The sequence below is a fragment of the Procambarus clarkii genome, chromosome 1 (assembly GCF_040958095.1).
Source record: "Procambarus clarkii isolate CNS0578487 chromosome 1, FALCON_Pclarkii_2.0, whole genome shotgun sequence".
Classification (NCBI taxonomy): Eukaryota; Metazoa; Arthropoda; class Malacostraca; order Decapoda; family Cambaridae; genus Procambarus; species Procambarus clarkii.
The window spans coordinates 54174035-54245064 of NC_091150.1; the positions used below are offsets into that span (position 1 = coordinate 54174035).

Sequence of the window (71030 nt, forward strand, 5' to 3'; positions counted from 1 at the left end):
AAGAGACGAACGTGTCTGGCGCGGCGCCAGAGAACCGCTGGGGGACGTCGGGTGTTGGAGGGGTGAACATGTGCCCCCAGAACGTGTAGGGGTTTGGTCCGTCTTGCTGGGGGTTGGAGGGGTGAACATGTGCCCTACTTGCTGGGAGTCGCTGGAAATCGTTGCTGGGATTTTGCTCGACCTGGCCTGAGTTAACTTAGTGAAGCCTTCGATATTCTACCATTAGGCTCCAACGCTCGTATGGATTACCCAAAGACGTTTTTCAGCCGTTATTATTTTCAACCGTCAACCGTTGAATTATTACCGTTTTTCAACAGTAATAATTCTACCTGTAGTCTTAAAAAGAACGTCTTTTTTTCGCTCGTATGCGTTACGCAAGGCCCAAAATTGTCGTACTCGAAAATGGAAGTAGCTCGCAAAAGAAACGTACTGTCCCGTTATTCTGTTTTGGGTCCTCTGGCAGCTTATGAGAGACCACTTTCAATTTTACGTTTTCTTTATGTTGGGAACCTTAGGAGCACAGACTGAATACGTATGAGTTGTCGGTAATATCTTACGACAGCTCAGGGGACGCAACACCTCTGTGTACCGTTTGGGGTCAGGTGGTGTTGACAGTCTTCCTGTTGGTCCTGCGGGGTGGTGGGTCAGGTGTTGACAGTCTTCCTGTTGGTCCTGCGGGGTGGTGGGTCAGGTGTTGACAGTCTTCCTGTTGGTCCTGCGGGGTGGTAGGTCAGGTGTTGACAGTCTTCCTGTTGGTCCTGCAGGGTGGTGGGTCAGGTGTTGACAGTCTTCCTGTTGGTCCTGCGGGGTGGTGGGTCAGGTGTTGACAGTCTTCCTGTTGGTCCTGCGGGGCGGTGGGTCAGGTGTTGACAGTCTTCCTGTTGGTCCTGCAGGGTGGTGGGTCAGGTGTTGACAGTCTTCCTGTTGGTCCTGCGGGGCGGTGGGTCAGGTGTTGACAGTCTTCCTGTTGGTCCTGCGGGGCGATGGGTCAGGTGTTGACAGTCTTCCTGTTGGTCCTGCGGGGCGGTGGGTCAGGTGTTGACAGTCTTCCTGTTGGTCCAGCGGGGCGGTGGGTCAGGTGTTGACAGTCTTCCTGTTGGTCCTGCGGGGTGGTGGGTCAGGTGTTGACAGTCTTCCTGTTGGTCCTGCGGGGCGGTGGGTCAGGTGTTGACAGTCTTCCTGTTGGTCCTGCGGGGTGGTGGGTCAGGTGTTGACAGTCTTGCTGTTGGTTCTGCAGGGGTGGTGGGTCAGGTGTTGACAGTCTTCCTGTTGGTCCTGCGGGGTGGTGGGTCAGGTGTTGACAGTCTTCCTGTTGGTCCTGCGGGGTGGTGGGTCAGGTGTTGACAGTCTTCCTGTTGGTCCTGCGGGGTGGTGGGTCAGGTGTTGACAGTCTTGCTGTTGGTTCTGCAGGGGTGGTGGGTCAGGTGTTGACAGTCTTCCTGTTGGTCCTGCGGGGTGGTGGGTCAGGTGTTGACAGTCTTCCTGTTGGTCCTGCGGGGCGGTGGGTCAGGTGTTGACAGTCTTGCTGTTGGTTCTGCAGGGGTGGTGGGTCAGGTGTTGACAGTCTTCCTGTTGGTCCTGCGGGGTGGTGGGTCAGGTGTTGACAGTCTTCCTGTTGGTCCTGCGGGGTGGTGGGTCAGGTGTTGACAGTCTTCCTGTTGGTCCTGCGGGGCGGTGGGTCAGGTGTTGACAGTCTTCCTGTTGGTCCTGCGGGGTGGTGGGTCAGGTGTTGACAGTCTTGCTGTTGGTCCTGCGGGGTGGTGGGTCAGGTGTTGACAGTCTTGCTGTTGGTCCTGCGGGGTGGTGGGTCAGGTGTTGACAGTCTTCCTGTTGGTCCTGCGGGGCGGTGGGTCAGGTGTTGACAGTCTTCCTGTTGGTCCTGCGGGGTGGTGGGTCAGGTGTTGACAGTCTTGCTGTTGGTCCTGCGGGGTGGTGGGTCAGGTGTTGACAGTCTTGCTGTTGGTCCTGCGGGGTGGTGGGTCAGGTGTTGACAGTCTTCCTGTTGGTCCTGCGGGGTGGTGGGTCAGGTGTTGACAGTCTTCCTGTTGGTCCTGCGGGGCGGTGGGTCAGGTGTTGACAGTCTTCCTGTTGGTCCTGCGGGGCGGTGGGACAGTTGTTGACAGTCTTCCTGCAGGGGGGGGGGGGGGAAGGGCGCCACCGCTCCTTGGGGACACCAAAGGTCGTCTCGCATCTCAAGCTTTACGTCGAATTTCCCGTGAAGGCTAAGATGTTTACCGCACAAACGTCACATTTTTCCCGCTTGGCCTCGATTTTTTCTCCCACAAGGCAATGCAGGACACGCACACACACACACGCACGCGCACACACACAGAAGTGCGGGTGGAAGACGCACTGGAAGACAGAAGAGTTAGGGGGGACATGATCACCACATTCAAGATTCTGAAGGGAATTGATAGGGTAGATAAAGACAGTCTATTTAACACAAGGGGAACACGCACAAGGGAACACAAGTGGAAACTGAGTGCCCAAATGAGCCACAGAGATATTAGAAAGAACTTTTTTAGTGTCAGAGTGGTTGACAAATGGAATGCATTAGGAAGTGATGTGGTGGAGGCTGATTCCATACACAGTTTCAAGTGTAGATATGATAGAGCCCAATAGGCTCAGGAATCTGTACACCTGTTGATTGACGGTTGAGAGGCGGGACCAAAGAGCAAGAGCTCAACCTCCGCAAACACAACTAGGTGAGTACAACTAGGTGTACACACACACAGTGTGTGCTGTGTGTCCTACACGTTCTGGGGGCACATGTTCACCCCTCCAACACCCGACGTCCCCCACAAACACACAAACGCAGTGTTCCCACAGGACTCTTATGTAATGAGGAAAGAGAGGGAAGGAAGAGGTGTGGGTGGTGTAGCTCTGCTGGTAAGAAAAGGCTGGGATTTTGAGGAGATGGATATTCAGGGCTGTGAAGGTTTCAGTGACTACATAGCAGGTACCGTAACAAATGGAGGGAAAAAAATTATAGTCGCAGTCATATATAATCCACCACCAAATGACAGAAGACCTAGACAGGAATATGATAGAAACAACATGGCCACCATTAACATAATAGAAAGAGCAGCTGCTGTTGCTAGCAGGAATGGATCTGGACTACTAATCATGGGAGACTTCAACCATGGGAAGATAGATTGGGGGAACAGAGACCCACATGGAGGCCCAGACACATGGAGAGCTAAGCTGCTGGATGTGGCAACAAGAAACTTTCTAAGTCAACACGTCAAGGGACCGACAAGAATGAGAGGAGGGGATGAACCATCCTTGCTTGATCTGATATTTACCCTAAATGAGTGGGATATAAGGGAAGTTAAGTTGGAAGCCCCCTTGGGAATAAGTGATCATAGTGTATTGAGCTTTGAGTACCTGGTTGAGGTAGGAATTATCACACCCAAAAATGACCTGGGAAACAATGGGCTGGCTTACCGAAAGGGAAACTATTAGGAGATGAATAAATTCCTAAGAGATATTCAATGGGACACAGAACTCGGAATCAAGTCGTACAAGACATGATGGACTATGTCACCCAAAAGTGTCTCGAGCCTGTAAGCAGGTTTGTCCCGGCCCGACAGGAAAAAACAGAGAAGCAAAAGAAGAATCCGTGGTTTAATAGGGAATGTATGAAAGCAAAGGAGCTGAACAAAAGGGCATAGAGGAACTTCCGTAATAACAGAACACCAGAAAGTAGAGAGAGATACCAGAGAACCAGGAACGAGTATGTTAGTGTGAGAAGAGCAGCTGAGAAAAGATATAAATATGGTATAGCTAATGAAGCCAAGACCAAACCAAACCTACTACACCGTCACATCAGGAGGAAAATATTACTGAAGAAACAGGTGATGAAACATAGAACGGGTAAGGACAGGTACACAGAGAATGACAAAGAGGTGTGTGAAGAACTCAATAAGAGGTTCCGGGAAGTCTTTACAATAGAACAAGGAGAGATCATGGCGCTAGGAGAGGTAGCAGCAAACCAGACGATCTTGGAAGGGATCGAAATTTCAAGAGATGAGGTCAAGGATCACCTATTGCAGCTGGACATGAGAAAGGCTGTTGGGCCGGACGGAATCTCACCATGGGTATTGAAAGAGTGTGCAGGAGCACTTTGTTTGAAACTCTCCATAGTGTACAGTAGGTCACTGGAAACAGGAGACCTACCAGAAATATTGAAAACGGCTAATGTAATCCCAATATACAAAAAGGGTGACAGACAAGAGGCACTGAACTACAGGGCAGTGTCCTTAACTTGTATACCATGGAAGGTGATGGAGAAGATTGTGAGGAAAAACCTAGTAACACGTCTGGAGAGAAGAGACTTTGTGACAATCCATCAACTTAGGTTCAGGGAGGGGTAAATCTTGCCTTACAGGCTCAATAGAGTTCTACAAGCAGGTGACAAAGATTAAGCAAGAAAGAGAAGGATGGGCGGACTGCATTTTTTGGACTGTCGGAAAGCCTTTGACACAGTACCCTATAAAAGGATGATGCATAAGCTGGAGAAACAGGCAGGAGTAACTGGTTTGGTGCTCCAGTGGATAAGCGAGTACCTAAGTAATAGGTAGCAGAGAGTTATAGTGAGGGGTGAGACCTCCGATTGGCGTGAAGTCACCAGTGGAGTACCACAGGGCTCTGTACTCGGACCTATCCAGTTTCTGATATAAGTAAATGATCTCCCAGAGGGTATAGACTCATTCCTCTCAATGTTTGTTGACAATGCCAAAATTATGAGAAGGATTAAGACAAGGATTAAGCTGGCCCTACGCACCCGGCTCTAGGCCAACGTCCCCCCCCCCCCCTTCCTGTGCACCCGAGGCGGTGATGGAATCTAGGCCCCCGCCCCCTTCCCCCTCGTGCGCGCCTGGGTCTAGGCCCCCGGGACGTTCTACGTCTCCATGTGATGACTGCGGGGGGGGGGGGGGTTAACGATAGAATGAGCATGTGTAGCAGGTGTTGTTGGAAATAACCAACAGATTATTTTCTCTCAACTCCTAATATTAACATTTACTAATAACACTAACACGTAGAATTAATATCGTTGGTGTTTCTATAGCAAGGAATAATTTAGCCAGAAATTACCCAACCATCATGACGCCAATTGTCGATAGCAGACTGAAACATGAAGTCTTCCACGAATGTTAGAGATTTATAGAGTTCAGTTAATTGTCCTTTGTTAAAAAACATATTGATCATTATGGAAGAAATGTTCATTTTGTGTACTTATGCATACTGAGCTCGACTGATCAACTAAATTAATTTTTCCCGTAAAATATTACTGCGACGTAAATGACACGTCGCCCCTTCTCGTTTAATCTGTGCAATATTAATTACATCTATTACCTTGCGAGAAGAGGTATTATTATTCAATATATTTACTTGTGACGATAGTTTAAATCGTACTCCTTTAGTTCCCTAAATATTTACTAGTAAACCAAATTGGTTTAAGCTCGAGATCGCTATGAATGTCTCTGCGCATGTGTTTGGGCGTCAGGGTATGAGGGAGGTGGCTTTTCGGCTCACGACTCCGCCACGAGTACACGCATATTTGCAAGAGTCAGCCATTGCAGATTGAATACGTGGTCGTACAGTGTTTCTTACTGTATATCTCGTTTCTGAGAAGATAATCACATCCCCGGATTTGACCTTCAACAGCAGTTAACGTCAGGGACTAATTGACGTGATATCAGCGAGTGTAAATGTGTCAACAAACCTACGTAAAGTATAATTTATGTGTGGTGCATTATCTCATAAATTATTAGTGTAGGTAGCTCGTCGTTATGTCATCTAGTGACCACAACACCCATCGTGTTGGTGAGGACAAGCAGAAAAATTCTTCCTCTACACACACGACATTCCCTACTGGTGTTTCATACATTATTTGGCTGATGTGATCACGTCTACTTGTATTCGAACAGTGAAACGGGTTTAGTGAAGTCTTCTTACAGCTACGGCTTAGTGTCTTTCTTTTGTAGACTTTTTTGAATGATGCTAATATTATTTCTTATATGTATTTACATTTCTTATACATATAATATTCTAAGAGAAATTACATAAATCTAATATTTTGTTGCTCAATGTGTAACAATGTTTCACACATAATTTCCTATGATATGACAATTTATTTCATAGGCTTGTTATCATACTATATTATCATCATATTGAATCTACATTTAATTTCTGATTCTTTAATCTTTATTGATGCAATTAACCAACTAGTGACGAACCAGCACCAGTCATTATCCAAGATATATATTAATTTCTAGTAATCCTCCCTCCCCTCATGATGAAGTTTTAGGACTTTAACTCTCAATTAATTATTATTACAGTCCATTCATGCTCTTCAATAATTACCAAATAATCTAACATCCATAGGCACTGGTACCACAATGTCAGTCTTGTAATCCATTTATTTTTCCCTCCTTTATCAAAAGTGGAGGTCCTTTGAATATTTCGATTTCATAATAATTATCACTTTTGTGGACCGATGTATTGAATCCGCGTAAGTGCCGCGCTCAAGCGGCAGCAGAACAAATATTTTTATAAAATCCAATTTTTATCCGATCGACTTGGGGATAGTTTCAAAGTGTGCGCCATGAATTTTGCGTTCTCCCAAATAGGCGATGACATGGCGTGGCCCAATCTCTTTCAAGGTGTACTTCCCCAAAAAATTGCTGTTTGGCGCTCACGGCTAGTGATCAACGAAATTTTTTATTTGATGCCGGTGTATACTTATGTTCTTATAGAACATTCTATTGCGAACACATTGCTATAAAAATGAAATGCGTACATCGAAAATTAAGGTCAGAACAATAATGAGAGTATACACTTTTCAATAGGTCTCGCCTGTGTACTGTCGAGTGTCAGGTAACGTGTATCACTTCTGCCAATTCCCACACTCTTTCGGGTAGGCTACGATCATGATTCTACATTTATATGCATATGTCCGCGTAGGGAATTTTATTCTGATCTCAATGATACCAAATATAACGCTATAGGACAAGTGTGGAGTTGACAACCCTGAAATGAGTAGAAACATTTTGTCGCTGTTTGGTGCTCACGGCTAGTGATCGACGTAGGTCTTTATGTGGTGCTGGTCTAACTCATGGTTTGGTGACATTTTATACATATGTTCTTCAAGAACCAAATATTGCGAACACATTGCTACAAAAATTAAATATGTACATTGAAAATTAAGGACAGGACAGTGAAAAGAGTATTCACTTTTCAGTGTTGCCGCTCGATCGCCCGAAACGCTGCGCGCACATGGGTCAAGTATTTTTTTGTTTGTGGAGAGCGCGAAAGTGTTTAATTAAATATTATTATAATTGAGTTAAAGCCCCATTCCACAGGTGTGAAGCATGTGTGTATGTGTGCAAGTACAGTTGAAAGTTTACGTATTTGGAGCGTAGAGTTGTACAGGTGTGTATGCTTAGAGTGTTAAGCATAGGCCTCTAGATCTAAGCATAGGCCTTCTAGAGTTAAGCATTGTGGCAGCACATGGCATCACTAGTGCTAGAAGACCAGGTGCAGTATGTGGAAGGTTGGGTTAGGGAGGCGTGGGAAACAAGAGGGAGGTAGGGAAGGAGATTGGATGGCTGGCGCGTGAGCAGATGCGGTGTGCTCTCCTAGTTGTTCTCACCTGAGGCAGCAGCAGCACTAGAAGACTTGCAGGTAACTGGTAGGTGTTTCCACTATTGAATGAAAATATGTAATTTCAGATCGAACCCATGAGCCTCGCCATTACATCCATCTTAGGTGGTGGTCTGAGGTGTACCGAGATGAGGGAGGTATTGGTGACGATCATACCCCCACCCTCAGCCCACACCCCTCCTCACCCCATCCCCCCTCCTCACCCCATCCCCCCTCCTCACCCCATCCCCCCTCCTCACCCCATCCCCCCTCCTCACCCCATTCCCCCTCCTCATCCCATCCCCCCTCCTCATCCCATCCCCCCTCCTCACCTCATCCCCCCTCCTCACCCCATCCCCCCTCCTCACCTCATCCCCCCTCCTCACCCCATCCCCCCTCCTCACCCCATCCCCCCTCCTCACCCCATTCCCCCTCCTCACCCCATCCCCCCTCCTCACCTCATCCCCCCTCCTCACCCCATCCCCCCTCCTCACCCCATTCCCCCTCCTCACCCCATCCCCCCTCCTCACCTCATCCCCCCTCCTCACCCCATCCCCCCTCCTCACCCCATCCCCCCTCCTCACCCCATCCCCCCTCCTCACCCCATCCCCCCTCCTCACCCCATCCCCCCGCCTCACCCCATCCCCCCTCCTCACCCCATCCCCCCTCCTCACCCCATTCCCCCTCCTCACCCCATCCCCCCTCCTCACCTCATCCCCCCTCCTCACCCCATCCCCCCTCCTCACCCCATTCCCCCTCCTCACCCCATTCCCCCTCCTCACCCCATCCCCCCTCCTCACCTCATCCCCCCTCCTCACCCCATCCCCCCTCCTCACCTCATCCCCCCTCCTCACCCCATCCCCCCTCCTCACCCCATCCCCCCTCCTCACCCCATCCCCCCTCCTCACCCCATTCCCCCTCCTCACCCCATCCCCCCTCCTCACCTCATCCCCCCTCCTTACCCCATCCCCCCTCCTCACCTCATCCCCCCTCCTCACCCCATCCCCCCTCCTCACCCCATCCCCCCTCCTCACCCCATCCCCCTCCTCACCCCATTCCCCCTCCTCACCCCATCCCCCCTCCTCACCTCATCCCCCCTCCTCACCCCATCCCCCCTCCTCACCTCATCCCCCCTCCTCACCCCATCCCCCCTCCTCACCTCATCCCCCCTCCTCACCCCATCCCCCCTCCTCACCCCATCCCCCCTCCTCACCCCATCCCCCCTCCTCACCCCATTCCCCCTCCTCACCCCATCCCCCCTCCTCACCTCATCCCCCCTCCTTACCCCATCCCCCCTCCTCACCTCATCCCCCCTCCTCACCCCATCCCCCCTCCTCACCCCATCCCCCCTCCTCACCCCATCCCCCTCCTCACCCCATTCCCCCTCCTCACCCCATCCCCCCTCCTCACCTCATCCCCCTCCTCACCCCATCCCCCCTCCTCACCTCATCCCCCCTCCTCACCCCATCCCCCCTCCTCACCCCATCCCCCCTCCTCACCTCATCCCCCCTCCTCACCCCATCCCCCTCCTCACCCCATCCCCCCTCCTCACCCCATCCCCCCTCCTCACCCCATCCCCCTCCTCACCCCATACCACCAACCAACACCATCAGCCTCATTTGGAAAAAGAATGACGTTTGCATATTCCGTTACGCTATGATACATTATGTTACAAGAATAACAGTAATAATATTTGTGTGTGATATACTGAAGACAGACTAAGACAGATTTTTACTTTACAAAATTATATTTTGTCAACAGAGATGATTTTCATGTTGGTTACGTTACAAGGCGTAAAACACACAGTAACATTGATTTGTGCGTGTTATAATAAGATTGAAGACTGCCTTACGACAGTCGTTACTCTTCAAAATTACATTTGGGCAAAAGAATGATGTTTGCATATTCCGTTATGTTACACTATGTTACAAGAATAACAGTAATATTATTTGGAGATATATTGAAGACAGACTTTTAAATTTTAACTATTATAATTTGGACAACAGAAAGATGATTTCCATGTTGGTTACATTACGTTACAAAGTGTAAAACAAAATTACTATCATGTTCTGTTTGAACATGATAATTCTGATCTAAAATTTCATATATTCATTTAATAGTGAAAACACCTGCCAGTCTCCTAACACTGCTGCTGCCCCAGGTGAATACAACTAGGTGAGCACACCGCATCTGCTCACGTGCCAGACATCCGACCTCACCACGCACATCCCTCTTGTTTCCCACGTCTCCCTAACCCTACCATCCACAAACTGCACTCGGTCTCCTAGGACTGGTGATGCCCTGTGCTACCACAATGTTTAACTCTAGAAGGCCTGTGCTCAGATCTAGAGGCCTATGCTTAACACTCTAAGCATACACACCTGTACAACCCTATGCTCCAAATACATAAACTTTTAACTGTACTTGCACACCTGCTACACATGATCACCCTATCCTTGCACCCACTATTCATCACACTAAGACATAGATGCGTCCCGGGGGCCTAGACACCGGGCGCGTACGGGTGGGCGGGGGTCTAGACGTGGGCGCGCACGGAGGGGAGGGGGGTGGATGGGGCCTAGAGCCGGCTGCCCAGGGGACACCTCTCAACCCTTGAGACGGGTCCCCCGCCCTCACCTGGGCCAGATGAGCCCTGGCTCAAGTCTCGTGTGCGGTTCTAGGCCCCCTTTTCACTACTTACTACCACAAGTAACATCACCACATCCACCACCACGTCCACCACATCCATCGCCCAATCACTTAGTCTGGACGGTAGAGCAGCGGTCTCTCTTCATGCAGGTCTGTGCTCAATCCCCGAATGTCCAAGTGGTTGGGCACCATTCTTTCCCCAGTCCCACCCCAAATCATTATACTGACCCCTTCCAAGTGTTATATGATCATAATGGCTTGGCGCTTTCCCCTGATAGTTCCCTCTCTTTCTTCCCACCACCCCCATGACCAACACCACCACTGCCTCCACCATTACCACCACTACAACCACCACAACTACTACCACCACTACAACCACAACCACCACCTCTACAACCACCACTACTACAACCACCATCACCACCACAACTACCACCACAACTACAACTACCACCACAACTACCTCCACTACAAGCACCATCTCCACCACTAAAACCACCACCTCTACCACCACCACCACCACCACCACCACCACCAATACAGTCAAATGCACCACATCAACCACCACCACTACAAGCACCACCACCACCACACCGAAATGCACCACTTCAACCACCACCACTACAACCACCAACACTACAACTACCAACAAAACTAAATCTGCCACCAATACAACCACCACCATTACACCTGCCACCACCTCAACCACTACAACCACCACCACTGCAACCACCTCTACCACTACTACAACCCCAATCAATAAAACGACCACCACTACAACCACCACCACCACTATAACCACCACCACCACTATAACCACCACCACAACTACAAGCTCCACCACTACTATAAGCTCCACCACCATTACAAGCATCATCAATACTAAAAGCACCACCACAACATCCACCACTACCACTACAACCAATACCACCACCACCACTACAACCAATACCACCACCACCACTACAACCAATACCACCACCACCACCACTTTAACCAAAACCACCACCACCATCACTACAACCGCCACTACCACAACAACCACCACCACCACTACATCCCCCCTCAATCACCACCAATACAACCACCACCTCCACTACAACCATCAACTCCACTACTACAACTATCACCACAACCACCAATGCAACCACCACCTCCACCACTACAACCACATCCTCCACCATTACAACCACCACCTCCACCACTACAACCACCATCACCACCCATTACAACAACCACCACTACCCAATGCAACGACCACCACCACCCATTACAACCACCACCACCATTACAACCACCACCACCACCATTACAACCACCACCACTACAACTATCACTACCTCAACCACTGCAACCACCACCACTGCAACCACCCCTACCACTACTACAACCCCTACCACTAAAACAACCACCACTACAACCACCACCACTACAACCACCAACACCACTACAACCACCACCACTACTACAAGCTCCACCACCACTACAAGCTTCATCACCACTACTGAAAGCACGACCACTACATCCACCACCACTACAACCAATACCACCACCACCACTACAACCAATACCACCACCACCACTACAACCAATACCACCACAACTTTAACCAATACCACTACCACCATCACTACAACCACCACTACCACAACAACCACCACCACCACCACTACAACCACCACCACTACAACCACCACGACCACCGCTACAACCACCACCACCACCACTACAACCACCAACACCACTACAACCTCTACAACCACCACCACCACCACTACAACAACCACCTCCACTACTACGCCACCACCACTACCAATAAATCCACCACCTCCACCACTACAACCACCACCTCCACCAATAGAACCACCACCACCACCATTTCAACCACCACCACCACCACCATTACAACTACCACCACCACCACCATTACAACTACCACCACCATTACAACTACCACCACTTCAACCACTACAACTACCACCACTGAAACCACCACTACAACTACTACAACCACTACCACTATTACAACCACTACGACTACAACGACCACAACCACCACCACTACAACTTCCACCAATACAAGCACCACCACCACTACAAGCATCATCACTACATCCACCACCACCACTACATCCACCACCACAACCAATACCACCACCGCCACCACCACTTTAACCACCACCACAACCACCACCACTACAACTACCACCACTACCAACCCCACAATCACATCCAGTACAGTCACCACTATCACTACAACTACCTCCTCCACTTCAACCACCTCCACTACAACCTCCACTTCAACCACCTCCACTATAACCTCCATAACCACTATCACTACAACCACCACTACTACCACGACCACCACCACCACTACATCCCCTACAATCACCACAACTATCACTACAACCACCATCACCACTACAACCACCATCACTAATACAACCACCACCACACCTTCATCCGTCAACGCTACAACCACCAACACCTTCACTACAACCACCACCTCCACTACTTCAACCTTCACCACTTCAACCACCACAACTATCACCACAACCACTGCAGATATCACCTCGACCACTACAACCACTATAACCACCATTACAACCACTACAACCGCAACAACCACTACAACCACCATCACCACTACAACCACCACCTCCACTACAACCACCACCTCCACTATAACCACCACCAACACTATTACAACCACCAACAACACTATTACAACCACCACCACAACTACAACCACCACCTCCACCACTACAACCACCACCTCCATAACTACAACCACCACCACTGCAACCACCTCTACCAGTACTACAACACCTGCCAATAAAACGAACACCACTGCAACCATCACCATTATAACCACCACCACAATAACCACTACAACCAGCACTACCACTACAACGACCACTAATACAACCACAACCATCACCACTACAACCACCAACAAACCCAACAACCACCACCTCCACTACTTCAACCTCCAATATTACAACCACCACCACTACAACTACTACAACCATCACCACCACCACCACTGCAGCTATCAATACATCACATCTATCAATACAACCACAACCACCACAACCACTACAACCATAACAACCTCTACCACTACAACCACCACCACCATTACAACTACCACCATCACTACAACCACCATAACCACCATAACCACCACCACAACCACCACCTCCACCACTACAATCACCACCATACCAACCACCACCACCACCATTACAACTACCACCACCACCACCATTACAACTACCATCACCACCACCACAACTATCACCACCACAACCACTACTAAAAGCTCTACCACCACTACAACCACTTCCATTACTACAACCACCAACACAACAACCACCATCACTTCCACTACAACCACTACCTCCACTACTTAAACCTCCACCACTACAACCACAACAACTATCACCACCACCACTGCAGCTATCACCTCTACCACTACAACTACAATAATCACCACAACAATCACTACAACCACCACCACAACCACAACCTCCACCACTACAACCACCACAAACACCATTACAACCACGAACACCATTACAACCACCACCACCACTATAATCACCATCTCCACCACTGCAACCACCACCAACACCAACAACCACCACCAACAACCACCACCACCTCCATTACAACCACCACCACCACCTCTACAGCCACCATAACCACCACTACCACTATAACCACCACCACCACCACTTCAACTACAACCATTACAACCACCACCACCACCACTACAACCACCAAAACCATTACACCCGCCACCACAACCACCATCACCGCTACAACCACCACCTCCATCACTACAACCACCACAACCTCCACCACTACAACCACCAACACAACAACCACCATCACCGCTACAACCACCAACTCCACTACTTCAACCACCACCACTACAACCATCACCACTACTGCAGCAATCACCTCTACAACTACTATAACCACCACTATAACCACCACAACCACTACAAACACCTCCACCACTACAACTACCACCACTACAACAATAATAACCACCACTACAACCAGCACTACCACCACTACAACGACCACTACTACAACCACAACGACCACCATTACAACCACTACCACTACAACCAACACCACTACTACCACCACTACTACTACTTCCACCAATACAATTACCACCACCACTACAAGCATCATCACCACTGATACAAGCACCACCACTACATCCGCCACCACCACTACTACACCACCACCACCACCACTACACCACCACCACCACCACTACACCACCACCACCACCACTATAACCAATACGACCGCCACCACTACAACCACCACTACTACAACTTCCACCAATACAATCACCACCACCACTACAACCGCCACTACTACAACCACCACTACCACCACTACAAACCCCACAATCACTACCGTTGCAACCACCATCATTACTACAACCACATCCTCCACCACAACCACTACAACCACAACTAGCACTACAGCTACAACCACCACATGCCTACACAATCATCACCACTACAGCCACCAAACCATCACTACAACCACCACCACTACAACAACCACCTCCACCACTACACCACCACCACCACCACAATCACCACTACCCCTACAACCACCACATCTACCACTACAACCACCACCTCCAATTCAACCATAACCTCCACTACTACAACCATCACCACTACCACCTCCACCAATAAAACCACCATCTCCACCACAACAACAACCACCCCCACGACTATAACCACCATCACCACCCATTACAACCACCACAATCACCCACTACAACCACCACAATCACCCACTACAACCACCACCACGACCATTACATCCATCACCACCACTACAACCACCTCTACCACTACTACAACCACAACCACTAATCACAACCACCACCACTACAACCACCTCTACCACTACTACAACCACAACCACTAATCACAACCACCACCACTACAAAAACAACCTCCACCACTACACCACCACCACCATTAAATCCACCACCTCCACCACTACAACCACCACCAATACTACAAGCTTTACCACCACTACAAACCTCATCACCACTACTACAAGCACCACCACTACATCCACCACCACCACCACCACTTCAACCAATACCACCACCACCACTTCAACCAATACCACCACCACCACCACTACAAACACCACCACCACCACTACAACTACAACCATTACAACCACAACCACCACCACCACTACAAACACCACCACCACCAATACAACTACCACCTCCACCACTACAACAACCACTTCCACCACTACAACCACCACCAACACCACTACAACCACCACTACAACCACCACCAACACCATTACAACCACTACCAACACCATTACAACCACCTCCACCACCATTACAACCACTATCACCACTACAACCACCACTACAACCACCACCTCCACTACAACCACCACCACCACCACTACAACCACCACCACCACAACCACCACCTATATCACTACAACCACCACCACCTCCACCACTACAACCACAACCACCTCCACGACACCACTAGCAATACAACCACCACCTCCACAACTACAACTACCACAGCTACCACCACCACAACCACTACAACCAACACTACCACCACTACAACGACCACTACTACAACCACAACCACCAACTACAATCACCTCCACCACTACAACCACCACCAACACCATTACAACCACCACCTCCACAACTACCACCACCACAACAACTATAACCACCACTACAACCATCACTACCACCACTACAACGACCACTACTACAACCACGACCACCACCAATACACTCACCACCACCACTACAAGCATCATCAGCACTAATACAAGCACCACCACTTCATCCGCCACCACCACTACATCCACCACCACTATATCCAATACCACCGCCACCACTACAACGACCACCACCACCACTACAAACCTCACAATCACTACCGTTGCAACCACCATCATTACTGCAACTACCTCCACCACAACCACTACCACTACAACCACCACCACCTCCGTCACTACAACCACCACTACCACAACATCCCCACACAATCACCACCACTACAGCCACCAAACCACCACTACAACCACCACCACTACAACAACCACCTCCACCATTACACCACCACCACTTCTACCACTACAACCACCACCTCCACTACAACCATCACCTCCACTACTACAACCATCACCTCCACTACTACAACCATCACCACCTCAACTTCCACCACCATCACCTCCAATGAAACCACCATCACCACCAATAAAACCACCATCTCCACTACAACCACCACCCTCACCACTACAACCACCATCACCACCCATTACAACCACCACCACGACCATTGCATCCACCACCACCACTACAACTACCACCACCTTAAACACTACAACCACCACCACTGCAACCACCTCTACCACAACCACAACCACTACTCACCACCACTACAACAACCACCTCCACCACTACATCACCACCACTACAACCATCACCAATACTACAAGCTTTACCACCACTAAAAGACTCATCACCACTACTACAAACACCATCACTACATCCACCACCACCACCACTTCAACTAATACCACCAATACCACCACCACCACTTCAACTATTACCACCAACACTTCAACCAATACCACCACCACTACAACCACCTCCACCTCAACCACCACCACTACAAGCACAACCACTACAACCACCACCACCATCACTACAACCACCACTGCCACCACCACTACTACTATCACCACTACTACCACCATCACTACATCCCCCACAAAATCTACCAATACAACCACCATCACCACCACTACCAATACAACCACCATCACCACCACTACCAATACAACCACCACCACCATCACTACAACCACCACCACTACTACCATCACCTCCACCACTTCAACCACCACCTCCACCACTACAACCAACACCACCACTACAACCACTAAAACCACCACTACAGCCACAACAACATCCTCCACTACACCACCACCAATAAAACCACCACCTCCACCATTACAACGACCACCACCACCCCCATTACAACGACCACCACCACCACCACCATTACAACCACCACCACCACCATTACAACCACCACCACCATTGCAACTATCGCCATTACTACTACCACCATCACAACTACCAATACTGCAACCAGTACCACTACTTCCAACCAGTACCACTACAACGACCACAACCACTGCAACCACAACCACAACTTCGACCAATACAGGCACCATCACCACTACAAGCACCACCACTACATCCACCACCACCACCACTACATCCACCACCACCACCACTACATCCACCACCACCACCACTACATCCACCACCACCACCACTACATCCACTACCACAACCAATACCACCACCGCCACCACCACTACAACCACAACCACTTGTTACGGCCCTATTGGGTAGCAACTGGGTTCTTTCTCTGATGTTATTAGAGTTTGGGTATCCGGCCCCAAGTTAGTAGTGGCTGTCAAGGGGTGTGTTCCGTAACGCAAGTAAATTAAAGGGGAAGGGATACAAATACACAAAATTAAATATATATTGCTACCACCATCATAAATAAATATATCACAGTCACACGCGGGGTTGCTATTACAACACTTCTTATTTACAATAACTCGTCTTCCTCCGAAGACACGGGATGCTCCACGGTGCTCACGATGAGTAGCCCTGGTCCTCTTCTCGTGGCTTCACGATGAATCCTCAGATTCTCTAGACGAGTCTACCCCGGCCACAGGCCAGCCAAGTCACAGTCCCACTGGGTGCACCGTCGTGGAGGCCTTCAACCACCAATCCAGCATGTAGCTAACAGGTTCCAATCAGCTACGCTGTGTCGGCCACTCCACGACCGATACTAGGGTTGCGAGATCTAGGCAGGAGCCTCGTGTGATTCCACAGATCACTCTCCTCTCCACAACACCCCAGTGGCTAGTCTTCTCCACCAGTCAGGCCCGGATACGACAATCCCTGGTTCTGCCACCTCACAGGCAGGCTAACACAACAGTGTTCATCCGGGGGGTGACTCACAGCTTCTGCAGCAAATGCGTGGAAATACTACGGCTGCCTTGGGTAGACTGCCCATCGTCCAATCCAGCAGTCCCAGGTCGACTCTGTAATCAGACACGTCATCAGTACTAGTTACACTCTGGGGCACCTCACTTACCGGCTTAGACACAAACGTCCACCTATCCACTCCATAGATGGCGTTGCTGTCTAAGCGCTACCTCACCAGAGGTCAGCAGCGGCTACGATACGAGCTGAATAGGATGGGAAACCAGCCCCTGTGGCCGGTATATCCTGTCCTCACTAGATGCCGTCGTCCATTCGGAGAGGGTTTTGGGAGCAGACCCACAGATGGCGTTGTCGTCACCGCTCCGTGCTACGACGCTGGGCTCAGGTCCGTAACACCACTACAACCACCATCACTACAAACCCCACAATCACCACCAGTACAATCACCACCATCACTACAATCACCACCACTACATCCCCCACAATCACCATCACTACAACCACCACCACCATCACTACAACAACCACCTCCACCACCACCACCACCTCATCCCCTACAATCACCACCACTATCACTAAAACCACAACTACAATCACTACAACCACCACAATCACTACAACCACTACCACAACTACAACCACCACCACCACCACCACTACAACCACCACCAACACCATTACAACCACCACCAGCACCATTACAACCACCAACAACAACTACCACCACCACCATTGCAACCACCATCACCACTACAACCACCACCACCACCATTACAACCACCACCACCACCATTACAACCACCACCACCACCATTACAACCACCACCACCACCATTACAACCACCACCACCATTACAACCACCACCACCATTACAACCACTACCACAACCACCATTACAACCACCACCACCATTACAACCACAACCACAACCACCATTACAACCACCACCACCACAACTACCACCACTACAACCATTGCAACCAGCACTACCACCACAACAACAACGACCACTACTACAATAACAATCACCACCACTACAACCACCATCACCTCCACTACAACAACCACCTCCACTACTTCAACCACCACCACTACAACCAACACAACCATCACCACTACCACTGCAGCTATCACCTCTACCACTACAACCACTATAACCACCAATACAACCATTACAACCACCACAACCACTACAACCACAACAACCACTACAACCACAACAGCCACTACAACCACCACCACTACTACAACCACTACCAATAACTACCACGACCACCACCATTACACCCTCCACCACCACTGCAACAAGCACCTCCACCACTACAACCACCACCTCCACCACTACAACCACCACCTCCACCACTACAACCACCACCACCCACTGCAACCACCATTACCACAACAACAACCACCGCCTCCACCACTACAACCACCATTACAATCACCACCACCACCACAACCATTACAACCAGCACTACCACCACTACAACCACCACTACTACATCCACAACCACCACCACAACAACCATCACTACTACTACAACTTCCACCAATACAATCACCCTTGTACAGTCCTTGCACCACTGCTTTTCCTTATTCTCATATCAGATATAGACAAAAATACAAGTCACAGCTTCGTATCATCCTTTGCAGATGACACAAAAATCAGTATGAAAATTACCTCGGCTGAGGACATTGAAAAACTTCAAGCTGATATTAATAAAGTTTTCGACTGGGCATCAGAAAATAACATGATGTTTAACTGTGATAAATTCCAGGTACTCAGGCACGGTAAAAATGAGGACCTTAAACATAATACAGAGTACAAAACACAATCAAATGTACCCATAGTAGGAAAACAGCATGTAAAGGATTTGGGAATAATAATGTCTGACGACCTAACGTTTAAGGAGCATAACCAAGCAAATATTGCGACAGCCAGAAAAATGATAGGATGGATTACGAGAACTTTCAAATCCAGGGATCCCATCACAATGGTTGTACTCTTCAAGTCACTTGTGTTGTCCCGTCTTGAGTACTGCTCAGTACTCACTTCCCCCTTCAGAGCAGGAGAGATTGTCGAAATAGAGGGAATACAGAGAACATATACGGCACGCATAGACGCAATAAAGCACCTAAATTATTGGGATCGTCTCAAAGCCCTCCAAATGTACTCACTAGAAAGAAGACGAGAGAGATATCAAATAATATACACCTGGAAGATACTGGAGTGCCAAGTACCAAATCTACACAGTAAAATAACAACGTACTGGAGTGAACGACATGGAAGAAAATGTAGAATAGAACCAGTGAAGAGCAGAGGTGCCATAGGCACAATCAGAGAACACTGTATAAACATCAGAGGTCCGCGGTTGTTCAACGTCCTCCCAGCAAGCATAAGAAATATTGCCGGAACAACCGTGGACATTTTCAAGAGGAAACTAGATTTATTCCTCCAAGGAGTGCCGGACCAACCGGGCTGTGGTGGGTATGTGGGCCTGCGGGCCGCTCCAAGCAACAGCCTGGTGGACCAAACTCTCACAAGTCGAGCCTGGCCTCGGGCCGGGCTTGGGGAGTAGAAGAGCTCCCAGAACCCCATCAACCAGATATCAACCAGGTACCACCACCACTAGTACAATCACGACCACTGCATCCGCCACCACCATTACTACACCACCACCACTATAACCAATACCACCACATCTACATCAACATCCACCAATATTACAACATCCACCACTACCACATCCCCACAATCACCACCACCTGTCGAAAATCCGACACTCATAATAACATGAGTTTACCCCATAAATAAAAAGAGAATGGTTGATTCCGTGACGTCATCGACGTTACGTATTTATATTACTCTAATTTCTTTTAAACAACATTCTAGTGTTTAAGCTTTATAAAAAAGTGTTCACTAGGACTGAATATAAATTCCAACAACAAGAATATAGCTTAACTCTGTATTCCTTAAACATAAATAGAACCACCAAACATTTGAGGTCGTCTCCCCCGGGAGCGTCGTCACGTAGACACAGAATCATCACAAACAACACGCTGTAGATGGCTCTCCATATGAGCTGGTATAACTCGCTAGACACCCAGACTACGTGTCAACAAGCCAGCAACCAGCACAACAGCCTCTCAACAACCATAGCAACACCAGTATCCGTCTTACCCAGTATATATAGTATAAATTTGGCCATTTTATTCATAAATAGGTAGGCGGTTATACTGTGAGTGAAAATCCACTAACACGTACGTACTCAGCTCTACACACACACATTCCATGTCATATCTGTAATTATATGTTTAGGGAACCTTTATTAATTCCTTACATCCCAAACAGGTAATTGTGAGGGAAGTTAGTGAAGCAGGAAGCTGGTTACCTTTATAATTATAGAAATTGATTCCACTAGCTGTACATCAAGCTTTGAAGGCCTCTAGACAGCCGCCATTTCTTGGCACTCAGAGGCACAGAGCCACACCCAAATTTTATTCCACAATTACACAGCCTTAGCAGGCCCCATCAACAGCATCAGCTAAGGCCCCTTTTTGTTCAATACTGTAGACATAGTATTAGTAGATATAAATTTTAGTTACGGTAATATATTAGTAGATAAGACCGCCATATGTGGTATGATATATAATTTATATATCAAAGACTAGGTAAACAATTTGTGGTTAATGAAGGAGCCACCTCAAAGTGGTTTAAGCTACAAATTGTCCCTCCCATTGTGGGAGAAGTTCCAGCAGCTGAATCAGTATATACAGTCCACTTACTTCCTTACTTACTACTATCTAATTAACTTATTACTAAGAACTAACTAAGAAAAGAAATCAAATAAAATTATCATATTAAAGTCATTAAAAAAATAAATAAATATTTGAATATTCACAGAATTAAAAAGAATTAAAGCTGCTGGGATTTTCCCACACCACCACCACTACAAACACCAGCTCCACAACTACAACCACAACCACCACCACTGCAACCACCACCACCACTACAACTACCACCACTACAACTACCACCACTACAACCACCTTCACTACTAACACCAGCTCCACAACTACAACCACAACCACCACCACTGCAATCACCACCACCACCACCACTACAACTACCACCACTACAAACACCATCACCACTACAAAACAACCGCCACCGCAACCACCACCACCACTACAATCACCATCACCTCCATTATTACAAGCACCACCTCCACTACTTTAACCACCACAACCACCACCACATCCACCACCACCACTGCAGCTATCACCTCTACCACTACAACCACCACAACAACCAACACCACTACAACCACAACAACCACTATAACCACCACCCACCACTACAACCACCACCACACCTACAACCACCACAACCACCACCAATACAACCACCAACATCATTACAACCAACACCACCACTACCATCACCACTACAACCACCACCTCCACTATTACAACCACCACCCCCACCATTACAACCACCACCAACACCACACTACAATCACCACCACCACTACAACCACCTACACCACTACAACCACCACCACCCACTACAACCACAATCATCACCACCACCACTACAACCACCACCTCCACCACTACAACCACCACCTCCACCACTACAACCACCACCACCATCACCATTGCAACCACCACCACCACCACCACCACAACATCCACCACCACCACAACCACTAAAACCACCACTACAACCACAACCACTACAACCACAACCATCACCACTACAACCACCAATACAAGCACCACCATCACAACCACAATCACCACCACTACATCCACCACCACAACCGCAATCACCACCACAACCACAATCACCACCACTACAACCACCACCACCACTAAACCACCTCCATTACAACTTCTACTACCACCATCACTACAACCTTCTCAACTACAACCACCACCTCCACCACTACAACCACCACCTCCACTACAACCACCATCACTACAGCCACTATCACTACAACCACCACCACCACTACTACCATCACCACCACCATCACTACAACCTCCACCACTACAACCACCACCTGCACCACTATATCCACCACCACCACTACAACCACCACCACTACTACAATCACCACCACCACTACAACCACCACCACCACCACTACAACCACCACCTCCATCACTACAACCACCACCTCTACTACAACCCCCACCACCTCTACTACAACCACCACCACCTCTACTACAACCACCACCACAACTACAACCTCCACCACTACAACCACTACAACCTCCACCACCACTACAACCACCACCACAACAACCACCACCACCACTACAACCATTTGGTTGATGGGGGTTCTGGGAGTTCTTCTACTCCCCAAGCCCGGCCCGAAGCCAGGTTTGACATGCTAGAGTTTGGTCCACCAGGCTGTTGCTTGGAGTGGCCCGCATACCCATCACAGCCCTGTTGGTCCGGAACGTCTTTTCGAAAAGAGTCTAGTTTTCTCTTGAAGATGTCCACGGTTGTTCCGGCAATATCTCTTACAGTCGCTGGGAGGACGTTGAACAGCCGCGGACCTCTGATGTTCATACAGTTTTCTCTGCTCTTCATAGGTTCTATTCTGCATTTTCTTTCATATCTTTCACTCCAGTACGTTGTTATTTTACTGTGCAGATTTGGGACCTGTCCTTCCAGTATTTTCTATGTGTATATTATTCGGTATCTCTCTCTCTCGTCTCCTTTCTAGTGAGTTCTTTGGAGAGCTTTGAGACGATCCCAATAATTTAAGTGCTTTATCGCGTCTATGCGTGCCGTATATGTTCTCTGTATTCCCTCTATTTCAGCAATCTCTCCTGCTCTGATTGGGAAAGTGAGTACTGAGCAGTACTCGAGACCGGGCAACACCAGTGACTTGAAGAGTACAACCATCGTGATGGGATCCCTGGATTTGAAAGTTCTCGTAATCCATCCTATCCTTTTTCTGGCTGACGCAATATTTGCTTGGTTATGCTCCCTGAACGTTAGATCGTCGGACATCATTATTCCCAAATTCTTGACATGCTGTTTACCTATTATGGGCAGATTCGATTGTTTTTTGTACCCTGTATTATGTTTCAGGACCTCATTTTTGCCGTACCTGAGTACCTGGAAGTTATCGCTGTTAAACATCATGTAATTTTCTGCTGCCCAATCGTAAACTTTGTTGATATCTGCTTGTAATTTTTCTATGTCTTCAGCAGAGGTAATTTTCATGCTGATTTTTGTGTCACCTGCAAAGGATGACACGAAGCTGTGACGTGTATTTTTGTCTACATCTGATATGAGAATAAGGAACAGCAGTGGTGCAAGGACTGTACCTTGAGGTACAGAGCTTTTAACTGCGCTTGGACTTGATTTTGTTTGATTAACTGTTACTCTTTGTGTTCTGTTCGACAGGAAATTAAGTATCCAGCGTCCTACTTTACCAGTTGTTCCCATTGACCTCATTTTGTGTGCAATCACTCCATGGTCACATTTGTCGAATGCCTTTGCAAAGTCTGTGTATACTACTTCTGCGTTTTGCTCTTCTTCTAGAGCTTCTGTGATTTTGTCATAGTGGTTGAGTAACTGTGACAGAAAGGATGTTCCTGCTCTAAATCCATGTTGTCCTAGGTTATGTAACTCATTATTTTCCATAAAACTAAAAATTTGATTCCTAATCACTCTTTCAAGAACTTTAATTATGTGTGATGTTAATACAACTGGCCTATAATTTTTTGCCAAGGCTTTACTCCCCCCCTTGTGCAACGGTGCTATATCTGCAGATTTAAGTGCTGTTGGTATCTCCCCTGTATCCAGGTTCTTTCTCCATATTACGCTGTGTGCTCACACTACTGGTACTTTACATTTCTCTATGAATATTGAATTCCATGAGTCAGGCCCAGGAGCTGAGTGCATGGGCAGATTGTCAATTTCTCTTTCAAAGTCTTCCGAGTTTGTGTTAATATCCGTTATATTATCTGCAGCTTGAATGTCATTCATAACGGAGCTATGTGGGTCAACATTCATGTTGTTTATTGGTGTGCTAAACATAGCCTCAAACTGGCTTCTTAGAATTTCACTAATTTCTTTGTTGTCCTCTGTGTACGTACCTTCAGTTGTAATTAAAGGTCCATTACTGGTGGAGTTTTTTTATTTTGATTTTGCATATGTGAAAAAATATTTTGGATTTTTCTTTATCTCTTGTATAGCTTTCTGTTCCAATTCCATTTCCTCAGCCCCGTATGATCGCTTCAACGTTTGTTCTATTTCTTCGATCACCCTGTTACGGTTATTTTCCTTGCTTGTGATGGTCGTGTCTGCCTAAGCATTTCCGTTATATTTTTCCTTCTCCTGTACAGTCGTCTGCGTTCCCTTTCTAGAGTGGTCCTCTATCTGACCCTCCTCACAGGCACGTGCTTCAGGCAGGCCTTGTATGCTTCAGCTGTCAGTTGATCTCTTCCCAATGTGGGAGTTTTGTCGCTTAGGACCGTCTCCCATTGAATGGATGCAAGGTCTACATTTATTTTTCCCAGTCAATCCTCTTATTGTTGAAATTGAATTGATTGAATATTCCTTCTCGCTTGTTGGGTCTCTTAGAGCTACTACCGTTATTTATGCTAGTTCGCACTTTAATGAGCTTATGGTCTGAAAATGTTGTATCAGAGATTGTAATATCTCTTGATAAGTTCATTATTGTTTGTGAGTAGCAAATCTAGTGTGTTTTCGTTCTTATTTGGATCTGTTGATTGAGCGAGAATTTGTCACAGAATCTCAAAAGTTCTCTGACCTGTGGTTGGTTATTTCCCGGGTCATTCCCTGCTATGATATTTGTGTTTACCATTCTCCATCATAGACTTGGTAAATTGAAATCTCCATGGAAGATAATGTCTCGTGCTGGGTTCGTTAGATTATCAAGGATGTTCTCTATTTTGTGCATCTGCTCTGTGGATTCCTCAAAAGTTGTATCAGGTGGTTTATATATTAGAATAATAATAATAATTAGGTTTATTTGTTCTACCTTAATTCCAAGTATCTCTACCACCTCATTAGTTGAGTTTAGTAGCTCTGTGTATGCCAAGTCCTCTCTAATATTCAGACCTACTCCTCCATTTGACCTACTGTCTCTCTCACATCTATATAAATTATAATTTGGAATCCAGATTTCACAATCCATGTAATCTTTCGTATGAGTTTCCGTGAATGCCCCAAATATTGAGTTTGACTCTAATAAGAGGCCATTTATGAACTTAACTTCATTTCTTGCCTTTGGCTTTAAACCTTGAATGTTTGCAAATATGAATGATTGTCCATATTGTGTGTCACTTCTGGAAGGTTTTGGTAGTTCTCCCTCCTCTCTACCCTGACCCTGGGTGTGTTGTTGTGGCAATGGTTTGTCCAGTTTTGGAAGTGATACTGGTGAGTGTGGTAGTCTCTGTGTCACCACCTCCAACTGTGTCACCACCTCCAACACTACAACCACCCCCATCACTACAACCACCACCAAGACAACCACCACCTCCACCACGACAACCACCACCACCACCTCCACCACTACAACCAACACCACCACGACAACCACCGCCACCTCGACAACCACCACCACCTCCACCACTACAACTACAACCTCGACTACTTCAACCACCACCTCCACCACAAAAACCACCACCACCACTGCAATTATCACCACTACCACTGCAACCACAACCACCACCACCACCACCGCCACCACTACAACCACCACCGCCACCACTACAACCACCACTACCATAACTAATACAACAACCACCACCACCACCTCCACCACAACAACCACCACCACCACTACCACCACCACCCACACTACAACCACCCCCACCACCACTACAACCACCATCACCATTACAACTACCACCTCCACCATACAACCCCAACCTCTACCACTACAACCACCATCTCTACAACCACCACCTCCGCTACTACAACCACCACCACCACCACTACAACCACCTCCTCCACCACTACAACTAACACCATCATCACCACCACCACCACAACCACTATCACCATCACCACTACAACCACAACCTCCATTACATCCATCACCACCACAACCACCACTACAATCACCATCACCATCACAACCACCACCCCCACCACAACGACCACCACCACCACCATCACCATCACCATCATCACCACCACCAAATACACCTACGTGAATAAAGTTCCTTTCACTACAGCTTTAGCAGTAGTGAAAATGCTGGTTAGAGTTAATACTAATCATACTGGTAGAATCATACATAGTGAGTCATACTGACTAATAGAGTCATACTGGGTAAAACCAGTATGTGGTTAGCATCGTAAATGTGTGGCTACGTTTGTGGTAGAAAAAAAAAACTGCTTTAGCAGTAGTGAAATCATCTGCCACTCTGTAATACCTGCCATCTTCCACACTGTAATACCTTCCGTCACACCGTAATACCTCCCATCTTCCACACTGTAATACGTGCCATCTGCCACACTGTAATACCTACCATCTGCCACACTGTAATACCTGCCATCTGCCACACTGTAATACGTGCCATCTGCCACTCTGTAATACCTGCCATCTGCTAAACTATAATACCTGCCATCTGCCACTCTGAAATACCTGCCATATGCCACACTGTAATACCTCCCATCTGCCACACTGAAATACCTGCCATCTGCCACTCTGTGATACCTGCCACTTAGGCAACAAAGAGAAGGGTGGGCAGACTGCATTTTCATGGACTGTCTGAAAGCTTTTGACACAGTACTCCATAAAAGGCTGATGCAAAAGTTTGAGCAACAGGCAGGAGTAAAAGGTAAGGTGCTCTAGTGGATAAGGGAGTATCTAAGCAACAGGAATCAGCGAGGAACGATGAGGGGGGGAATCATCAGAGTGGCGAGATGTCACCAGCGGAGTCCCACTGGGCTCTGTACTTGTACCCATCTTGTTTCTAATATATGTAAATGATCTTCCAGAGGGTATAAACTCGTTCCTCTCAATATTTTGCTGATGATGCAAAAATTATGAGAAGAATCAAGATAAATGAAGATAGACAAAGACTACAGGATGACCTGGACAAACTGGAGAAATGGTCTAGAAAATGGCTACTAAAGTTCAACTCAGGGAAAGTGTCAAGTAATGAAATTAGGCGAAGGGAGCAGAAGGCTGAACACAAGGTACCATCTGGGAGGTGAAATCCTACAAGATTCAAATAGAGAGAAAGATTTGGGGGTTGAGATCACACCGAACATGTCCCTAGAGGCCCATATCAAAAGGATGTCATTAGCGGCATATGCTAGGTTGGCCAACATAAGCACTGCCTTTATAAACTTGTGTAAGGAATCGTTCAGGACCCTGTATACCACTTATGTCAAATCAATCCTGGAATATGCAGCTCCAGCCTGGGGTCCATATCCAATTAAGCACAAAACAAAGAGAAGATTCAGCGGTATTCCATTAGTCTTGTCCCGGAACTGAGAGGTATGAGCTACGAGGAAAGGCTGGAGGAGCTGAACCTCACGTCACTGGAAATCAGAAGAGTAAGGGGAGACATGATAACCACCTACAAAATTCTCAAAAAATTGACAGGGTGAACAAAGAGAAACTCTTCAGCACGGGTGGAACACGAACAAGGGGACACAGGTGGAAACTTAGTACCCAAATAAGCCACAGAGACATTAGGAAGAATTTTTTCAGTGCCAGAGTAGTTAACAAGTGGAATGTACTAGGAAGTGATGTGGTGGAGGCTGACTCCATACACAGTTTCATATGTAGGTATAATAGAGCCCAGTAGGCTCAGGAATCTGAACATCAGTTGATTGACAGTTGAGAGGCGGGACCAAAGAGACAGCCCCCGCAAGCACAATTAGGTGAATACAAATAGATGAGTACCCGTAGTAAAGGTGCATGTGCGATGAACAGCAACATTGTATCATCACATCTGCAACATATTGCTATGTTGCACTATTGACAGGATTTAAACTTAACGTCACACAACTATTGCTGTAAAATTGTTCATGATTATACAGTGCTTGGTAAAGCAGGTAATTAAGTGAAACATTGAAATGCCCACAATATAATACGATTTTATATATCGCTATTATATTAGGCCCAAAGGAAAATGAAAATAATATTTTTCCAATGAATCATTTTTGCATGATAAATCAGGCATCTAAATTACTAATTAAAATCTCTGCAACATACTATTATTTTTGGGAGAGACTCACACATCTATGTACAAAACAGCAAGCAACTGACAACAGATAAACAAAATATATTATGATTTTGTGAGCCACAATAAAAGAGTTTGTTGAAAAACTAAGAGAAAAATCTTGACGAGAAGTTTGCTATGGTAATAAAGGCCCGTTGTTAAGGGGCAATTGTGCACAACTATAATGGTATGACAACACTCCTTCTATATAACTGATGAAAACCGTGGCAGATGGCAGGTATTACAGTGGCAGATGGCAGGTATTACAGTGGCAGATGGCAGGTATTGCAGTGGCAGATGGCAGGTATTACAGTAGGGCAGATGGAACGTATTTCAGAGTTGTAGATGGCACGTATTACAGTGTTGCACGTGGCAGGTATTACAGAGTGGCAGAAGGCAGGTATTACAGAGTGGCAGATGGCAGGTACTGCACTGGGGTGGCAGATGGCAGGTATTACAGTGTGGCAGATGGCAGGTATTACAGTGTGGCAGATTGCATGTATTACAGAGTGGCAGAGGGCAGGTATTACAGAGTGGAAGAGGGCAGGTATTACAGAGTGGCAGAGGGCAGGTATTGCAGAGTGGCAGATGGCAGGTATTGTAGAGTGGCAGATGACAGGTATTACAGTGGCAGATGGCAGTTATTACAGTGGCAGATGGCAGGTATTACAGTGTGGCACATGGCAGGTATTACAGTGTAGCAGATGGCAGGTATTACTGTGTGGCAGATGGCAGGTATTACAGAGTGGCAGATGGAAGGTATTACAGAATGGCAGATGGCAAGTATTACAGAGTGGCAGATGGCAGGTACTGCACTGGGGTGGCAGATGGCAGGTATTACAGTGTGGCAGATGGCAGGTATTACAGTGTGGCAGATGGCAGGTATTTCAGAGTAGCATATGGCGGATATATTAGTGTGGCAGATGGCGGGAATTACAATGGCAGATGAGAGGTATTACAGTGTGGCAGATAGCAGGTATTACAGAGTGGCAGATGGCAAGTATTTCAGTGTGGCAGATGGCATGTATTACAGAGTGGCAGATTGCAAGTATTACAGAGTGGCAGAGGGCAGGTATTACAGAGTGGCAGAGGTCATGTATTACAGAGTGGCAGACGGTAGGTATTACAGAGTGGCAGACATCAGGTATTACAGAGTGGCAGACGGCAGATATTACAGAGTGGCAGACGGAAGGTATTACAGAGTGGCAGACGGCAGGTATTACAGAGTGGTAGACGGCAGGTATTACAGAGTGGCAGACGGCAGGTATAACAGAGTGGAAGAAGGCCGGTATTACAGAGTGGGAGATGACAGATATTCAGAATGGCAGATGGCAGGTATTACAGAGTGGCAGATGGCAAGTATTACAGAGTGGCAGAAGGCAGGTATTACTGAGTGGCAGATGGCAGGTACTGCACTGGGGTGGCAGATGGCAGGTATTTCATAGTGGCAGACGGCAGGTATTACAGAGTGGCAGAAGGCAGGTATTACAAAGTGGCCGATGGCAGATATTACAGAGTGGCAGATGGTATGTATTACAGAGTGGCAGATGACACGTATTACAGAGTGTCAGATGGCAGGTAATACAGAGTGGCAGATGGTAGGTATTTCAGTATGGCAGATGGCAGGTATTACAGAGTGGCAGATAGCAGGTATTAGAGTGTGGCAGATGGCAGGTATTTCAGAGTAGCAAATGGCAGGTGTTATAGTGGCATATGACTGGCATTGCAGTGTGGCAGATGGTAGGTATTACAGAGTGGCATATGGCAGGTATTATAGAGTGGCAGATGGCAGGTATTACAGTGTGGCAGATGGCAAGTATTACAGAGTGGCAGATGGCAGGTATTTCATAGTGGCAGACGGGAGGTATTACAGAGTGGCAGAAGGCAGGTTTTCAGAGTGGCAGAAGGCAGGTATTACAGTGTGGCAGATGGCAAGTATTACAGTGTGGCAGATGGCAGATATTACAGGGTGGCAGATGGCAGGTATTACAGAGTGGCAGATGGCAGGTGTTACAGTGGCATATGACTGGCATTGCAGTGTGGCAGATGGTAGGTATTACTGAGTGGAAGATGGCAGGTACTACAGAGTGGCAGATGTCAGGTATTACAGAGTGGCAGATGGCAGGTATTACAGAGTGGCAGATGGCAGGTATTACAGAGTGGCAGATGGCAGGTGTTACAGTGGCATATGACTGGCATTGCAGTGTGGCAGATGGTAGGTATTACATAGTGGCAGATGGCAGGTATTATAGAGTGGCAGATGGCAGGTATTTCAGAGTAGCAAATGGCAGGTGTTATAGAGTGGTAGATGGCAGGTATTATAGAGTGGCAGATGGCAGGTATTACAGAGTGGCAGATGGCAGGTATTATAGAGTGGCAGATGGCAGGTGTTACAGAGTGGCAGATGGCAGGTATTATAGAGTGGCAGATGGCAGGTGTTACAGAGTGGCAGATGGCAGGTATTACAGAGTGGCAGATGGCAGGTGTTACAGTGGCATATGACTGGCATTGCAGTGTTTCAGATGGTAGGTATTACTGAGTGGAAGATGGAAGGTAATACAGTGTGGCATATGGCAGGTGGTAAAGGGAGGCAGATGACTAGTATTACAAAGTGGCAGGTATTACAGTGTGGCAAGTATTACAGAGTGGCAGATGGCAGGTATTTCATAGTGGCAGACGGCAGGTATTACAGAGTGGCAGAAGGCAGGTTTTCAGAGTGGCAGAAGGCAGGTATTACAGTGTGGCAGATGGCAAGTATTACAGTGTGGCAGATGGCAGATATTACAGGGTGGCAGATGGCAGGTATTACAGAGTGGCAGATGGCAGGTGTTACAGTGGCATATGACTGGCATTGCAGTGTGGCAGATGGTAGGTATTACTGAGTGGAAGATGGCAGGTACTACAGAGTGGCAGATGGCAGGTATTACAGAGTGGCAGATGGCAGGTGTTACAGTGGCATATGACTGGCATTGCAGTGTGGCAGATGGTAGGTATTACATAGTGGCAGATGGCAGGTATTATAGAGTGGCAGATGGCATTTATTTCAGAGTAGCAAATGGCAGGTGTTATAGAGTGGTAGATGGCAGGTATTATAGAGTGGCAGATGGCAGGTGTTACAGAGTGGCAGATGGCAGGTATTATAGAGTGGCAGATGGCAGGTGTTACAGAGTGGCAGATGGCAGGTATTACAGAGTGGCAGATGGCAGGTGTTACAGTGGCATATGACTGGCATTGCAGTGTGGCAGATGGTAGGTATTACTGAGTGGAAGATGGAAGGTAATACAGTGTGGCATATGGCAGGTGGTAAAGGGAGGCAGATGACTAGTATTACAAAGTGGCAGGTATTACAGTGTGGCAGGTATTACAGAATGGCAGATGGAAGGTACTACAGAATGGCAATTAATAAAAAGTGACAGATGGCAGGTATTAGAGTGGAAGATGGCAGGTATTACAGAGTGGCAGATGGAAGGTATTACTGTGTGGCAGATGGCAGGTATTACAGAGTGGCAAGTATTACAGAGTAGTAGATGGCAGGTATAACATTGTGGCAGATGGCAGGTAAAACATTGTAGCAGATGGCAGATATAACAGTGTGGCAGATGGCAGGTATGACAGTTTCGTAGATGGCAGGAATTATAGTGGCAGATGGCAAAAATTACAGTGGAAGATGGCAGGTATTACAGAGTTATAGATGGCAGGTATTACAGTGGCAGATGGCAGGTATCAAAGAGTGACAGATGGCAGGTGTTAGTGTGGCAGATGGCAGGAATTTCAGTGTGGCTGATGGCAGGTATTACAGAGTAGCAGATAGCAGGTATTAGAGTGGCAGATGGCTTGTTTTACAGCGTGGCAGCTGGCAGGTTCTACAGAGTTGCAGATGGCAGATATTACAGAGTGGCAGATGGCAGTTATTACAGAGTGGCAGATGGCAGGTATTAGTGTGGCAGATGGCAGGTATTACAGTGTGGCAGATGGCAGATATTACAGTGGCAGATGGCAGGTATTACAGAGTGGCAGATGGCAGATATTACAGAGTGGCAGATGGCAGTTATTACAGATTGGCAGATGGCAGTTATTACAGAGTGGCAGATGGCAGGTATTACAGTGTGGCAGATGGTAGGTATTACAGAGTGGCGGATGGCAGGTATTACAGAGTGGCGGATGGCAGGTATTACAGAGTGGCGGATGGCAGGTATTACAGAGTGGCGGATGGCAGGTATTACAGAGTGGCGGATGGCAGGTATTACAGAGTGGCAGATAGCAGGTATTACAGAGTGGCAGAATGCAGGTAATACAGAGTTGCAGATGGCAGGTATTACAGAGTAGCAGATGGCAGATATTACAGTGTGGCAGATGGCAGTTATTACAGTGGGAGATGGCAGGTATTACAGAGTGGCAGATGGCAGATATTACAGAGTGGCAGATGGCAGGTGTTACAGTGGCATATGACTGGCATTGCAGTGTGGCAGATGGTAGGTATTACAGAGTGGCAGATGGCAGGTATTATAGAGTGGCAGATGGCACGTATTATAGAGTGGCAGATGGCACGTATTATAGAGTGGCAGATGGCAGGTATTATAGAGTGGCAGATGGCAGGTATTATAGAGTGGCAGATGGCAGGTATTACAGAGTGGCAGATGGCACGTATTATAGAGTGGCAGATGGCAGGTATTACAGAGTGGCAAATGGCAGGTATTATAGAGTGGCAGATGACAGGTATTATAGAGTGGCAGATGGCAGGTATTATAGAGTGGAAGATGGCAGGTATTATAGTGGCAGATGACAGGTATTATAGAGTGGCAGATGGCAGGTATTACAGAGTGGCAGATGGCAGGTATTAGAGAGTGGCAGATGGCAGGTATTACAGAGTGGCAGATGGCAGGTATTATAGAGTGGCAGATGGCAGGTATTATAGAGTGGCAGATGGCAGGTATTACAGAGTGGCAGATGGCAGGTATTACAGAGTGGCAGATGGCAGGTATTATAGAGTGGCAGATGGCAGGTATTATAGAGTGGCAGATGGCAGGTATTACAGAGTGGCAGATGGCACGTATTATAAAGTGGCAGATGGCAGGTATTACAGAGTGGCAGATGTCAGGTATTATAGAGTGGCAGATGACAGGTATTATAGAGTGGCAGATGGCAGGTATTATAGAGTGGAAGATGGCAGGTATTATAGAGTGGCAGATGGCAGGTATTATAGAGTGGCAGATGGCAGGTATTACAGAGTGGCAGATGACAGGTATTACAGAGTGGCAGATGGCAGGTATTACAGAGTGGCAGATGGCAGGTATTATAGAGTGGCAGATGGCAGGTATTATAGAGTGGCAGATGACAGGTATTATAGAGTGGCAGATGGCAGGTATTATAGAGTGGAAGATGGCAGGTATTATAGAGTGGCAGATGGCAGGTGTTATAGAGTGGCAGATGGCAGGTATTACAGAGTGGCAGATGGCAGGTATTACAGAGTGGCAGATGGCAGGTATTATAGAGTGGCAGATGGCAGGTATTACAGAGTGGCAGATGGCAGGTATTACAGAGTGGCAGATGGCAGGTGTTACAGTGGCATATGACTGGCATTGCAGTGTGGCAGATGGTAGGTATTACTGAGTGGAAGATGGCAGGTATTACAGAGTGGCAGATGGCAGGTATTACAGAGTGGCAGATGGCAGGTATTACAGAGTGGCAGATGGCAAATATTACAGAGTGGCAGATGGCAGGTGTTACAGTGGCATATGACTGGCATTGCAGTGTGGCAGATGGTAGGTATTACAGAGTGGCAGATGGCAGGTATTATAGAGTGGCAGATGGCAGGTATTTCAGAGTAGCAAATGGCAGGTGTTATAGTGGCATATGACTGGCATTGCAGTGTGGCAGATATTAGGTATTACAGAGTGGCAGATGGCAGGTATTATAGAGTGGCAGATGGCATGTATTACAGAGTGGCAGATCTCAGGTATTATAGAGTGGCAGATGGCAGGTGTTACAGTGGCAGATGGCAGGTATCACAGAGTGGAAGATGGCAGGTGTTACAGTGGCATATGACTGGCATTGCAGTGTGGCAGATGGTAGGTATTACTGAGTGGAAAATGGAAGGTAATACAGTGTGGCATATGGCAGGTGGTAAAGGGAGGCAGATGACTTGTATTACAAAGTGGCAGGTATTACAGAATGGCAGATGGAAGGTACTACAGAATGGCAATTAATAAAAAGTGGCAGATGGCAGGTATTAGAGTGTGTGACGGTAACGCGTTGGTGTTCGGCTGTTCAAAGCTAGGGGTATGGCCTCGTCATATAGAATTAAAAAAAAATAGAAAATCTGGAACTTCGTCTGTGGTAAGGTAAGGAGAAGACACACAAAACACAAGTAAATTTTAACAATGCAATTTTAATTACGTTAGATAAACAAAACATGAATAAAATGGACATACAAATTCGTATAATAATATCAATCAATCAAAATAATAAGAATAATTAAATGGGAAAATGAAATGTTACGTTAAGACAAGGGAGCAATAACAAGCTGTGCAATATACAATAAAATGAGAGGTGCGGGAATATTGGCTTCAAGCTATCACCTCTCTTAGTACACATAAGCCAAAGCTCAGTCTACCAGGAAGAAGTGTTAACCGTATGAAAGCACTGAATATTCTAAGGACTGAGGTCGTGGCGGCCCCAGACATCGAGTAGTATGGTGGGTGGAGTGCAGTTGCAGCCAGACCGGCGGCCAATCAGCGAGTAGCCGGCAACAAGACAGGTAGTTTAGCGGTTTGAGGCTGAGCAGGTGTCCCTGGCTGCATACGTTTTGCGCTCTGGCAAACCTTGGAGATGTTGTTGTCGTTGTTGGACATTTCTTCCATAGTAGTTTTATATATTTGTTGCGACGTATTTTTGGAGGGAAGAGCAGGCTCAATCTCTTGAAGGAGATTATCGTCACAAGTGGAAGATGGCAGGTATTACAGAGTGGCAAGTATTACAGAGTAGTAGATGGCAGGTATAACATTGTGGCAGATGGCAGGTAAAACATTGTAGCAGATGGCAGATATAACAGTGTGGCAGATGGCAGGTATGACAGTGTCGTAGATGGCAGGAATTAAAGTGGCAGATGGCAAATATTACAGTGGAAGATGGCAGGTATTACAGAGTTATAGATGGCAGGTATTACAGTGGCAGATGGCAGGTATCAAAGAGTGACAGATGGCAGGTGTTTGTGTGGCAGATAGCAGGAATTTCAGTGTGGCTGATGGCAGGTATTACAGAGTAGCAGATAGCAGGTATTAGAGTGGCAGATGGCCGGTTTTACAGAGTGGCAGCTGGCAGGTTCTACAGAGTTGCAGATGGCAGATATTACAGAGTGGCAGATGGCAGTTATTACAGAGTGGCAGATGGCAGGTATTAGTGTGGCAGATGGCAGGTATTACAGCGTGGCAGATGGTAGATATTACAGTGGCAGATGGCAGGTATTGCAGAGTGGCAGATGGCAGATATTACAGAGTGGCAGATGGCAGATATTACAGAGTGGCATATGGCAGATATTACAGAGTGGCATATGGCAGTTATTACAGAGTGGCAGATGGCAGGTATTACAGAGTGGCGGATGGCAGGTATTACAGAGTGGCGGATGGCAGGTATTACAGAGTGGCGGATGGCAGGTATTACAGAGTGGCGGATGGCAGGTATTACAGAGTGGCAGATGGCAGGTATTACAGAGTGGCAGTGGCCGGTATTACAGAGTTGCAGATGGCAGGTATTACAGAGTAGCAGATGGCAGATATTACAGTGTGGCAAATGGCAATTATTACAGTGGCAGATGGCAGGTATTACAGAGTGGCAGATTGCAGATATTACAGAGTGGCAGATGGCAGGTATTACAGAGTGGCAGATGGCAGGTATTAGTGTGGCAGATGGCAGGTATTACAGTGTGGCAGATGGCAGATATTACAGAGTGGCGGATGGCAGGTATTACAGAGTGGCAAATGGCAAGTATTTCAGTGTGGAAGATGGCAGGTATTACAGAGTGGCAGATGGCAGGTGTTACAGTGGCATATGACTGGCATTGCAGTGTGGCAGATGGTAGGTATTACTGAGTGGCAGATGGCAGGTATTATAGAGTGGCAGATGGCAGGTATTACAGAGTGGCAGATGGCAGGTATTACAGAGTGGCAGATGGCAGGTGTTACAGTGGCATATGACTGGCATTGCAGTGTGGCAGATGGTAGATATTACAGAGTGGCAGATGGCAGGTATTATAGAGTGGCAGATGGCAGGTGTTACAGAGTGGCATATGGCAAGTATTACAGAGTGGCAGAAGGCAGGTACTGCACTGGGGTGCCAGATTTCAGGTATTACAGTGTGGCAGATGGCAGGTATTACAGTGTGGCAGATGGCAGGTATTACAGTGTGGCAGATGGCAGGTATTTCAGAGTAGCAGATGGCGGATATATTAGTGTGGCAGATGGCGGGTATTACAATGGCAGATGGGAGGTATTACAGTGTGGCAGATAGCAGGTATTACAGGGTGGCAGATGGCAAGTATTTCAGTGTGGCAGATGGCATGTATTACAGAGTGGCAGATTGCAAGTATTACAGAGTGGCAGAGGGCAGGTATTACAGAGTGACAGAGGGCAGGTATTATAGAGTGGCAGACGATAGGTTTTAAAGAGTGGCAGACATCAGGTATTACAGTGGCAGACGGCAGGTATTACAGAGTGGCAGACGGCAGATATTACAGAGTGGCAGACGGAAGGTATTACAGAGTGGCAGACGGCAGGTATTACAGAGTGGCAGATGGCAGGTATTTCATAGTGGCAGACGGCAGGTTTTACAGAGTGGCAGAAGGCAGGTTTTACAGAGTGGCAGAAGGCAGGTATTACAGTGTGGCAGATGGCAGATATTACAGTGTGGCAAATGGCAAGTATTTCAGTGTGGCAGATGGCAGGTATTACAGGGTGACAAATGGCAAGTATTTCAGTGTGGCAGATGGCAGGTATTACAGTGTGGCAGATGGCAGGTATTACAGGGTGACAAATGGCAAGTATTTCAGTGTGGCAGATGGTATGTATTACAGAGTGGCAGATGGTATGTATTACAGTGTGGCAGATGGTATGTATTACAGAGTGACAAATGGTATGTATTACAGAGTGGCAGATGGCAGGTATTACAGTGTGGCAGATGGCAAGTATTTCAGTGTGGCAGATGGCAGGTATTACAGTGTGGCAGATGACAGTTATTAAAGTGTGGCAGATGGCAGGTATTAGAGTGTGGCAGATGGCAGGTATTACAGGGTGGCAAATGGCAAGTATTTCAGTGTGGCAGATGGCAGGTATTACAGAGTGGCAGATGGTATGTATTACAGAGTGGCAGATAGCAGGTATTACAGTATGGGTGACAGATGACAGGTATTAGAGTGTGGCAGATGGCAGGTATTACAGAGTGGCAGATGACAGGTATTACAGAGTGGCAGATGGCAAGTATTACAGAATGGCTGATGGCAGGTATTACAGAGTGGCAGATGGCAGGTAATACAGAGTGGCAGATGGCAGGTATTACAGAGTGGCAGATGGCAGGTATTACAGTATGGCAGATGGCAGGTATTACAGTGTGGCAGATGACAGGTATTACAGTGTGGCAGATGGCAGGTATTACAGAGTGGGAGATGGCAGGTATTACAGTGTGGCAGACGGCAGGTATTACAGTGTGGCAGATGGCAGGTATTACAGTGTGGCAGATGGCAGGTATTACAGTGTGGCAGATGGCAGGTATTACAGAGTGGCAGATGGCAGGTATTACAGTGTGACCCATGGCAGGTATTACAGAGTGGCAGATGGCAGGTATTACAGTGACACATGGCAGGTATTACAGAGTGGCAGATGGCAGGTATTACAGTGTGGCAGATGGCAGGTATTACAGAGTGGCAGATGGCAGGTATTACAGTAGGGGGAGAGTGCAGGTATTATACTTTAATCCCTAAACGTGAGAGTGCGGAGAGACCAGCCTCTGTGACTACCGTGTGTGTGTACTTGCCTAGTTCTGCTTTCGGGGTTTGAGCTCTGGCTCTTTGGTCCCGGTTCTCGGCCGTCAATCAACTGATGTACAGGTTCCTGAGCCTATTGAGCTCTACCATATCTACACTTGAAACTGTGTATGGAGTCAGTCTCCACCACATCACTTCCTAATGCATTCCATTTCTCAGCTACTCTAACACTAAAAAAGTTCTATTATCTCTGGTCCTCATTTGGACACTCAGTTTCCACCTGTGTCCCCTAGTGCGTGTGCTCCTTGTGTTAAATTGCCTGTCTTTAACTACCTTATCAATTCCTTTGAGAATTATGTAGGTGGTGATCATGTCTCCCAAATTTGTCTGTCTTCCAGCGACGGGAGGTTTAATTCCTGTAGTCTCTTTTCGTTGTTTATACCTCTCGGATCGGGTACTAGTCTGGTGGCAAACTTTTGTGTGTGTGTGTGTATTCACCCAGTTGTGCTTGCGTGGGATGAGCTCTGCTCTTTCGGCCGCATCTACTCTGTCAATCAATCAACTGTTACCAACTACTAAATTTTTATTTTTGTTATATATTTATTTGCACACACACATACACGCTCACTCACACACACACACGCACACGCACACACACACACACACACCAAAGAGCCTAAGCTCAACCCCCGCAAGCACAAATAGGTGAGTACACAGACACACACAGACACACACAGACACACACACACACACACACACACACACACACGCACACACGCACACACGCATGTGGATTGTCAGAAAGCCTTTGATACAGTACCACACAAGAGGCTAGTGCGAAAGTTGGAGATGCAGGCTGGAGTGAGAGGGAAGGTACTCCGGTGGATAGAGGAATACCTAAGCAACAGGAGACAACGAGTCTGTGTGAGGGGTGAGGCCTCAGATTGGCGAGACGTCACAAGTGGAGTCCCGCAGGGGTCAGTCCTTGGACCTATACTGTTTCTGGTATATGTAAATGATCTCCCAGAGGGTATAGATTCGTTCCTCTCAATGTTTGCCGACGATGCAAAAATTATGAGGAGGATTGAAACAGAGGATGATAGTAGGAGGCTACAAGATGACCTGGATAGACTGAGTGAATGGTCCAACAAATGGCTGTTGAAGTTCAACCCGAGTAAATGCAAAGTAATGAAACTAGGCAGTGGAAACAGGAGGCCAGGCACAGGATACAGAATAGGAGATGAAGTACTTAATGAAACAGACAGAGAGAAAGATCTAGGAGTTGATATCACACCAAACCTGTCTCCTGAAGCCCACATAAAGAGAATAACGTCTGCGGCATATGCGAGGCTGGCTAACATCAGAACGGCGTTCAGGAACCTGTGTAAGGAATCATTCAGAATCTTGTATACCACATATGTAAGACCAATCCTGGAGTATGCGGCCCCAGCATGGAGCCCGTACCTTGTCAAGCACAAGACGAAGCTGGAAAAAGTCCAAAGGTATGCTACTAGACTAGTCCCAGAACTAAGAGGCATGAGTTATGAGGAAAGGCTGCGAGAAATGCACCTCACGACACTGGAAGACAGAAGAGTAAGGGGGGACATGATCACAACCTACAAAATCCTCAGGGGAATCGACCGGGTAAACAAGGATGAACTATTCAACACTGGTGGGACGCGAACAAGGGGACACAGGTGGAAGCTGAGTACCCAAATGAGCCACAGAGACGTTAGAAAGAACTTTTTCAGTGTCAGAGTAGTTAGTAAATGGAATGCATTAGGAAGTGATGTGGTGGAGGCTGACTCCATACACAGTTTCAAATGTAGATATGATAGAGCCCAATAGGCTCAGGAATCTGTACACCAGTTGATTGACGGTTGAGAGGCGGGACCAAAGAGCCAGAGCTCAACCCCCGCAAGCACAATTGGGTGAGTACAATTAGGTGAGTACACGCACACACACACACACACACACAAACCAGGAAAGCAGCCCGTAACAGCTGTCTAACTCCCAGCAACGTATATACTGCTAGGTAACAGGTCCATCAGGGTGAAAGAAACTCTGCCCATTTTAGTTTTCCGCGGGCGCCTGTGTGTCTGTACTCATGTTCATTCACTCACCTATTTTTGCTTGCGGGGGTTGAGCTTTGGCTCTTTAGTCCTGCCTCTCAACTGTGTTCAGCATTTATTTATTTACTTATTTATGCATATACAAGAATGTACATAAGGAATGTGAGGATACAAATATGGTAATTACAGTCTTGTAAAGCCACTAGCACGCGCAGCGTTTCGGGCATTCTATCCACACTGCCACCGGCGCCCCCGTATATATACGTATCATAAGTGTGAGTGTGTGTGTGTGTTTAGTGGTGTACTCACCTAGTTGTGCTTGCAGGGGTTGAGCTCTGGATCTTTGGTCCCGCCTAGTAGTGGAAATGGCCCCTATGACCGGCAAGTTTACTTTTCCCCCATGCCGGTCATGGTCGCAAGGGTAATTTTCATTTTTCCCGACGGTAGCCTCTAGCCAGGGCGTATTTTTCAATTTTAATTCGTCAGTACCTCGTAGTCTCCGAATGTTTTCATTCATTTATCGTCTGCTAATGTCCATTATATGTAATTTTCCTAAATGGTTAATTAAAACAGTTCCCTTCTAGCCCCTACTAGTAAGCACAAGGGGATTAAACTGCAGCCTTCCGTCGCACTAAAATTTTGTTACCTCAGTGACCCTAAGGGAGTCGGTCAGCCGAGCGGACAGCACACTGGACTTGCGATCCTGTGGTCCCAGGTTCGATCCCGGGCGCCGGCGAGAAACAATGGGCAGAGTTTCTTTCACCCAATGCCCCTGTTACCTAGTAGTAAAATAGGTACCTGGGTGCTAGTCAGCTGTCACGGGCTGCTTCCTGGGGGTAGAGGCCTGGTCGAGGACCGGGCCGCGGGGACACTAAAGCCCCGAAATCATCTCCAGATGACCTCAAGATAACTCTGCAATGGTCAATGACGTCATCCTGTCTTCATCTTCTCTGTATAAGATCGTTTTCTGTTATGGTATATTTATTCCCCATTTCCATATATATGGTAAAGAGGATTAAATTAGCGGCTCCCGTCTAGGGTGTGTTCATCTCCTCAGCAACCACCATTCATCTTCCCACATTAAGCTCGTTTTTCCTTAGTGAGATATTTCCATACTGTTGCCCATTTTTTTTTTTTACTGTCAAAGTTAATTTTCTAGCTAAGATCGCATATTGAACGTAAGAAATAAAATTGCATAAGGCCTTTTACAGGGTCTCATATTTACTTTAACAATCTATGTTAACCAAAATATCAACACTCACTATTAGATGAACTGCAGTAGGTCTATTCCCAATTAATATTCCCTTTCATCTCTTTTTATACACATCAATAATGTAATTCTATTAATATTCAGAAGGTCCTATTAATCCCCTTTACTTATCTGGGAGCTTCATATTTAGTGTCCGGCCTAGGATTGTTTATTGAGCAAAGGAATGAATGAAATCCACTATCAACTCATACGAAACAAAGAGGAGCAACACAGAGCATGAACTATCATGCATCTCAGCCTTCAACCCTGTTACCTAACCAGTATTTACCCAGTTCTTTTTTCTAAATCTAAACTTATCCAATTTATACCCATTGTTTCGTGTTTTGTCTCGTGTTGAAACTTTTATTAGCCTATTAATATCCCGTTTGTTACGTCCATTAATCCACTTGCACACTTCTGTCATGTTACCCCTCTAATTCTTCGCGTTACTAGAAAATATAATTAAAGCTTTGTCAATGTTTCTTCAAAGGATCATTTATCCACATCTCCTATTCGTATGAAAGAGACATGGGATTACTACTGAATTCCTGTTAAAGTCTCCAAGTGCATGCCAATATATGTTATCAAAGTTTTAAAAAAGCTATGACATTATTCATTTTCATTTATTCCTCCCACATTGCTAATCCGGTGTATGTCTCATTAATGCTCAAAAACACCTCATTGCATCATATATCGAATCAAAATACTCATTCAGTCTACATATATAAGAACTAGATTGAGTAGAAGCTGCGTCGTATGTTTAAAATAGGCCTTCTGCTAAAGAATAGGCACTTTGATGTTCTCATGACGTCATGATCCCCAGTGCGGTTTGATCCACTAATGGGTACATTGCTTTTAGCCAACGTAACACAAGCAGTTTCAAGGAGGGTATCCACCTCTAATTAGCACATTCTCTTAATCTCTCAATAGCTCAATTGTTCAGTGTCATAACCAGCTACGTCATGATGCGTTGTATTTGCTCATATCTCAGCTCAGTGTATCATTGCTCTTATTTTTCGGATATTAAATTCTTCAACCCTACCAAACCCAAACCATCCTAACCTAACCTATAATAAATGCATGCTACAGTAATCAGACCCGTTGTCTTAGCGACGTCACAAAAGCAGTTCCAGTAAAGAGATTAAATATTGGCTGTCATTAGCAGATGTGTGTCAAGGCCCACAGCAACCCGACTTTTCAACTGTGAATGACGTCACAAGATGCGCACTGAGGCCTTGGCATCCTACTTTTATGTAGTTTTTTAAATGTATATATTCAGAAAATGGCTATACTAACCATCCCCAACCTAACCTAACTGCCTCACAGGCTTAACAATATACATTACAGTCATCCACAACTGTAATCATTCAGTATGCAATGAAAAGTTCAAAAAGTAAAATAGCGACCTATAGCGATTTGGGTAAGACCCAAATGTCGTACCACAATTCATATGAACCGTGCGTCTGGCAACATAGCAGGTGAGCTGAACATAAGAATGAAGGTAACTGCAGTAGGCCTATTAGCCCATACGAGGCAGCTCCTAAATATATCCACCCAATCTCATTCATATATATGATCAACCTAGGCATAAAACATTCAAGACACTCCACTTCCAATATTAGTTCACAATAATAGTTTATAATAAATAGCTTATATTCCAGTTATATAAACAACAACACATGTATGTTGTAATATAAGCAATATATAGCTTATATTGGGATGATTGTATTGATGTGAAAAAAACATTGCTAAGAATGTGATACAATATTGAACCAAGATACATATATTAGTGGTTAGGTCCAGGGCGGTTGGGTTGATGCACAAACAATACTTTTCCTCCCTCCAAATGGAGGTTAGGCACAGGGTGGCTGAGTTGATGTGTAAAAACAAAAAACTTACCCAACAATATAGGTATAATATTGAACATAATTCCAAATTTGATAGGCGAAAGGCAGTTAGGTTCATATTCAAAACATCACTTTTCCATGAATATGGATACAATGTTCAAACAAAGATCCAAGCAGGTTAGGAACAGTGCTGTTAGATCATTTCCAAAACTTCACTTTTCTAAGAATATAGATACAATATTCAATAAAGCACCAAGATTCCTGCACGTTAGGCACGGGCAATTAGGTGTATATATGAAATCAACATTTTTCTGAGTATATGTCATATCAGAGGTCAGGTCCAAGGTGGTTGAGTTGTGGTAATATGAAGAAAATACATAGTAACAAACACACTTCTAATAATAATATATTAGCACAATTAGGTGTAATCTAGGGTGGAATGGAAGTTGGAAGTAGACACTAATAGTTCTAACAGTCAACTCATGCTCTGGATGTGATGTGCATAGGTACATTTAGTAGAATTTGAGGGTTTTGGTCTGATATAATTAGGATAAATTTAGTAGAATTGATACAAATTGGGATAATTTGGATAATATTACCTAATGTTGTGTTAGGATAGGTTAGGTTAGGTCTGGTTTGTAGGATTGATGATGGTAAACTAATCTGGAAATTGGAAATAGTTAAACGGATACAACACTAGCTCTAGGAAATGGTCTTGGGAATGGGGGATGTTGTGCCAAGACTGGATGTTGGATATTGGAAGTTTAGATGAAATAGGTGAAACTTGGGTAAAATAGGCTTTGACTGTGCTATGATACAACATATTTGGAGTATATTTGGTGTAAATTGTCACAAAATTAGGTTGAACTTCGGTGAAACAGCATAAATTTCACCAACTTTAATCAATCTAGCTTTGGATATGCTAGGTCAGGTTAGGTAAGGTAGTGTAGGTTAGGTTGGAATAGATGAAAACTAGGGTAAAATGGGCTTTGGCAGTGCTGTGATACATAACATTGAGTATATTTGGGTGGAGATTGTCTTAAATTAAGATAAAATTTAGGTGGGACAGCATAAATTTTGTAACAACTTTAATCAAATCTAGCTTTGGATGTGCTAATTCAGGTTAGGTAGGGTGTGTATGGTAGGATATATAATATATTAGGGGTAATGACCTTGCTTACTTAGAATATTATCCTATTTGGGTTAGAGTTTAGCTAGCTCTTGTGATAGGTGAAGAAAGACTACATAGGGTTGTATGTGAGAATATGGATGCTGTAATCTTTGAATGGGGGCATATGTTAAGCCTGGATGTTGGATATTGTTAATATTCATTAAATTTAGATGTAATAGGTTAAACTTGGATAAATTGGGCTCTGTTATATGATATGATATGGTGAAAATTTATTAAATTACCTAAATTTTGGTATATTGTGGGTGAATTTGGTGGAAAAATGTCATAAATTAGGCAAAAATTTAGCTGGGATAGCATAAATTTCCCCCAATTTTAATCAAATCTAGCTTTGGATATACTAGGTCAGGTTAGGTGAGGTTGTGTATGGTAGGATATATAATATCTTAGGGGTAATGAACTAGTGTTTTCATAAAATAATGTAAATTTACCTGTCAGGGTTCGACCTATAGCTAGCTCATGTAATGAATAGACAGAGGTGACATAGAATTGTATCTGAGGATATGGGATGCTTATATTTAGTTAGTTTAGCATTTGCTAAGTTGAATTTGGTCAAATTTTGGAAGCATATGTAAAATTTGTTGTAGATTTTGATCAATTTAGGTTTTAATAGGATGCATTTTTGATAGGATATAGTAAATTTGCTATAATTAGCATAGCCATTACTGACCTTACCTAACCCAACGTGTCCTAACATAATATAGTTATGTTAGGACAGGCTAGAACCAATGAGCCTGTTGGATGGTTTGCCTAAAGAAATATGGGTGGAATGATTGGAGATGATGCAACAAGGTGGGTGGGGGTAATAATAAGTTATTAAACACGATGTATATATGCTAGATGAATTGTTTACCTCTAATAATGTTGAAATATTTATGGAAATAAATGTGTGTTTTTATATTGAGTTCATAGGAAGCCAGATATAAAATTCATATATGTGAAATTCAGGCTTTTTGGGAGATGGTTAAACTCGGCATATTATAAATGACGTTCTAAACATACGTAGAAAAATATTATGCAAGTTGTGTATTGTTTGTGCAAGTTCTATAATAATTGTACATGCTTTGTAAGTATATGTGGGAATTATGGAAATGTGCATTTAATGCATATGTGCTAGTTGTGTATTGTTCATATTTGTGCTAGTGTGTATTTTACGTATTTGAGCTAGTTATGTATTGTATGTATTTATTCTGGATATGTATTTGTTTGTATTTATGCAATTTATGCAAATATTTGCGAAAGATGTTTAATAGTTGAGGAAGTTGTGTATTAATTGGGCAGGTATGTAATTGTATATGGATGAGTTGTGCATTTGCGCCTGTTGTGTATTAACTGTCATTGTGCCAGGGGTGTAATTGGGGGTTTAGGTGGCACTGTGTGGGTATTTTGTAAAAATGATGTTTATGACATAGTTTTGTGTAAATGGTAAATTTTGGTGTGTGTGTTTATAAACGGGATTATATATTTTGTGTGTAAATGCAAGAGTGTGGGTGTAAATGATATATTTTGTGTGCAAACTAATATGTTGTGTACAAATGTCGTATTTTGTGTATAAATGTCATATTTTGTGTGTAAATGACCTATTTTGTGTGTAAATTGTATATTTTATGTGTAAATGGTATATTTTATGTGTAAATGTTATATTTTGCATGTAAATAGTATATTTTTTTTTAGCATTAATGACATATTTTGCATGTAAATAATATTTTTTTTTAGCATTAATGACATATTTCGTATGTAAATTTCGTAGTTTTGTGTGTAAATGGTATATTTGTGTGTAAATGGTATATTTGTGTTGAAATAATTTGTGTGTAAATGCTATTGTGTGTAAATGTGTTCGTGTTTTATACTGGAGTTTTTGATTTTGTGTATTTTTAGTGTAAGTACAAGTGCTGCATTTTGTGTTAATGAGGTTAAATTATTATATTTAGTGCGCCTTATCACAACTCTAGTTTTTATGAATAATTAGTAATATATTTATTTAAAATGGGACATATACACCCTGGTTTATCCATATGAATAGTATGAAGGTGGGGTATTTATTCATGTAATTACACTATTCGATGTGTTTTAATATAATTGGGTATTTAATAATATTTGGGTATTTAATAATTGGTATGCATTAATATGAATTAACAGTGCAAAAATTAAAGATTTCTTGGACTGAATGAGCTACGGACGTTGTTGAAATCTTATTCTTAATACATTATAGGGATTAATATGGTATAAATTACATCTGATTAAATTGGGCAATGGTGAAAAAACTCGCCATTGCATATGTATGTATGGGTTGTGAAGTTTGTGTAGGTATGTATGTATTTGTGATTGTTGGTTTAGAAACAAGTTAGCTGATTTGTGTAGCAAGATTATGATTTTTTGAGGTTTGTGAATGCATAACCTTTGAATATAGTGGCTAAGATCCAGTTGAGTTGCTAGATGGATGAATTGTGGGCCGACATTTAGGCTGCTATTTGATGGATGTGAGGACAGTTTACTAGCCTATGAACACAGCTTCTAATTCGCTGAGCTACCAGATGTACGGTAACTACTTGTGGACTATAGTACGATATCTAGCTATAGCGTTTCATAATTGTTGTTGTTTTTAAAAGCAGCTTGTTTTTAAAAATTATATAACAAATATTGGCACGCACTTGGAGACTTCAACTGGAATTCAGTAGTAATCCTATGTCTGCTTCATACGAATAGGATATGTAGATAAATGATCCTTTGAAGAAAGATTAACAAAGCTTAAATTATATTCTCTAGAAAGGAGAAGAATTAGAGGGGTAACATGATAGATGTGTGCAAATGGATGAATGGAAATAACAAACGGGATATTAATAGGCTAATAAGTTTCGACACGAAACATAACACGAAACAATGTGTATAAATTGGATAAGTTTAGATTTAAGAAAGAAAACTGGGTAAATACTGGTTTGGTAACAGGGTTGAAGGCTGAGATGCATGATAGTTCATGCTCTGTGTTGCTCCTCTTTGTTTCGTATGAGTTGATAGTGCATTTCATTCATTCCTTTGCTCAATAAACGATCCTAGGCCGGACACTAAATATGAAGCTCCCAGATAAGTAAAGGGGATTAATAGAACCTTCTGAATATTAATAGAATTGCATTATTGATGTGTATAAATGGAGATGAAAGGGGGTATTAATAGGGTATTGACCTATTGCAGTTCATCTAATAGTGAGTGTTGATGTTTTGGTTAACATAGATTGGAAAAGTAAATATGACACCCTGTAAAAGACCTTATGCAATTTCATTTCTAATGTTCAATATGCGATCTTAGCTAGAAAATGAACTTTGGTAAAAAAAATGGGCAACAGTATGGAAATATCTCACTAAGGAAAAACGAGCTTAATGTGGGAAGATGAATGGTGGTTGCTGAGGAGATGAACACACCCTAGACGGGAGCCGCTAATTTAATCCTCTTTACCATATATATGGAAATGGGGAATAAATATACCATAACAGAAAACGGTCTTATACAGAGAAGATGAAGACAGGATGACGTCATTGACCATTGCAGAGTCACTGAGGTAACAAAAATTTTGTACGGCGGAAACCTGCAGTTTAATCCCCTTGAGCTTAATAGTAGGGCTAGAAGGGAGCTGTTTTAATGAACCATTTAAGAAAATTACATATGATGGACAGTAGCAGACGATAAATGAATAAAAACATTTGGAGACTACGAGGTACTGACAAATAAAAATTGAGAAACACGCCCTGGGCTACAGACGATCGTCGGGAAAAATGTAAACACCCCTGCGACTTTGACCGGCATGGCGAAAAAATATGAAACAACCCTGCGACTATGACCAACATTGGGGAAAAATGGAAATCCCCCCCTCCCCCGCACGACTATGACCGGCATGGAAAGAAAGCAAAATTGGCGGTCATAGGGGCCATTTTCACTACTCCACCTCTCAACTGTCAATCAACTGGTGTACAGATTCCTGAGCCTACTGGGCTCTATCATATCTACATTAGAAACTGTGTATGGAGTTAGCTTCCACCACATCACTGCCTAATGCATTCCAACTGTTAACTACTCAGACACTGAAAACGTTCTTTCTGACGTCCCTGTAGCTCATGTGGGTTTTCAATTTCCAGTTGTGTCCCCTTGTTTGCATACCATCCATGTTAAACAGTTTATCCTTATCTACCTTGTAAATTCCTCTGAATATTTTGTAAGTAGTGATCATGTCTCCCTTTACACTTCTGTTTTTCAGTGTCATGAGGTGCATTGCATGCAGCCTTTCCTTGTAGCTTATGCTTCTTAGTTCTGGGACTAGCCTAGTGGCATACCTCTGATCTTTTTCAGTGTAATCACCTAGTTGTACTTGCGGGGGTTGAGCTCTGCTCTTTCGGCCCGCCTCTCAACTTTCAATCAATCAACTGTTACTAAATACTAACTAATTTCCACCCCTCTATCCACACCCCCCAACCCCAGGAAGCAGCCCGTAACAGCTGTCTAACTCCCAGGTACCTAGTTACTGCTAGGTAACAGATATATCAGGGTGAAAGAAACTTTGACCATTTGTTTCTGCTGGCCCCGGGAGTTGAATCCCGGTCCACATGACTACATATCAAGCGTGCTGTCTACTCAGTTACCGGCCCCCCTGTGTATGTGTGTGAGTCTGTGCGTGTACTCACCTATTTGTACTCACCTATTTGTGCTTGCGGGGATTGAGCTCTGGCTCTTTGGTCCCGCCTCTCAACTGTCAATCAACTGGTGTACAGGGTCCTGAGCCTACTTGGCTCTATCATATCTTCATATGAAACAGTGTATGGAGTCAGCCTCCACCACATCACTTCCTAATGCATTCCATTTGTCAACCACTCTGATACTAAAATAGTTCTTTCTAATATCACTGTGGCTTATTTGAGCACTCAGTTTCCATCTGTGTCCCATAGTGCGTGTGCCGCCTTGGGTTAAATAGCCTGTCCTTATCTACCCTATCAATTCCTGCGAATATTGGATGTGGTGATCATGTCCCCCTAACTCTTCTGTCTTCCAAAGACGTGAGGTTTAACTCCCGTAGTCTCTTGTCGTAACTCATACCTTTCAGCTCGGGTACTTGTCTGGTGGCAAACCTTTGAACCTTCTCCAGTTTAGTCTTATGCTTGACTAGATATGAACTCCATGCTAGAGCTGCATACCCCAAGATTGGTCTGACATATGTGGTATACAAAGTTTTGAATGATTCCTTACACAAGTTTGAAAATTCCGTTCTCATGTTGGCCATCCTGGCGTATGCCGTTGATGTTATCCTCTTGACATGGGCTTCAGGGGACAGGTCTGGCGTGATATCAATCCCAAAGTCTCTCTCTCTGACTCGTGAAGAATTTCATCTCCGAAATGATACCTTGTATCTGGTCTCCTGCTTCCTACACCTATCTTCATTACATTATATTTGCTTGGGTTAAACTCCAACAACCACTTGTTTGACCGTTCCGTAAGTTTGTCCAGGTCTTCTTGAAGCCTCAAGCAATCCTCCTCTGTCTTAATCCTTCTCATATTTTTGGCGACGTCAGCAAACAATGAGAGGAATGAGTCAATACCCTCCGGTAGATCATTTACTTATATCAGAAACAGGATAGGTCCAAGCACAGAGCCCTGTGGGACTCCACTGGTGACTTCACGCCATTCTGAAGTCTCTCCCCTCACTGTAACTCTCTGCTTCCAATTGCTTAGGTACTCCCTTACCCACCGGAGCACCTTACCAGTCACTCCTGCCTGTCTCTCCAGTTTACGCACCAGCCTCTTGTGGATGTGTCAAAGGCTTTCCGACAGTCAAAGGAAATGCACTCCGCCCAGCCTTCTCTTTGTTACCTAGTCGTAGAATTCTATTAAGCCTGTAAAACAAGATTTACCCTCCCTGAACGATTGTTGGCGGTTTGTCACGAAGTTCCTTCTCTCCAGATGTTTTACTAGGTTTTTTCTCACGATCTTCTCCGTCCCCTTGCATGGTATACAAGTCAAGGACACTGGCCTGTAGTTCAGTGCCTCTTGTCTGTCACTTCTATTTGTATATTGGGACCACATTAGCCGTCTTCCATATTTCTGGTAGGTCTCCCGTTTCCAGTAACCTACTATACACTGTGGAGAATGGCAAGCAGAGTGCCTCTGCACACATTTTCAATACCTATGGTGAAATCCCGTCTGGTCCAACAGCCTTTTTCACGTCCAGATGCAACAGCTGTCTCTTGACCTCATTTCTCGTAATTTCGAACCCTTCCATGGCCGCCTGGTTTACTGACTCCTCTCCTAGCACAGTGTCCTCACCTTGTTCTATTGTGAAGATCCCCTAGAACGTCTTGTTGAGTTCTTCACACACCTCTTTGTCATTCTCTGTATACCTGTCCTCGCCTGTTCTAAGTGTCATTACCTGTTCTTTCACTGTTGTTTTCCTCCTGATGTGACTGTGGAGTAGCTTTGGTTCGGTCTTAGCTTTGCTTGCTATATAATTTTCATAATTTTTCTTAACTTCTCTTCTCACACTAACATACTCATTACTGGTTCTTTGGTATCTCTGCTTTCTGGTGACCTGTTATTTCGTAAGTTTATCCTCGCCCTTTTGTTCATTTCCTATGCTTCCATACATGCCTTATTAAACCACTGATTCTTCTTTTGCCTCTCGGATTTTTCTTTTGGGGTCAGAATGAACCTGTTTACTGGCTCCTGACACTTTTGGGTGACATAGTTCATCATGTCTTGTATAGACCTAGCTCTGAGGTCTGTGTCTAATGGTATATCCCTAAGGAAACTTCTCATCTACTCATAATTTCCCTTTCGGTCTGCTAGCCTTTTGTTTCCTAGTTCATTTCGGCTGGAGATAAATTCTAATTCTACCAGGTATTCAAAGATCAATACACTGTGATCACTCATTCCCAAGGGTGCATCCAACTTCCCTTATATCCCCACTCATTTAGGGTGAATATTAGATCAAGCATTGCTAGTTTATCTTCCCTTCTCATTCTTGTTGGTGTTGGCTTATTAATTTTCTTGTCGCAACGTCCAGCAGCTTTGCTCTCCATGTATCTGGTCCTCCATGTGAGTCTCTGTTTTCCTAATCTATCTTCCCGTGGTTGAAGTCTCCCATGATTAGTAGTCCAGATCAATTCCTGATAGCGACAGAAGCTGCTCTCTCTGTTATGTAAATGATGGCCATGTTGTTTCTATCATATTCCTGTCTGGATCTTCTGTTACTTGGTGGTGGGATATATATAACTATGACTGTAATTTTTTGTCCTCCAGTTGCTATGGTACCTTTTATGTAGTCACTGAAACCATGACAGCCCTGAATAACCATCTCCTCAAAACCCCAACCTTTTCTTACCAGCAGAGCTACACCACCACCACCTTGTCCTTCTCTCTTTTTCCTCACAACACAGTAGTCCTGTGGGAACACTGCATTTGTTATGGTTTTCGTTAGCTTTTTTTCCGTGTGTGCTATTATGTCTGGGTTTTGTTCTTGTACCCATTCTCCGAGTTCATTTGCTTTATTTGTATATTCCATCAATTATTTTAGTGTACATTGCTTTGAAGCTCACTTTCTTCTGTCCCTTCTCATATCACCTCCTTTGTGAGCGTTCTGCTGGTGGGGTAAGCTGTTCCATGGGTGTGAGGATTTGTGAGGTGGATAACAGGGTCTCAGAGGATACTGGGGTGAAGGGGGGAGGGGTCAAGTGAAGTGGGGACAGGGAGGGTATGGGATGAAGGGGGAGGGAGGATAGGAAGGAAAAGGGGAAGGGGATATTAGGTGAAGAGGGGAGGGGTAGCAGGGTGGGAATGGGGTGTGGGGAGAGAGAGATTTGGCTGAGCATTTGAGTGGGGGCAGGGAGGGTTTGGGGTAGGGGGGGTTTCTATGCAGAGGAGAGTGGTGAAGTTGTCCTCTGGTGTTACTGGGATTCTGGTTGTGGGTTCCCCATTTACCTCTAGGGATGTTGTGTTGGGAGCTGTGATTTACTGGTTTTCTCCTCTCGCCCTGCGCTTCTTCCTTGTTTCTGCCACCATGGCTCTCTTCTGCCACATCATGTTCCTCTGGAGGAATACTTTTTTGAATTCTCCCACATATTGCAGGTGGCTCTTCTTTGTTAAAACCTTCTCCTTTGTGTTCTCGATTGCAAACACTATCTATAACACACGGTCTCGGGCCTTGATGTACCAACCTAACCCGAAAACCTTCTCAGTGCTCTGCTCAGTCCCTTCCATCTCTAGTGCCTTCTGAATTTCATTCACTGCTGCTCTGTCCTTATCATTCCATTCTGTCCTATTGGAGCTTTCATGCTCTTTAATACCCACAACTACCACTGATCTTTTCTTTCCAGTGGCTGAGTGGTGGAGCGTGTCACTTTTGTGAGGTGGCTGCTTTCATGGATACCTCCATCACTATGGACATTACTTCCAATTTTTTTTTTTTAGCATTTCTGCAAATGTTGCTTTTACAATGGCATTCTCTTCCAATATACTATTTCCACCTTCTCCTTGGAGGATTATCAGAGTCTCAGCTTCAGTATTGTTCTCATTGAGGGTTTTAAGCTCCTCCTTTGCTGCTGTTAGCTCGCTTTTCAGATTGCTAATTTCATTCTTCATTTCCTGCATCTCACTCCTGATATCCTCCAAAAACTGGGTGAACATTTCCTTCATTTGGTCACCTTGACTTTTCCCTGTTCCCCTGCTGCTTCTAGCTGCCATGTTTGCCCCTGTTCCTGTTATGCCATGATAGGGTTTGCTAGGAGGGGGGCAGAGAGAGGGGGAGGGAGGGGGGGAGAGAGAGACAGAGAGAGAGAGAGAGAGAGAGAGAGAGTGGGGGGAGAGGGGTGAGAGAGAGGGATTGGAAAGGGGTGAGAGAGAAGAGTGGAAATAGTGGAGGAATAGGGGAGTAGAAAGAAGAGGTTGTGGGTAGGAGGAGGAGGAGGAGGGGGGGGGAGGTGTTTTGGGAGAGTGCAAGGGCGTGGGATGCAAAGGGGGGGATGGGACGTATAGCTGGTCATGAGATGACCAGCGAAAATGAGATAGACAAGTAGGGAGATAGGAAGAGAGGGAGGAAGGAAGGCGGTACAGAGGGGGGGGGGGGTAATAGGAGTGTGAGTGAGAGAGAGAGGGTCAGTGGTCAGCCTCCCCACTTAGGTGCTTAAGAGCCTAAGCCTGTGTGTGTGGGGGGGGGGGACTGTGTGAGTGGAAGTGGGTGAGTGAGTGGGAGTGCTGGGGGGGGGGGGGGAGGGCTTAACAGTGGAGGGTGGAAGGTGTGTGTGTGTGTGTACGGTGAGAGGAGGGTGGCACGGAGTGCGGTCAGTCGGTGGCAGAAGGAAGAGGAGAGGGGTGGATTGAGGGAGATGGAGGGAGGAAGGGAGAGAAAGAAGAAGAGTGGGAGAGGGAGGTAGAGCGAGGGAGAGGGTGGTAGAACGAGGGAGAGGGTGGTAGAACGAGGGAGAGAGGGAGGAAATGTAATGTTATGTGTGTGTGTGTGTGTGTGTGTGTGTGTGTGTGTGTGTGTGTGTGTGTGTGTGTGTGTGTGTGTGTGTGTGTGTGTGTCGGATGGTGTATGGTGGGGGGGCTGGATGGACAATGTGGTCTTATGACACATTGGTGTGAGAAAGTAGTGCCCACATGAGCCGTATATATCAAGATTCTTAACATTTGTTGGCTGATATCCAAGACTACTTGTTATACTAAAAACACTGTACACCGTTAATTGACATTAGAGGCTCTTACCGGACAGCTCAACCACCGGAGCACACTAGGTGAGTATGAAGCATCAGAGGCAGCTGTAGTCGGTGTTTCCACACCGCTGCCAGCTCCAAGTTTCCTCCCTTGTGGCACAGATGTCGTACTCATATTGTAGTTGTCCAGTTAGCACAAACCAACACTTATACTAAATTGCTATTGACAATGGCGTGTGTGTGTGTGTGTACTCACCTATTTGTGCTTGCGGGGGTTGAGCTTTGGCTCTTTGGTCCCGCCTCTCAACCGTCAATCAACTGGTGTACAAATTCCTGAGCCTACTGGGCTCTATCATATCTACATTTGAAACTGTGTATGGAGTCAGCCTCCACCTCATCACTGCCTAATGCATTCCATCCGTTAACTACTCTAACACTGAAAAAGTTCCTTCTAACGTCTCTGTGGCTCATGTGAGTACTCAGTTTCCACCTGTGCCCCCTTGTTCGCGTCCCACCAGTGTTGAATAGTTTATCCTTGTTTACCCGGTTGATTCCTCTGAGGATTTTGTAGGTTGTGATCATGTCTCCCCTTACTCTTCTGTCTTCCAGTGTCGTAAGGTGCATTTCCCGCAGCCTTTCCTCGTAACTCATGCCTCTTAGTTCTGGGACTAGTCTAGTGACATACCTTTAGACTTTTTCCAGCTTAGTCTTGTGCTTGACAAGGTACGGGCTCCATGCTGGGGCCGCATACTCCAGGATTGGTCTTACATATGTGGTGTGCAAGATTCTGAATGATTCTTTACACAGGTTCCTGAACGCTGTTCTGATGTTAGCCAGCCTCACATATGCCGCAGACGTTATTTTTTTTATGTGGGCTTCAGGAGACAGGTTTGGTGTGATATCAACTCCTAGATCTTTCTCTCTGTCCGTTTCATTAAGTACTTCATCTCCTATTCTGTATCCTGTGTCTGCCTTCCTGTTTCCACTGCCTAGTTTCATTACATTGCATTTACTCGGGTTGAACTTCAACAGCCATTTGTTGGACCATTCGCTCAGTCTGTCTAGGTCATCTTTTAGCCTCCTACTATCGTCCTCAGTTTCAATCCTCCTCATAATTTTTTGCATCATCGGCAAACATTGAGAGAAACGATTCTATACCCTCTGGGAGATCATTTACATATATCAGAAACAGTATAGATCCAAGGACTGACCCCAGCGAGACTCCACTCGTAACGTCTCGCCAATCTGAGACCTCACCCCTCACACTAACTCGTTGTCTCCTGTTGCTTAGGTACTCCTTTATCCAATGGAGTACCTTCCCTTTCACTCCAGCCTGCATCTCCAACTTTTTCACTAGCCTCTTGTGTGGCACTGTATCAAAGGCTTTCTGACAATCCAAAAATATGCAGTCTGCCCACCCTTCTCTTTCTTGCCTTATTTTTGTTGCCTGGTCGTAGAATTCAAGTAACCCTGTGAGGCAGGATCTGCCATCCCTGAATCCATGTTGGTGCTGTGTTACAAAGTTCTTTCGCTCCAGGTGCTCCACTAGCTTTCTTTGCACAATCTTCTCCATCAGCTTGCATGGTATGCAGGTTAGGGACACTGGCCTGTAATTCAGTGCCTCCTGTCTATCCCCTTTCTTGTATATCTGGACTACATTAGCTGCTTTCCAAATTTCTGGCAGTTCCCCTGTTGCCAGTGATTTGTTATACACTACTGAGAGTGGTAGGCACAGTTTTTCTGCTCCTTCCTTTAGTATCCAAGGGGAGATTCCATCTGGGCCTATAGCCTTTGTCACATCCAACTCTAGTAAACACTTCCTTACTTCCCCACTGGTAATCTCAAACTCTTCCAGTGGTTCCTGGTTCGCTATTCCCTCTCTTATCTCTGCGATTTCTCCTTGCTCTAAGATGAAGACATCCTGGAATTTCTTATTCAGTTCCTCACACACTTCCTTGTCGTTTGTAGTGAATCCTTCTGTCCCTATCCTTAATTTCATAACCTGTTCCTTTACTGTTGTTTTTCTCCTGATGTGGCTATGCAGCAATTTAGGCTGAGTCTTTGCCTTGCTTGCGATGTCGTTTTCGTATTGTCTTTCTGCCTCTCTTCTCGTCCTGACATATTCATTCCTGGCATTCTGGTATCTTTCTCTGCTCTCCAGTGTCCTGTTATTCCTATAGTTTCTCCATGCCCTTTTACTTTGCTGCTTAGCTAGCCTACATCTCTGATTAAACCATGGGTTTCTCATCTTCATTTCACTGTTTTCCTTTTGGGCTGGGACAAACTTGTTTGCTGCGTCCTTGCACTTTTGCGTGATGTAGTCCATCATATCTTGGGCCGTCTTTTCCCTGATCTCTGTTTCCCATGCTATATCAGTATATCAGTTAGGAATTTTCTTATCTCCTCATAGTTTCCCTTTTGGTATGCTAACCTTTTGGTTTCGGTATCCCTCCTCGAGTTCAATAACCCTTCTTCAATCAGGTACTCAAACACCAATACACTGTGGTCGCTCATTCCTACTGGGGCCTCAAAACCGATTTCTCTTATGTCAGAGTCGTTCAGGGTGAAGACCAGGTCGAGTCTCGCTTGTTCGTCATTTCCTCTCATCCTTGTGGGTTCTCTGACATGCTGGGTTAAAAAGTTTCTAGGCACCACCTCCAGTAGTTTGACTCTCCACGTATCCTCGCCTCCATGCGGGTCCTTGTTCTCCCAGTCAATCTTTCCATGATTGAAGTCCCCCAGGATGAGCAGGGGGGATCTATTTCACAGGCAGCAGAGGCTGCCCTCTCAATTATAGTGTTAACTGTGTGTGTGTGTGTGTGTGTGTGTGTGTGTGTGTGTGTGTGTGTGTGTGTGTGTGTGTGTGTGTGTGTGTGTGGCAGCAGCGGCTGCAGCGTGTGTATGACTGTACTCATGTTGATGCACTCGCCTATTTGTGCTTGTGGGGGTTAAGCTTTGGCTCTTTGGTCCTGCCTCTCATCTGTCAATCAACTGGTGTACAGGATTCTATCATATCTATATTTGAAACTCTGTATGGAGTCAGCCTCCACCACATCAGTGCTTAATGCATTTCAACTGATAACTACTCTGACACTGAAAAAAATCTTTCTAATATCTCCTTGTTCTTTTTCAGGTAAGCGTTCCATGCTGGGGATGCATATTCAAGAGTGGGTCCCACGTTCGCTGAATATAGGGCACAGAGAGCCCTCTTCTTCAGCTTTCTGAAAGACATAAGTACGTTAGCCAGTGCACTATATGCAACTGTTGTTGTCATACTAATGAAGGCGTCTGGCATCATATAGGAAGTTATGCCCACTCCCGGGTTTTTCTCCCTTTCTGTTTGAAGAATCTTTTTCTCTTTATCTATTACTTTTGTGCTGGTCTTCGTACTGTAGGGGAATTTATCTCCAACATTTAATCTCCATATAATATTTAAATAAATAAATAATTCAAAATAATCTTAGAGAAATGGACTGTAAAACTTCTAAATATTATGGAAAGATTCCCTTACACATCTTTTGGGAGGGTAAATTCAATAATATTGATACTACTGATAACATAGATATGAAAATGGTAACATAAATAAATCAGAAATAAATTCCAAGCATGGGGTTAGTACGCTAACTACTGAGTTATTAATAAACTGGAAGCTTAGCTGTCTAATAGTGAACATACAAACGTCAGACAGCTCTCTGTAACCTATCTAATCCTGTCAATGAATGTTGTCTCTGGTGACACGTGATTCACCAGAACAGGATACGCTTCTCTTATAGATAGCCTCACGCTGCAAAATTAATATTATATAATTTCTATCTAAGAGTGTATATTTACACACACATACTCATAAAATTAGAGCTGACTGGGTATGGAAATTACACTCACGGATGTTTCTTGGTGTTCCCTCAGCATAACGGCAAGGCGCCCCTAAGATTATTCTAGGGATACTTAGCCTGCCAAATGCAGTGTCCTCGATAAGATGAAGTTTTCAGATCAGTCTGAGGTTCAATTGTCTACGGATGTTCCTATAAACAGACGATAATGAAGACCAACTTCAGGACACAGATCCAATATGGCTTCTATCTCAGCCAAGTCTCTCTCGACAATGCTCCGCGCGCCACCTAGCGCCGGAACCTGTAAACATGGTAAATAATTCTCAATATTTTACTCTGATTTCCTATTAAAAGTAAACATGGTCGACATTATTTTACGTCACAATAACGTACTTTAGGTAACAACAGGCGGTTTGTCGCTGTGTATATTATTAGTCCTAAATAACGTTAGATGAAATACATGCATAGGTGAAATCCAGTTTGACTTTTGTTAACTAGATCAACTTTTCGTAGCTCTGGAAACTTTCCTAACAGTGATATTATTTACTACATTGAATTCAATCAATCGCCAGTCTATATTCCGTAATAAATTCAACAAGGTTAGGCAGGGCTTAATTCGATTAATATATACATAGATTATTCTCACAGGAGCCAGATGGCTGATGCAATACCGGTATCGATATTAGTGAGAATTTGACAGCACTACCCTTCGGATTAGTAGAGTTAGTATATTTGATTTTCTAGTACAATAAATGTATCTTATCGTACTAGGGGTTAGTATTTGGGTGTCGGAAATTTCCGACACGCACTCCTGTTCCATCCATCATAACTGTGCATTTAGCTGGGTTAAATTCTAGCAGCCATTTTTCAGACCACTTATGGAGTGTGTCCAAATCCGTTTGCAACGCATCACAATCTTCCCTTGTGACTTTTCTTAATAATTTTCCATCTATTGTAAATATTGATATGAAGTAGTCAATTTCTTCTGTCAGGTCATTGGTATATTAGAAAGAGGATTGGCTCTAGAATCGACCCTTGTGGTAGTCCACTCCATAGATGACCAATCCGCACATCAGAAGATGAAGAAACGACGACGTTTCGGTCTAAAAATATTATTTTAGATGAAGACAAATCAATTTGTCTTCGGAAATAATCTTTCCTGCCTCTACACAGACGCCGTCTTGTTGACTTAGCTCTGATACACAACCTACCCAACATGAACCTTGGTCCTGACTTTGTTGCTGTTGATTCTTCCCTTTTGCAGTACACACACTAATGCTCCAACCTTCTTAACAAACGTGACCTGACTTAAGCTTATCCCCTTTCCTTTTCTTATCTTCATCTTATTCTTTCCTCTTCCCATTCATCATTCATCCCATTATTAGACTCATCTCATTCTTCATTCATCCCATTATTAGACTCATCTCATTCTTCATTCATCCCATTATTAGACTCATCTCATTCTTCATTCATCCCATTATTAGACTCATCTCATTCTTCATTCATCCCATTATTAGACTCATCTCATTCTTCATTCATCCCATTATTAGACTCATCCGATAAGTACTTTTCCTCCTATTCTTACCTTTCACCTTACTCTTTCCTTCTTCTAGGAATTACCTTCTTCTCTTTCCTGGGTTAATCATTCAAGGGTCAAGAGTTTTTCAAAACTCTTGAACACTGAAGGATTTGAACCCGATCAGCCATGGCTTCTAAGTCCCTTTGCAGTCCAATACTGTAACCACCCAGCTACCGACTGTAAAAATAAATCGGGAAATCATTAGAATTATAGCCCAACACCCGACAGCACTCATAGCATTATTGGGCACAGATATTTCATCAAATTATTTCAACCTGCTCATGCAGCCCTAGCATGTTTAGCATCAGAAGTGATTCATGAAATATCTGTGCCCCAATAATGCCACGAGTGCTGTCGGATGTTGGGTTATAAGTCACATGACTTCCTAATATTTTTGTACAGTTGGTGGATGAGTGCTAACAGTACTGGACATGCCAAGGGGCATTCGTTCAAAAAAGGGGCAAACTAAAAAATCTGGAAGGTGTAAGAATAAGAGAAGCCGACACGACAGCATCGTATATGTTGATTCCTACCCAAGAATATATAATTAAAATTAGCGACATCCTCAGTGATGACACTAAATTTTAGCGAATTACTAGGAACCATTAAGAAGACCTTAAATGCAAAGAGAGGTAGTGTTCATTTGGCTAAACTCCAAGGGGACTATGGCTTAGGCTATGCCTATGGCAGTGTTAAGACACATGAACAAGGGAACCCACTTCGCCCAATAATCAGTCAAATACCAACTCCAATCTACCACCTGGCAAAAAAGATTAAACAACTTCCTAACTCCATACACTCCATTAATGCCCTATTCTTCCTTTACGATATACTCCTCACCTATTTGTATTATGTACCTAACCTCCCTAATGGTATAAATCCAATATGCCTAGCACTGTTCCTTTATTTGAGAATGAACAAGTAGGTTCGAAACGTTGTGTAAATTTATAATAAGTGTAATACATTCTACAGTTAATTATTTATATTTCTTCACCTCGAACATAAATGGCATTTGGAGAAATTTTCTTCCAATTAAACCAAGATGCAAGAGCTCAAGTCAGAGGGATAGAAGCCCTAAACAAGAAAATAACTAATATAGAATATGCAGTCATATTTAATGAAACACACATATATATATATATGCAATTGACGATCACAAAACACTGATCATTTTATGCGGAAAATCCACAGAGAAATATGAAATGAGGTGAACGTTTCGGCTTTGTTAAAGCCTTTGTCAACACCAGACTGACTAAGGAGAAGGGAGAAGGGGGGAAGATATATAGGCCGACACCTGACCACCCCATCCCAAGGGTTGGTCAGGTGTAATTAACCAAAAACAGGTATAGCTTAGCTTAGAATGGTCAAAGAGGATTAAGCGGTCAGAGAATAAGGATGAAAGATTAAAGAAAAGCCTCATGAACACACAATATTTGAATATACAATTATAATGAGACATTGTAAGCCTCTCTATCAGAGTTGTTTCTTAAACTGTTGTGCAATATTATAACTTAAAAATGGATCAAGTTTGTACATTCCAGTACTAACATTAAGAAGATTTGGACACTGACTGATTAGAGCAGACTCAATCAAATTCCGTTCCACGAAATCCCCACAATTGGTAATGCTTTTTGCCCCATTCCAGTTAATATTGTGATCGCATAAACTCGTATGTAGATATAATGCATTAGACGTTTGGGCAGTTCTAATACTATAAGCATGTTGTGACAACCGCAATTGTAAGGACTTTCCTGTTTGTCCAAGGTACACAGAATCACAATCATTGCAGGGAATCGAATACACACAACCTGCTGTATCAGGGGAGTTTTTTATTAAATTGGATTTGATCGTACCATTAGTGAACACCAAATTTATATTAAGTTTCTTAAAAATCAGAGACAATTTTTCAAGTCCACTCGCATAAGGTACCACCAATGAGTTAATAATTTTTGGTTTCGCCTTAGGGACGTGATTATAAAACGTACGCTTGGCTTGTACAAACGAGAAATCCAAAAACCTCTTAGGATATTGTAAACTCTTCCCAATTTCATATATTTTAGCAATCTCTTCATCAAAAAACTCAGGGCTGCAAACCCTCAAAGCTCGTAGAAACATTCCTGAAAATACTGCCTGTTTAACTTTACTATGATGATTCGAATAAAAATGAACATACGACCCCACGTTGGTAGGTTTCCTATACACATTAAATTTGAACTTTCTAGTGACTCTATGAATCATAATGTCCAAAAACGGAAGAGTACCATTCTCCTCAGTCTCACAAGTGAATTTTATTGAAGGTACCAAAGAATTGAGTTCATTAAGAAAAACTATCTGGTCTTTGTCACACGGCCATAAGCACAAAATATCATCAACATACCTATACCAAACCACATTAGCCGGGATAATCCTGGATAAGATTTTTGTTTCAAAGAATTCCATATACAAATTGCTTAAAACTGGGGACAGGGGATTGCCCATCGCCATACCAAATGTTTGTTTGAAAAATTTTCCATTAAAACTAAAATAATTGTCTTTTATACACAATTTAATAAGTTCCAATACTTTATTGGTCTGCAAGCTCAAATTATATTTAGGCAGTTCCTCACGTAGAAATTCTAACAGATCATCAACAGGAACTTTAGTGAATAAAGAGGTCACATCGAAACTTATAAGTTTAAAATCAAAATTTAAATTCAGTGTGGATAGCTTATTAACTAAGTCCACGTTGTTTGTCAAGTGTGAGTTGGAAATAGTACCAACTATAGGGGACAAAACTTTGACTAACCACTTAGAGAGTTTATACTCACACTTGACAAACAATGTGGACTTAGTTAATAAGCTATCCACACTGAATTTAAATTTTGATTTTAAACTTATAAGTTTCGATGTGACCTCTTTATTCACTAAAGTTCCTGTTGATGATCTGTTAGAATTTCTACGTGAGGAACTGCCTAAATATAATTTGAGCTTGCAGACCAATAAAGTATTGGAACTTATTAAATTGTGTATAAAAGACAATTATTTTAGTTTTAATGGAAAAATTTTTTCAAACAAACATTTGGTATGGCGATGGGCAATCCCCTGTCCCCAGTTTTAAGCAATTTGTATATGGAATTCTTTGAAACAAAAATCTTATCCAGGATTATCCCGGCTAATGTGGTTTGGTATAGGTATGTTGATGATATTTTGTGCTTATGGCCGTGTGACAAAGACCAGATAGTTTTTCTTAATGAACTCAATTCTTTGGTACCTTCAATAAAATTCACTTGTGAGACTGAGGAGAATGGTACTCTTCCGTTTTTGGACATTATGATTCATAGAGTCACTAGAAAGTTCAAATTTAATGTGTATAGGAAACCTACCAACGTGGGGTCGTATGTTCATTTTTACTCGAATCATCATAGTAAAGTTAAACAGGCAGTATTTTCAGGAATGTTTCTACGAGCTTTGAGGGTTTGCAGCCCTGAGTTTTTTGATGAAGAGATTGCTAAAATATATGAAATTGGGAAGAGTTTACAATATCCTAAGAGGTTTTTGGATTTCTCGTTTGTACAAGCCAAGCGTACGTTTTATAATCACGTCCCTAAGGCGAAACCAAAAATTATTAACTCATTGGTGGTACCTTATGCGAGTGGACTTGAAAAATTGTCTCTGATTTTTAAGAAACTTAATATAAATTTGGTGTTCACTAATGGTACGATCAAATCCAATTTAATAAAAAACTCCCCTGATACAGCAGGTTGTGTGTATTCGATTCCCTGCAATGATTGTGATTCTGTGTACCTTGGACAAACAGGAAAGTCCTTACAATTGCGGTTGTCACAACATGCTTATAGTATTAGAACTGCCCAAACGTCTAATGCATTATATCTACATACGAGTTTATGCGATCACAATATTAACTGGAATGGGGCAAAAAGCATTACCAATTGTGGGGATTTCGTGGAACGGAATTTGATTGAGTCTGCTCTAATCAGTCAGTGTCCAAATCTTCTTAATGTTAGTACTGGAATGTACAAACTTGATCCATTTTTAAGTTATAATATTGCACAACAGTTTAAGAAACAACTCTGATAGAGAGGCTTACAATGTCTCATTATAATTGTATATTCAAATATTGTGTGTTCATGAGGCTTTTCTTTAATCTTTCATCCTTATTCTCTGACCGCTTAATCCTCTTTGACCATTCTAAGCTAAGCTATACCTGTTTTTGGTTAATTACACCTGACCAACCCTTGGGATGGGGTGGTCAGGTGTCGGCCTATATATCTTCCCCCCTTCTCCCTTCTCCTTAGTCAGTCTGGTGTTGACAAAGGCTTTAACAAAGCCGAAACGTTCACCTCATTTCATATTTCTCTGTGGATTTTCCGCATATATATATATATATATATATATATATATATATATATATATATATATATATATATATATATATATATATATATATATATATATATATATAATATATTAGTATATTTTGGTAGCAGTCTTTCCTGTAGACATATATTATTAAATATGACCGAAAAAGTAAGATTAATAATTCTAACACGAATGTTCTCAATATTTCTTATGTTTCTTTTCACTGTCGATGGTAATTGAAAAAATCAATTCTCCAAAATTCATGTTTATTTTTAGTCTGACGCGACACTTGAACGCGTTTCGTAATAACTTATTACATTTTTCAAAGACTTTAGTTTACACACACACAACTATAACACTTTCGCGGCATCCGAGCAGACCGTGGTTGTCACCAATATTATTAAATCACACCGCGGGCGTGACCCTCTCGGGAGTCACGAGAAAAAATATTTGTATAAAATCCATTTATTATCCGATTCAACTGGGAATAGTTTACAAATGTCTGCCATGAAATTTTCGTTTTTTCTAATAGCCGAACAGCTTATTAAAGAGAATGGCGTGGCAGTGAATCATCGTGGTAAAACAATTGTATTATTGACACGACGAGTATAATCGACGTAGTTTTTATATATGTTGCCGGTCGAACGCATCCTTATGTGACCTTTAATCCTTATGTTCTTATAGAACATTCTATTGCGAACACATTGGTACAAAAATGAAATACATCGAAAAATAATGTCAGGACAGTGAATTGAATATACACTTTTCAAAGCGAGTTTCGCCGATATGCCGCCGCGGGTAACACTTCGGCCACTTCCCACACTGTTTTGGGGGGCTACGACATTGAATCTATATTTATATGCATATGTTCGTGTAGAGAATTGTATTGCGATTCCAATGATACCACAATTAGCGTTGTAGGACATTTGTAGGCTTCGCAACCATTAAGAGAGTGGAAACATTTTGTTGCTGTTTGGCGCTCTCGGCGAGTGATCTGAATAGTTTTTTATTTGGTGTTGATAGTCCTTATGCTTTGGCGGCATTTTATAGGTATGTTCTTATAGACAATCGTATTGCGAACACAGTGATACCAAATTTAAATACGTGCGCCTTCAATTATTGTCAGGACAGTCAAAAGAGTGTACACTTTTTCGGTCTTACCGCATAGGCGCGCGAACCGCCGAAAGCGCATAGGGTATGATTTTTTTCTGAACGCCGAGAGCGCGTAAGTGATAACCTGCAAACACTATTGCTGTGACTGACAACCCTCCCATCCTCCACTCCCACGTCTCTTTGTCCTCCCCACCATCCCCCACTCCCATCCCCTCGTCCTCCCTACCATCCCCCACTCCCCCTGTCCCCTTGTCCTCCCTACCATCCCCCACTTCCCTATCCCCTCGTCCTCCTCACCATTCACCACTCCCCTTTTTCGATGCGTTCCCAAATGATCTGATGATCCCATCAGAAAAATGGGAACATCAAATGACCTGATGTTGCTATCACTAAAAAATAAGACAAGTTAAAAAAACGAAATGAAAAAAAAATAAAAAAAAAACTATACTCACAAAATGAACGATATGCTACGATATGCTACACAGCTCAGTTCCAACACAATGTCACGAAATAGTTAAATCAAAATGAAAATAATTCGAAATCAATGAAAATTCAATATAACAATGCAATCATAAACATTGAAATGGATTGTAAACTATTTAGTATAGCGTATGTTTCTTCTATGTCCAAAGGATGGTGCTTTTTTTTTTTAAACTATGTTTTGGCTGTCACAAGTGTGACATGTATATAATAGGTATATAAAAACACACGCGTATTTGAATGCAACGTTGTGTCAAAATTTCATAGCATTCGGTATAGATATTTCAAAGATTTCCCCACATAATGAAATCACAATCTTTCAGAAAAGCATGATTTTTTTACCGTCACAAACGTGACGGTTTTGGAGATTTCCCTCATATGAAAACTTATATAAAAAACACAGTTAAAAAAACATGGTTTTACCTGTCGCAGACAAGACATCTATATAGGAGGTATATAAAAACACGCTCATGTTCGAATGGAATGTTGTGTCAAAATTTCAAAGCAGTCTGTGAAGAACTTTCGGAGATTTGCAATTTTGAACAAAACGAACATTTTAATTTTTTATTTATATGTTGTTGAATATGACAGAAAGGGTAAGATTAATGATTCTATCACAAATCCTCTCATATTTCTTATGTTTTTCTTCACTGTTGAGGGTAGTGGAAAAATTATCTCTCCAAAGTTCATTTTCATGTTTTATTTATGGTCTGATGCCCAGGAGCGTTTTGCAAGACACTTCTTACATTTTAAAAGACAATTCTACATACTCTGTTTAATTCTACATACTATTCCTTTTAGGGTGAGGTGATACTACATGAATCAATGGGTACATTTCAAAGCAAATTTTGCATACTCTTGTCAATTTTTTAGGGTGAGGTGATAGGAAATGAATCAACGGGTACATTGCATGTTTCATCATCTTGCTTCTGTGTTGGTTCGGTGATCTTGAAGTGGGTAGAATGTAATTGTGTTAACTGGCTGTTGATTGCTGGTTTTGACTTTTTGATGTGTAGGGCCTTGCTGATGTCGAGTTTCCTGTTGTGGTTGTATCTGTCGATAATTTGTGTTGTCTGAGAAGCAAAAGAACAATCCATGGTTTAATAGGGCATGTATTGAGCAAAGAAACTGAACAAAAGGGCGTGGAGGAACTTCCGAAATAACAGAACATCAGAAAGCAGAGAGAGAGATACCAGAGAACCAGCAACGAGTATGATAGTGTGAGAAGAGAAACTGAGAAAAATTATGAAAATTATATAGCCAACAAAGCAAAGACCGAACCAAAGCTACTCGACAGTCACATCAAGAGGAAAACAACAGTGAAAGAACAGGTGATGAAACTTAGAACAGGCAAGGACAGGTATACAGAGTGACAAAGAGGTGTGGGAAGAACTCAACAAGAGGTTCCAGGAGGTCTTCACAATAGAACGAGGTTAGGTCACTGCGCTAGGAGAGGTGGCATTAAACCAAGTGGCCTTGGAATGGAAAGAAATTAAAAGAGATAAGGTTAAGAGACACTTGTTGGATCTGGATGTGAGAAAGGTTGTTGGACCAGACGGAATCTCACCATGGGTATTGAAACAGTGTGTAGAGGCACTTTGCTTGCTACTCGCCATAGTGTATAGTAGGTCACTGGTGATGGGAGACCTACCAGAAATATGGAAGACGGCTAATGTAGTCCCAATATACAAAAAGGGTGACAGACAAGAGGCACTGAACTAGAGACCAGAGTCCTTAACTTGTATACCATGCAAGGCGATGGAGAAGATCGCGAGAAAAAACTAGTAACACATCTGGAGAGAAGGGACTTCATGATAAATTGCCAACATGGATTTAGGGAGCATAAATCTTACCTTACTCTCTTAATAGAATTCTACGACTAGGTGACAAAGATTAATCAAGAAAGAGAAGGCAGGGAGGACTGCATTTTCTTAGACTGTTGGAAAGCCTTTGACACAGTACCCTATAAGAGGCTGGTACATAAGCTGGAGAGACAGGCAGGAGTAACTGGTAAGATGCTCCAGTAGATAAGGGAGTACCTAAGCAATAGGAAGCAGAGAGTTACAGTGAGGGGGGTGAGACCTCAGATTACGTTGAAGTCACCAGTGGAATCCCACAGGGCGCTGTACTCGGTCCTATCCTGCTTCTGACATACATAAATGATCTCCCAGAGGGTATAGACTCAGTCCTCTCAATGTTTGCTGACAATGCCAAAATTATGAGAAGGATTATGACAGAGGAGGACTGCTTGAGGCTTCAAGAAGACCTGGACAGACTGAAGAAATGGTCGACCAAATGGTTGTTAGAGTTTAACCCAAGCAAATGTAATGTAATGAAGAGAGGTGTAGGGAGCAAGAGGCCAGATACAAGGTATCATTTGGGAGATAATATTTTTCAGGAGTCAGAGAGAGAGAGAAAGACTTGGTTTGATATCACGCCAGACCTGTCCTTTGAAGCCCATGTCAACAGGATAACATCAGTGGCATATGCTAAGATAGCCCACATAAGAACGGCTTTAAGAAACTTGTGTAAGGAATCATTCATAACTTTGTATAATACATATGTCAGAACAATCCTGGAGTATGCAGCTGCAGCATGGAGTCCATATCTAGTCTAGCATTAGACTAAACTGGAAAAGGTTCAAAAGATTGTCACCAGACTAGTACCCGAACTAAGTGGTATGAGCTACGAGGAGAGAGTACGGGAATTAAACCTCACGTCGCTGGAAGGCAGAAGGATAGGGGGGACATGATCACAACATACAAGATTCTCAAAAGAATTGATAGGGTAGATAAAGACACACAAGGTAACAAAAGGGGCACACGCACTAGGGGACACAGGTGGAAATTGAGTGCCCAAATGAGCCACAGAGATATTAGAAAGAACGTTTTTAGTGTCAGAGTGGTTGACAAATGGAATACATTAGGCAGTGATGTGGGGGAGGCTGACTCCATACGCAGTTTCAAATGTAGATATAATAGAGCGCAATAGGCTCAGAAATGTGTACATCAGTTGATTGACAGTTGAGAGGCGGGACCAAAGAGCCAGAGCTCAACCCCCGCAAGCACAACTAGGTGAGTGCACCGTAATTGTCCCGGTTAATGCTGAATCTTTTTCACCTGTAGGGGGTACAGTTTACACTTCTTCCCTCTGTACTTTCCAGGGAGCAGACTTTTTGTTTTCCCCGAGGTCATTAGTTTACCCTGAGGTCATTAGTTTTCCCTGAGGTCATTAGTTTTCCCCGAGGTCATTAGTTTTCCCCGAGGTCATTAGTTTTCCCCGAGGTCATTAGTTTTCCCTGAGGTCATTAGTTTTCCCTGAGGTCATTAGTTTTCCCCGAGGTCATTAGTTTTCCCTGAGGTCATTAGTTTTCCCCGAGGTCATTAGTTTTCCCCGAGGTCATTAGTTTTCCCTGAGGTCATTAGTTTACCCTGAGGTCATTAGTTTACCCTGAGGTCATTAGTTTTCCCTGAGGTCATTAGTTTTCCCCGAGGTCATTAGTTTTCCCTGAGGTCATTAGTTTTCCCCGAGGTCATTAGTTTTCCCCGAGGTCATTAGTTTTCCCTGAGGTCATTAGTTTACCCTGAGGTCATTAGTTTACCCTGAGGTCATTAGTTTTCCCTGAGGTCATTAGTTTTCCCCGAGGTCATTAGTTTTCCCTGAGGTCATTAGTTTTCCCCGAGGTCATTAGTTTTCCCTGAGGTCATTAGTTTTCCCCGAGGTCATTAGTTTTCCCTGAGGTCATTAGTTTACCCTGAGGTCATTAGTTTACCCTGAGGTCATTAGTTTACCCTGGGGTCATTAGTTTTCCCTGAGGTCATTAGCTAATCCACTCGTGTAGCATGTCTCTCTCCGTGTCCTGGAAGTATGGACGTCGCTCAAGCAATTCTGAACGCTGTTATACAGCATATCCCCTCCTCCTCTCCCTTGAAGCAAATAGTGTTACGTTCACGGACTCTATCATACACAGTCTGTAAATTTAATTCCATTCTCATTATTTCAATCATTACATTTCTCTGACACCCAAGAATAATCCTCATA

The 71030-nt window shown here is 44.3% G+C and overlaps 1 long non-coding RNA gene across 1 annotated transcript; it reads left to right on the forward strand.

Annotated features, from left to right (window-relative positions):
* Positions 1-5543: 5543 nt before the first annotated feature.
* LOC138358454 (uncharacterized) lies at positions 5544-59232 on the forward strand. Its single transcript, XR_011225412.1, has 2 exons — positions 5544-5732; positions 58762-59232. It is a non-coding gene; the product is annotated as an uncharacterized lncRNA (long non-coding RNA).
* Positions 59233-71030: the final 11798 nt, after the last annotated feature.